This window comes from Xyrauchen texanus, chromosome 8 (genome assembly GCF_025860055.1).
Source record: "Xyrauchen texanus isolate HMW12.3.18 chromosome 8, RBS_HiC_50CHRs, whole genome shotgun sequence".
In the NCBI taxonomy this organism is placed as follows: Eukaryota; Metazoa; Chordata; class Actinopteri; order Cypriniformes; family Catostomidae; genus Xyrauchen; species Xyrauchen texanus.
Window position 1 is genome coordinate 21,453,124 of NC_068283.1, and position 72,089 is coordinate 21,525,212.

At 40.6% G+C, this 72,089-nt stretch overlaps 2 protein-coding genes across 2 annotated transcripts in view; one reads left to right on the top strand and one right to left on the bottom strand.

Moving 5' to 3' along the window:
• Nucleotides 1–3,585: 3,585 nt before the first annotated feature.
• ezh1 (enhancer of zeste 1 polycomb repressive complex 2 subunit) lies at nt 3,586–32,853 on the bottom strand. Its single transcript, XM_052131624.1, has 20 exons — nt 32,576–32,853; nt 28,786–28,932; nt 22,321–22,446; nt 19,661–19,783; nt 19,032–19,149; nt 18,643–18,852; nt 17,176–17,275; nt 13,316–13,479; nt 12,866–12,957; nt 12,556–12,718; nt 10,905–11,080; nt 10,405–10,496; nt 9,840–9,868; nt 9,455–9,580; nt 6,102–6,280; nt 5,751–5,846; nt 5,457–5,538; nt 5,286–5,366; nt 5,103–5,187; nt 3,586–4,797 (listed from the first exon to the last, which is right to left on the bottom strand). Exons 2-20 carry the CDS (start codon nt 28,921–28,923, stop codon nt 4,737–4,739), a joined length of 2,241 nt encoding a protein of 746 aa, XP_051987584.1. The 5' UTR covers nt 28,924–28,932; nt 32,576–32,853; the 3' UTR covers nt 3,586–4,736.
• Nucleotides 32,854–53,391: 20,538 nt separating this feature from the next.
• LOC127647730 (receptor activity-modifying protein 1-like) overlaps nt 53,392–72,089 on the top strand; it is a 19,104-nt gene continuing 406 nt past the window's right edge. The window contains exons 1-6 of the mRNA XM_052132171.1: nt 53,392–53,543; nt 53,926–53,990; nt 54,176–54,233; nt 69,598–69,627; nt 69,768–69,939; nt 70,653–72,089. The exon at nt 70,653–72,089 is cut by the window's right edge and continues 406 nt beyond it. Of these exons, the coding sequence (XP_051988131.1) occupies nt 53,486–53,543; nt 53,926–53,990; nt 54,176–54,233; nt 69,598–69,627; nt 69,768–69,939; nt 70,653–70,902 (633 nt within the window). The 5' untranslated portion in view covers nt 53,392–53,485 and the 3' untranslated portion in view covers nt 70,903–72,089. The remainder of the gene's footprint in view (nt 53,544–53,925; nt 53,991–54,175; nt 54,234–69,597; nt 69,628–69,767; nt 69,940–70,652) is intronic.

The following is a 72,089-nucleotide window of genomic DNA, read 5'->3' on the forward strand; positions in this document are numbered from 1 at the left end:
TCCGCTTCTCGTACCTTGCTTCTCACTGATTCTCCCAAAGCTGCAAGTTTAAGAGCTTGAGCTTTAAGAGCTTTGTGCTCATGCTGCTCTGTCAATTCAGCTGTATCCACCTACAGAGCCAATCAGGTGTATTAGGTTGAGTATTTGACGCTGCTAAACCAGATACTTCAGATGCGTAGCTAAACTTCAAAATCAGATGAACTGCGGTACAAATGTTTACCAGCCCGTATAAATGAGAACAAACTGATATACTCCAAGTCTAGATAAATGTTTTAATGGAAAGAGGAACTCTGCAATAGATTTGATTATTATGACTGATAAAATTTGTAACCTAATTCCTCCCTCTCTACTAATTTGCTCTTAGCGCCCCCTGGCATCTTTTGAACGTCCCCCGTTGAGAACCCCTGGCTTAGAGCAATTGCGTCATACTTTCCAGAGGTTAAATTAGCTATTTTAAAATAGAGCAAATGTGATAGAGTATAGGCCAATTGTTTACAGAATCTATAGAAGCTATGCATTTTGCATGACTACTGCACTTTTCATCGAAATGCAATAAGAAAAAAAAACAGCTGCTTCCAGTGACAGGCACATGTTCTTTAGTCTTTTCTCAAAGAGATCACATAATATTTATCCACAGAGTATACTGTTTATGTAATGTATAAATAAAGTGTTCTTCTCTTTTTATCATTCTAATTTGTATAAAAAAAACAGGCAAGTGGGAGTATTTTGTTTCGAATGTGTGTGTGTGTAGAGTGGAAATGTCTGCTCTTCATAAGCCCAGTTTTAACATCTTGACCTCTGTCAGGTTCCTATTGTGTCTGCTGTTTTGCTCTTTTATTGTATTTCTCATCTCCCCTCTCAAGTCCACTAAAAGACTTTGAATTCATTTATACTTTGGAAAGTCTTAAATTTAAAGAATCAAATGCTATTTTAATGTACAGTAAACTTGACAGGGACAAATACCTCTCAAAATAATTTCTTGAAAAGGACTAATCAGTAAAAATAATGCCATACAAGTTATTCTGATGGCATCAAGTATTGTTAGTTGATGTTAAAAGAAAAAGGAAACCATTTCCTTGTACCCTGCTGACAGTCTTTTCCAAATTTAAGTTAATGGTAATTTTAACTAATGACTTGAGAAGAGAGTGTGCAGTCACTATGTAAGTGTAAATGAAATTGATGAATTAACTTTATTTGAGGGGTGGCAGAGCTCTTGTGGGGTCCCTTTATACCCTACCCCCATCTACCCCGTTTGAACTGAAAATTACGTGAAGTGCACACATAACTCCCTAAGAATACCTACGAGAATCCATACCAAAATATGACAGAATAATTTGATATTTTGATTAAAATGAGTCATTTTGATATTTTAATGAGATGTAAGACAAGCGTAAGATGTTAGGCTTAATATTAAACTATACATTTTAGAATTTAAATAGGCCTAGTGGTCACCGTAGCTGAGTTGTATAGTATTTGGTAGAGTTAAATAAGAAGTGGCTCTATAATACTAATTAGCTTGTCAAGACGTTGGTTTAGAACTCTTTTGTCGCTATCGTTAATCTTGCATATTTAAACATTCTGAGGGAGGGTCGCTCATCACATGCGCAGCATAAGAAATGCACAAGAATATTTCACCACATAACATCAGTGTAATCACTTTACAATTGTTTTATCGTGAGCCAACATGTAGTGCTAGATAAATACTGGCAAATCTATGTGCATATTAACTGAGCATATTAATTAACCTCTAGCGGCGGTTTAGTTCTAAGATAAAAGATGATTTAATGTTAGTAATCTAGAAGTACCAACAATCAATGAACAATATTTTACAATTATTGTGTCTCTTAGCTTTTATTGGGGGTGTTGGACCCTCCTCAATTTGAACAGTGAACCTAAGATTGTATGACTTGATGTATCGTATGTTTGTTAAAAGTGAGGTTTTGTCATTTTCTACTTTGTAGAAAATAGTTTACAATTTCTAAATGCACTACATGTTTGAAAGTCCTGTTTTGAAGACCCGATCTGAAGTCGTGCTGGCTGTTTGTTATACTCTGAGCTCTGATGAGATGCATTTGCATATATGGGGGTTAAATACATACACCAAATTCTCACTAAAATGATATGTTGGTGACCATTTTACCTTTCCAGGAATCATGATAGATCATGGCTTAGATTCTAGAGCCACATAAAGGATGCAGGTTCAAGAAACTGAGACCTGAAATGATCACAATCATTCATTATTACCACTGTCCACTTGACTAGAGGTTGCTTCGTGGGAATTGTCCCTGCGTTTGGTGTACTGTAGATTCTACAAATTAATTGCATCTGCTGAAAAAATCCTCTAAAAAAGGCCGAAAGAGGAACTACAGTAATTTGACAAGATCAGACAAAACCTTGTAAAGGTGTTTCTCAATGTCCTAAAAGAAGACAGTTTCAGGAAGCCAAGGTGTTACAACACTTAACTTCTCTCTGTTCTTTAATTTTGTCCTTGTTTTGTTTTGTGGCACTTTCGTTGTAAATGAACATGACTGTGTAGGATCAACACAAATCTGGCACTTTAATAAAAGAAGCCGGAAAAAAAAAAACTCTTGAGAATCCTTTATCTTATGTACTATTCCTTAAAGGTAGGTGCACTGTGTGTTTTGTTTTTTTGTAATATCTTTCAAAAGAAATCATAATTCACATCTGAGAGATGAATCCAATATACAGCATTCGTTTTCTATAAAAATGTTAATTTTCAACACATCCTGTAAGTTCCATTTCACTTCAGCTACAAGATAAGTTTATTATGTTTATTGTATTATATATTAGCTTATGTCATTTTAAAACATTTTTTTTAGGTATTTAGCACCCCGTACTGGAGACAGGAACACTGTGTATCACGGAGAGTCACTATAAATTGACCAAAGCACAGAAAGACATGTCATAAATTACAGTATATGGTGTACAGTAAATTTACAGTATAATATTTTATGGCAGGACATTTACTGTTCTTCTGATTTTGAAGACATTTCAGACATTGCTCTTAAAGGTCCACCTCCAATAAAACAAAAGTGAATTAGGAACTACTGAATTTGTGAATGTTCTAATATTTACTCTTCACACAATAACACACGGTTAAGAATAGTCTACACATGATGTTAAGGTAAGATTTAAGAAGGCAAAATATAAATATTTATATTACAGCGTATGTTCATTTCATTTTGCATCCTATTTATTGTTACATGTGCTATATTCTGAAATAAACACTAAAATAATATTCACCATAACCTTTCCACTGATCAAAAACTAATTTCAAATGAATCCCTCTTTTATTATTCTCATTCCTAACAAATTATTATGTATCATTACAAAATGTATATTCAGTTCCAGGCCTATATGTTCTATTTCTCTACATACAGTATGTATTAATAATCCAGAATATGAGATGAACACAAAATTTGTTGTTGGTGCATTCACAAAAAATTACTCTAATTTTCACATGTGAAGTGTAATTAAAACTCTGGGGCATGTTAAACAAATATTGCAGTTTAGTTTCATTTTTATTTACATACTGTAATTGGTACAGATGACAGTGGAACCCACTTGTTAGGCCTATTTTGTAAATTTATTCTTAAAAAAGCCTGTTAAACAATGCTCTTTAAGTTACTCTTTAGCTCACAGTTCACATTCAGTCCGTCGGTTTAAATGGTTACTTGTTTTTTTTTATTAATACAGAACATTAATAATTTTTGACCTTATACAATTTAAGCACAGATGAAGTTTAACTGCCTATGTTAGTGCTATGTTATCTAGAATGCTAATCTCTGACCTCATTAGCCAGCTTTGTGCAATACAACAAGCTGCTTACATTTGATGAAGGATAAGATATTTAGATACAGACAGACAGACAGACAGACAGATCTAAATACACTTTTCCAGAATATTTGCCAGCCACACTACATTTAGAACACTTGGCAGATGCTATGGCTGAAAAGATAATGAAAAAGCCTTGAAAGATGCAGATCAATGCACATTACAGTAACAGGCTAACATCAAATTACACCAAGTTGCAGGGGAATATTGAACAATGCGCAAATAATGAACTTTGTTCTAAAGAGAAAACAGCTTGACTTGACTGACTACTATAAGTGCAAATGTAACATTGAAATATTGCATATTGTAAAGCACAATTAAATATTTTGGTCAAAAACAACAATTGTGTGTGATGCGTTCAGATTGTAGTTACAGTATATATCGAGCATATAGAGGTTATAACTATTTACGGTTCAAAAGCTGTTTACAGAGACTTGTTAATGGAGAGATTTGATTAAAAAACCTCATTGATGTATGAAAATTGTCTGAACTGGCATTTTTTCTTCAGCACATGAGCTCTTAAAGCTCAATTTTTTCTTCTGCACATGATCTCTATCAAGGTCCTGTGGTATTGGCCATTTAGTGCAGTTGTGAATTTGTACATTTGAGGATACAACCTTTTGGTAAACAAGAATGCTTGTTCAAACAATTCAATCAAACCACAGGTAAAATCAGAGGATCAAGGAAGTGACATCACCCTTGGACTGCATCATCAAGTGACTCTGTGATGTCATTCAAAAAAGTATGGCATTACAAAATCACTCCTCATGGGCATTCATAATGCCCAGAAGGCAGGAAACCACTTTTTCTTCCACTTTCAGCGAGTAGGCAAAAAATGTTACCAGATAAAAGATGTAGACATCCTCATAATGAAAGCATGTCTACACAATGTCGATATCTCTCTCAATACCCACATACTTCAATGCATCTGCTTGACTGTACCTAAGAAGAATAGAAAAATGTAAATAAAGCTACAAAAGGATCCATTCCATTAAAATGCATATGCAGTATAACACATCAGCCAAAATTTGTAGTCACTTTAAACTAGAAATACATTGAGATGCATTTTGTTTTAGGTATTACATAAAATGGAAAGTCTCAGCTTTCTAATTGCATAATAATAATAACTATAAATATTATACTTATTTTATTTCAGTTTATAAAACTCAAAATGTGTTTTTAGGTGAAAGTGAGCAGATAACCTATTGTCCATTGTTTTTTTCTGAAACAACCAAAACACAACCAACCTGTAATCAAAAAAGAGCTCCTCTCCACGCTGTATGGCTCGCTTTGCAAAGATTCCAATGCGATGATCACCATTAACCATTACGACTGAAACAACAACCGACACCAAGTCTATGTCAAATGTATTTAATCATTTAGACTGAATGTTTTACTGTTTGTACTGTACTTTCATTTTTGAACACTACCTTTTGCATAACAGTTGGGGTTTACAGAGTGGTTGGCAAATCTTATTTTATTCCCTTTTCGAGTGGCATCCACTACAAAGTCTGTTATAAAAATACATATGCTTGTGAAAATCAAATTGACACCTACAAGCCATTAACCATTACAACTCCAAACATCACTAAAGCCAATACCATTGTTCAAGTTGAATAGAAAGCTGGACATGTACTTGTCATAGATCCTGCCCCTCCTGTCTGCCTCATCCTGGGAGATAAGCTACACACACACGCACACACACACGCGCGCATACACGCACGCAAGCACGCACACACACACAAACACACAATGCAAAAATTGCATTACTAAGAATATAACAGTTGTAAGAATCACAGCTTGATCACAGCATTTAATGCACATACATTGTAGGGTGTGTGTGTGTGCGTGCGTGCGTGCGTGCGTGCGTGTGTGTGTGTGTGATTTCCACACACCTCTCCACAGTACTCAGAGATCAACTCGTTCTTCTGGACTGACTCTTTGATGAATGTACCCCACCCTGCAACATCAGATGGGGCAAGGAGCAGGTGCTGGCAAACAGGAAAAAGTATAAAAGCTTCAACATGCATGTTACAAAAGCAAACAGTATCTTCTTATAATGTTTTTTCTCATTTGATTCCAAGCTCTGTGAAACACTATTGTGTTTGATCAGATTCTATGATTTTGGATGAAGAACTCTCAAGAGTGATTGTGCAATCATCAACAGATTCAAGAGCGCTTTCTGCTGGTCATTTGATCTGTCTCTACACACCCTGTTCACAATGTCACTGGATCACGGTTCATACCTTCTTGAGTCCTCTCTGGATGCTGCAGTTCTTGCAGGAGACCTGTTTGCTGTCCCAGTGGTCTGCGGCCCCACAGGTCATGCAGAGGTCGGGATCACACTCACGCACTGCCAGATAACACGGACACTGCTTAGTGTTACACTGAGTCTTACAGCGACAGCCAGGAAACCGATTCTGACCTAGAACCCAAACACAGAGCAGAATTAGATTAGAGTGAGCCATGTTGAGTGTGTAATGTCTGAGGTGTCAAAATGCCAGAACTAAATTGAAATCCAAATTTAAACAATATGAATAAAGGTAAAAATGGGATATACTATGATTCAATGGCTCATTTTGATTTTCTTGCATTGGTGCCCTCTAGTGGTGCACTCATATGATATATCCCTTGCCCTTAAAGAATATGGATAATGTTGAACTGGAACAATAGCCAATCATTGAACAGAAATACATGACAATACTACAGACTTCATACACAATATGTGGGTAGTTGACATCAAATATAAGTTAACACCCTGTGGTGTGACATGCTATACTCCATCTAAAATTATTCAAGACAGAATTTTTCAATTTCTTTAATAATTATTATGCACGCTGCTTTTATGACATAATAATTATACTGTATATATATATATATATATATATATATATATATAATACTACATTGAATATTAGTACTTTTTTTTATTCATTGGTCACACCACAGGGCTAATTAAAAAAAGAAAAATGTGATTAAAACTGTAAGAAAGTTATGATGATAATGACGATGAGCCCTCATTAATGAATATACATTTTAACCTAAAATATTGATGTTGGTTTAAAAACGTTCAAGGACATGTTAGAAGTAGAACATACTGAAGAACTTCAGTAACATTCCTTTAAGTGTAAACATTCTAACTATATGCAACATTTTAGTTTAGGGATCAGAAAATAGACAGTAATTCATGACTAATAATTACACTTGTAAGTGTATGAAATACATTTAGAAGGTTAGCAGGGAAGGTTATGGTCAGATTTATGGGTAGTGGTTGGTGTAGGGTGTTTGTGGGATCCTAAATAAACACAATAAACATGCTGCAGTGATGACCCTATACTGTATGGTAAAATTTAAATACGGGTGAAAATAGCATCTAACACTATTTGCACTTAGTGGAAAGAGGAAGCTTTTTATTGCCTGAATTGACACTAAGTATCAAAAGTCTCTGCCATCTGTATTAATTTTATACTTATAAGTTGCACATTTACATTGTGTAATGCGAACATATAAAGGGTGTATTTTGCACCTTACTAGCTACTGGTATCTTTAGTTTTTACCTAATAAGTTAATTGTTAGGAAAAAAATAATGTAAAGAGGCTATTAGGCAAGGTTAAGAAATCAACGAACAAAGGCTTAATAAAAACAAGTTCGTAACTAGTCCAAGTTAAAATCCAATTATTAGTCATTATTTATTGCCTAATTTCTGATCCCTAAAATAAAGTGCTTATATATATATATATATATATATATATATATATATATATATATATATATATATATATATATATATATACACACACACCATATTTTAAAAAGAAAGTGAAAGAAATACAGTATCTCACAAAAGTGAGTACACCCCTCACATTTTTTAAATATTTCATTATATCTTTTCATGTGACAACAGTGAAGAAATGACACTTTGCTATAATGTAAAGAAGTGAGCGTACATCTTGTATAACAGTTTAAATGTGCTGTCCCCTCAACAAACATCCATTAATGTCTAAACCGCTGGCAACAAAAGTGAGTACACCCCTAAGTGAAAATGTCCAAATTGAGCCCAAAGTCATTTTGTGTGGCCACCATTATTTTCCAGCACTGCTTTAACCCTCTTGGGCATGGAGTTCACCAGAGCTTCACAGGTTGCCACTGGAGTCCTCTTCCACTCCTCCCTGACAACATCACGGAGCTGGTGGATGTTAGTGACCTTGTGCTCCTCCACCTTCCGTTTGAGGATGCACCACAGATGCTCAATAGGGTTTAGGTCTGAAGACATGCTTGGCCAGTCCATCACCTTCACCCTCAGCTTTTTTAGCAAGGCAGTGGTCGTCTTGGAGGTGTGTTTGGGGTCGTTATCATTCTGGAATACTGCCCTGCGGCCCAGTCTCTGAAGGGAGGGGATCATGCTCTGCTTCAGTATGTCACAGTACATGTTGGCATTCATGGTTCCCTCAATGAGCTGCAGCTCCCCAGTGCCGCAAGCACTCATGCAGCTCCAAACCATGACACTCCCACCACCATGCTTGACTGTAGGCAAGACACACTTGTCTTTGTACTCCTCAACTGGTTTCCGCCACACATACTTGACACCATCTGAACCAAATAAGTTTAACTTGGTCTCATCAGACCACATGACATGGTTCCAGTAATCCATGTCCTTAGTCTGCTTGTCTTCAGCAAACTGTTTGCGGGCTTTCTTGTGCATCATCTTTAGAAGAGGCTTCCTTCTGGGACGACAGCCATGCAGACCAATTTGATGCAGTGTGCGGTTTATGGTCTGAGCACTGACAGGCTGACCCCCCCACCCCCTCAACCTCTGCAGCAATGCTGGCAGCACTCATACGTCTATTTCCCAAAGACAACCTCTGGATATGACGCTGAGCATGTGCACTCAACTTCTTTGGTCGACCATGGCGAGGCCTGTTCTGAGTGGATCCTGTCCTTAAACCGCTGTATGGTCTTCGCCACTGTGCTGCAGCTCAGTGTCAGGGTCTTGGCAATCTTCTTATAGCCTAGGCCATCTTTACTTAGAGCAAAAATTCTTTTTTTCAGATCCTCAGAGAGTTCTTTGCTATGAGGTGCCATGTTGAACTTCCAGTGACCAGTATGAGGGAGTGTGAGAGCAATGACACCAAATTTAACACACCTGCTCCCCATTCACACCTGAGACCTTGTAACACTAACGAGTCACATGACACCGGGGAGGGAAAATTTTCACTTAGGGGTGTACTCACTTTTGTTGCCAGCAGTTTAGACATTAACGGCTGTGTGTTGAGTTATTTTGAGGGGACAGCAAATATACAATGTGATACAAGTTGTACACTCACTACTTTACATTGTAGCAAAGTGTCATTTCTTCAGTGTTGTCACATGAAAAGATATAATCAAATATTTACAAAAATGTGAGGGGTGTACTCACATTTGTGAGATACTGTATATAATATTAAGTTGTTAAAATCAATTTGTTGGAAATATTCCCAAAATAAACAAAAAAGTGTCCAGAATTGTACCTTTTAAACTTGTATTTGTATGTTTTTGTAATGTATATTTCATTTTTTTATGTGTTTAAAAGTATGTTTGTGTTCATTTGTGTTGAACTCACATTCACGATCACACTGGCAGAATTTCTCGCAAAAATTCTGGGTCATCACACATGGACAGGAACTATCACAGGGGTGCTCAGGGTGATCACATGGCTGAAAATTGTATACTTGATTGGATGAGTTGTCTATAAGACAAACAGGAAGAACAAAAGAGCAATAACTGACCTTTGTGGAAATGAAAACAGAAAATGAAAGAAGATAATTAGAAGAATATGAAAACAGTTTGCTGGATCTGCTCAACATTCATGCTATCAGTTTGACAAATAATAATATGGGCTGAGTGACAGAAAAATCTTTTCCCATATTTTGATTGCATTCTTCTGTTTTTCCATTCCTGAACCTGCCAAGCCATTCAAATATATTCTCAATAAGTGAGGTGCTTACCTTTCTTCAGCTGTATCTTTGCCCATAATCTATCAAACAAATAAAAGAAACATAGTTTACCTCTAATGTTCATATTTTTCAGTCTTGTGTTTCCTCCAGTTTGTAGTTATTTCTTTTTTTTTTTTCTCCCCTTTCCTCCCCAATTTGGAATGCCCAATTCCCAATGTGCTCTAAGTCCTCATGGTGGCATAGTGACTCGCCTCAATCCAGGTGGCGGAGGACGCATCTCAGTTGCCTCTGCATCTGAGACCATCAATCCGTGCATCTTATCACGTGGCTTGTTGTGTACATTACCGTGGAGACTCACCACACACCTCACTGAGAGCGAACCACATTATAGTGACCACAAGGAGGTTATCCCACGTGACTCTACCCTCCCTAGCAACCGCACCAATTTTGTTGCTTAGGAGACCTGGCTGGAGTCACTCAGCACACCCTGGATTCGAACTCGCAACTCCAGGGGTGGTAGTCAGCGTCAATAAACGCTGAGCTACCCAGGCCCCCCCAGTTTGTGGTTATTAAAGCATGACAGCGTTTGGCAGATAGCAGTAGGTGAACATCTTGCCTGTGCTTTCGTTTTTTCTTCTGAGGTGAGATCCCACCATCCTCCAGTGGAACATGGTGAATCAGCGCCTCTTTCACTGCAAACTGATATACCTGACACAAATACACACAAATACATGAGTCAGAAATTGCAACATGTTACACTCCACCCACATACAGCATAAGAATCCCTTGAACACCTTATGGACATTAGTCAGAATTTTGGAACCCAGCTGAGGCATAACTGCTCATTATAGTGTTGATCTTTGCCATATGAGCATGCAGACGCACACACAATAACACACAAACAAAACAACATACTTCTAGAAAAAGATTTGGATCATTCCCTAAATGCAAGAACAACACATGACTTGAGATAATCACATTTCCAGTTAGCCAAACCGCAGTCTCTTTGGGAAAAACACACAGCACAGACTCAATTTTGTACAGTTAAACCCTTTTGTTGCCTTTTGTTGATTTTGAATGAAATAATATTATATTATTGTCATTGTATATGTGCACCTCTCTGCATTTCTTGGTGCCAATGAGTCGTGCGATAGAGCAGAAATTGTTGTAATATGTGCCATGCAGAACTCTGAACAGAGACTCCTCCGCTCCACTCCACTGTAGAGGCGACTGCTCTTTTCCTTCCTCTCCTGGTCTCATTTTAGTGGGGCTGGGACACCTAGAATTACCCTCTGATACACACACACACACACACACACACACACACACACACAAACACGATTTATGTCTAACGTGTAAATCTACCAGTATGCCATTTGCCTCAATACTGAACTAGATAACAGTAAATACAAAATAATTAATCAGTAATGTGTTCTAAGTGGTACTTATTGGCCCATGTCAAAATAGCCCACCCCCAAGTCTGTATGATAATCTGATCCAAGATAGATTTACAAATTTTCTACCAGCCAAATACAGGAAAATCCAGCTCTAAATACTTCAGTGGGGCTCCTGTGCGAGACACTGCTCAATGGTTAAAGAGGTCCACTTAGAGCTTGTTTACCTGAGAAAAACTTGAAAAACAGCATGGACGTATGCAAATTTCTTTTGGTGTGAACGGCCCCAATATGCCTAATTCAGGCATGGAATGCCTAAATTAAAAACAGTTTTAATACAATGACTAAATTTCTATACATTTTTACTTAAAATAAACATTACTTTTTGCTAAAAGAACGAAGATGTCAGATTGGGCTCATCAGTTTGTAGACAGTATATGACTAATGACTAATGTCACTGAAAAAAAAAATATATATCATTTGGTCTTTCAGGACCACTGTCTTGTGTTACACACATTTGCATTATAATGGATTTTTATGGGAGAAAAAATGCATTAAATAAAAATAGTGTGTTTCTTCTTGGATTACAGTGTCCTGATCCTGCTTCTGACAGAAAACACATGCTGATTGTCACTGATCTTTCCCCTGAATTCTTCTGTCAAGTGTGGCATCCATGCAAGATTTAACAGTCGATATCTCTCACACAAACCCAAAAGGTGTGTGTTTCAGGTCCATTTCTCTCGGTTTGTGAAATATCCTAAGCAGTTTGGGATTGAGACGCTAAAATACAGCAAAATTACAGTATAGGATGTGAAATACGTCCTGTACTGATTTCATCCAGATGGCAATTTTCTTTCCTCTAATATGGGATGATTCTATATTATACGGGATGGTTGGCAACCCTAATCCAAGATATAGCTCAGGTCACTCTTTCAATATACAGTCATCCCTGTAGCACCAAAGGCACCTTTGTACAAACAAATTAATACTTGGGATTACGCTTTTGTTAAAATCCCAAACCCTAACTATGAGCAATAATCTTGGAGATGCTTGTGTTAGTAGCACTATTAATAACGTTCTTGTGTTCTTGTGAGCAGTTTTCAGTGATGTCTCTTTGGTGCAATACAAAAACACACCTATGCACACACCTCCTTGGCACAAGAGCTGTCTTTAATTGCAAAACTATTTTTGGTAATTGTAAAGACTGAGTGTTTCATCTGTAGTCTATTGGCCTGGATAAACTGGTATTGACCCATTATCTGCTGTATATTAAGGTGTGGTTTAAATATGGGTATGGAGTAGAGAGTCTAAAATCTGTATGTCTCTACAGTATTTGCAGTATGTTTGTGTTTACACATGGTGTGTGTGTGTACCTGAGGAGCTGGTTGTCTCGTGGTCACTCTCTCCTTCTTTTCCCTCTTCACCTGAGCCTGAGAGGGTGGGGCCACATGAACTTGAGGGGCGAGGCTGTCGCCGACGCCGACGAGACCTTTGCGACTTTAGCATGTTCTGATCAGCAAACTCTTTTGCTCCTTTCTGTGACCAGGTAAGAGGTAAAGAGAAATCGATAGAGAGAGATGTTAGAAAGATTGTAAAAAGCCGATCAGAACCAATAAGAAATAAAACCAATTTATAATAATATAACCTCGACTAACGTATACACAAACAGGCAGAAATTTGTACCTGCAAAAGAAAGCAATCGAGTCCACAGGGTTCTGTCTCCATTCTGATCTCTTTATTCTTCCTCTTGTACACATTAGGAGATGCATGGAATGCTGAACACAGAAGACATGCACTTTTCATTTGCAAAACTTTTCCTTTTAGAGACTGAAATATCAACTGTCCTAAAATTTATTAAATGTATGCTTGATATACATGAGATAAAGTCTGTACAGTATGATATAAATGAGAAAGATTAAACAAGCTATTCAGGAACATAAACTGAAAAGTTTGGACATGCATTGAATAGATATATTAGATTGGAACATCACCCTATGCCTACATTTTAGACTTAAGGTTATGGCTTTGTTCATATAACTACTTACAAGCAATAATATTACTAATGCTACCATAAGCAAGCAAAAATGAAAAAAAATAGGCAGAAGACCAGACACGGGCACAATCATCTCTTACGATGAAGGAAACAGTCGTATTTGAAGCAGCGACGACAGAAGAGTGTGTGAAAGGAGTGCAGACTTTGCTCCCTCTGAACAGATTTGGCAAAGGGGCCATCCATGTTGGGTGTACAAAGTGGAGGCAACTTCACAGGGCTTGATGGCTCCAGGAGATCTTTATACCTGTGGAAGAGATAAAGAAATGAAACTGAAAATGAGAAACTATCTCTGTATGTACACTGAAAACAATTGTTAACACAAAAATGTGCTTAATGTGGGAACTTCTCAATTAACTGGTTTGATGCAAGTAAAAAATATTATTTAACATCACTAAACCAACCAGTCTACATTACGTTACACTAACAAACCTAATTTTAAGGGTTAGATCAGGTAGAAATAATTCCTTGAGGTTACAATTGGAGAACTGCAGAATTCTTATTTTAATTTGTTAATTCTAGTCCTGGATGCTGATTGGTCAATACAGCTCTCCAGCCAAGCTATAATCCACACACAGAAATCAAAAGACAATTTTTATATAATAATTGCTATAATTAGATGGGGAGGTGGAGAGATGATTCATCAGTTGAAGGGAAGCAGCCACTTATACTGTATATCCTTGGGATATGATTGGCAAGCCTACATGAACAAGCTCCTCCAGAACTTACATTTAGAACTTCATTTTAATAACAGCTATGACACCAAACATATCATTGTTACAGGGCGGAGGGCGGAGCCGGGTGGTGATCCTACACACCCGGTCCCGTATTAGGCTAATTAAGCCGCCGTGAGGGATAAATGTTGACTGCAGAGGATCGTGCGGGAGAGAGATCGTTAACGGGCATGTCCATCATGTGTGTGTTTGTTTAAGTTTTATATTAAAAATATTATTTATATCGTCAAGCCGGTTCTCGCCTCCTCCTTTCCATTGATCAATTTACACTCATATATTTACCATATCACCCATTGATGATCATTCATTTTTTTGCATAGCAATGTTTATGTCAGGAATAATATCTTATAATGGAAGAAATTTATGAATTTACTTAATATAATAACATTTTAATAAAAAATTGTGTCCTTAATATTTGTATTATATGGTTACCATTTTGTGGTTAGAATATATAGTGAATATAGTCGTGGCAGAAAGGGATGCAGGCTACCAATTGCATGTTGTGCCTAACAACATTTGTTTTTAAATATATATTCACCATATAGCACAGCCTCAACACATTAGTAACACATTGTTGCTTTAGCATAGTTTGAAAATGAAAATGTGTTGTATCTCTATATTTTATGATGTCCAAAAACCTGTAGATGCATTGTATTAAAACTTCAAAGTGTTTTATCTTTAGTACACACACATAAGAGAGAATTAAATACAAGTTCATGTGCTTCACAAATCTCACAGACACATTTCCCCAGCCAGCGGAAAGAAATGAGATGAGCACAGCTGGTGGAGTGCACAAAAATGGCATGAAATGGTAAACAGTTGGATGATAATGCAGACTGTGACGGCTTTTTGTTTCCACTGCTGCTGCTGTTGCCAAACACCCGCTGAAAGCAGAGCTGCAGGAGCTTCCCATGAACCCTCATTTAACACGGTGTTGAGATGGCAGTATTCTTTTCAAGACAATTGGAAGAATGTTTGTGCATGTTAGGCTTGCCTTTATGGTTGCATAATTTTTGTGGATAAAAGTTTGGGTTTTTAGCTCAGCATTTAGCTCAGAGAGCACCGTTTGAAATTAATTCAAATTAGTTGAAATATAAATTAAATGAATTGGATTTAACTGAATTGATTTAATCCAGCTAAAATAAGATGAACTACATTCAATTAAATCTTAATTAAAAGACTTCAGATTAACATGTATTAGTTGCTCCCCAAACATGACACATAACATAGCAAAACATTCATATACAGAATCAACCATTATCCCCCTTAAACCTCATTATTTCCATTCCCCCCTCCCCCCTCCCAACCCACAACCCGACCCCCCCAAACAAATGCCTGTGGCCAAAGCCCGAGTACACACACAGATATATATATATATATATATATATATATATATATATATATATATATATATATAAATAAAATAATAGTAATAGATGTTTACTTATCAATGTAATGACTCCCCTGCTGTTATTTGCCAGCACTAAAGAAAACATGTCCACCCCATTTCTTCCCAAATTTTTCAGCTTCCTGTGGGGAAAGATGCGTTCCTTGAAGAAACACTATATCATATTTCTTCTGTTTAAGAAGAGAAATAACTTTCCTTCTTTTTTTAATGGGGTGCCCCATTCACATTCCTATTCACATTCCACGTGGAGAAAGGCAATCTACTCATAATAACATTTGACATATTAGAAAAAATAGATTGTGTGTCAAAAATAACATTATAAACACCACATTCCACATTGGTGCAACAATCAACCCCGAACAAAACAAAAAAAAAACAATCCCTCTAAACTCAAACAGTCCGTGTACGCCTACGAGAGCTCCCATGAAAAATTTGCCACTGGATAGCTCAAGTCCGGTGTTTTTCTATACAAACAATTGTAAAGCAGAATTACACAACATAAGATAAACTATAAAACAAAATCCAACCAATAAGCGGAATAAACACACACACACAAAAAACATATAGATTCATCCACATAACTGTTTCAAAGGTGTGTTCCTCCACAAAACATGCTGCAGCCACTAGTGAAACCAGCACACACACACACAAAAAAAGAAAAAACAGGCCATTCAGTTCTTCAGGCAGTCAAACTCACTCATATGTCCTGCAAAAAATATTCAACAAAACCAACTCCAGCCAACAGGAGGCATAAGCACCCAAAACGAGCAGATTCATCCACAACTGTCCTTAAGAAATTATTCTACACAAAACAAACTCTAGCCGCAATGCAGAACCAGCACAAAAAGAAATGAAAAATGTGCTCAGTTTGCTCGAACAGTCAAGTGAATGTTCAGTGAGACAGGTCCACTAGGTGACAACATGAAAATCACCTAATGACTTACTCACTCCAATGTCTTTATGTAGGATAATGCTTGCTGTGGGCATGTAAATCCTCTAAGACCATCCTTAGTATCTATTCTCAGTTTGGCAGGAAACATCAGTGCAAAAGCGACCTTCCATTGAAGTAAGAGATTCTTGCATTCCTTGAATCGTTCATGTTTCAATATTGTCAAATTTGAATTGATGCTTTTCGCACGGCGTCACACGACTCTCGTACTTATTGCTCTCAGGTCATTTTTGGACACTAAAGCCACACACGTCATTGTTATTTATGAAAATACAAATCCAAAAGGCCTTTGTTTTTAAAGAAATATAGAAAATTTACTTAATAGCAAAACTTCATTTCAGAAAAATAAGTTTGTTAGTTTAGAAATGAAAAACCAATAGATATTTTGTTCAAAATAATTACAAAAAAGTATGAATATGTCCCAAGTTAATGTGATGAACTACACCTGTGGATACTCAGCAAGGAAAGTAAGGGGGAACTTAAAGTGAAGTGACTTCCACTAAATGCATCCATTAAAAATCACCTAAATACCAGTTGGCTGAAAGTTGTTACAAATTTGGCAAAGAGAAGCATAATTTGTTTGCGGATTCCACTTATATTCATATATTGTTATCGAATGCAATAAAAGTCAGAGATTTTTAAGTGCGATTTAATTGTCCAAAAGTGTCTTCGGTGTCACTGCATGTTGATATCTATTGCTTTTTAAATCTGTGTCACTACTAAAGAGATCCGTTGTTAGAGATGTTGTTGGATTGGCCAAGTGTTTAGTGCACATGCTCTAATTCCTCGCTTTAATGTCTTTATCAATACAATGTGTCAACAACAAAAAAAAATTTAAACAGAAGGCCCTACTTGTCCTTCAGCTCCTCCATGGTGCCTTTGTACGGAAAAATGGATGCTATAGCAGTGAAGATCTTGTCATGAGGAATCTTATTGGAGGAGAGCTCTCTTCCTAGTGATGGAAAAACAAGGGAGAGAATGTTGTAAAAATAGAATTGATCTGAATTTCACATTTAAACAAAAGTAGGCTAGTGCTTCTGTGAGTGAGTGTTTTCTCTGCTGTGGTGAAGTTGGGGTCAGGGTGTACTGTAACTGGATACTGGCCTAAAACAAACTGAATGAACAAACAGCTGTCACTAGGAACAGAGGTGACACACAGAGCAAACAATTGCACACACTGTGTGAACTCTGATCTATTTGTTGCAGTGTCCCTGCTCATATGGTGCTTTACATCTGATTGCATAATTAAAATTAAAATGATAAACCAATTATATTCTATATTCTGATTACATGAGCAGCGTTGCAGCTGATAAATGCACACCTGTAACCGAACATTCAATATTAATGCTTATTCATTAATTCTATTTTCTATATAAAGTTGTAACGTTGTTTGGCAACCACAAACAGCTTACAATTAGGCTTAAGTACTAATTTACATGACAGAAGAATTGTCAATTCTGTCTATTAATATGAATAAATGTAACAATTTATTGAACATTGGTAATTTATCTTATTGCTTTTCTTGCCATTTTATAAAAGTATTAAGCCACTTGAGATTGCATTACAATGTATAGGGTGTTCCTAACCATGGTAAAATCATGGTAATGCACTACCTAGATAGATTTAATGCTTTATTTTAAATGTACAGTCATCATAATTACTACAGTTCAGTCATGACAACTCTCAGAAAGATTTAGCATGCTAATGTGGGTATGACATTGAAAGGATATTAATATTAATGGACTTGATCTGCTACACTGCTACTGCACAATAAGTGAAACGCAAGACAGGCTGCATCAAGCATGTATGAAAACACTGCTGCACAAATAAGACATTAAAAATACTCCTCGTGTAGCAGATCTATACATTTGGAGGTGTGTGGAGGGGGGTTTCGGAAAAAAGAATCCAGCCAAGCTATAATCTACACTTAACAAGTTCACTGGCTCATATAGTCCTGGAGCGCATTAAGGCAAATGCTGCAGTGAAACTAGCTTGTCTGCAAACTGAGCAATTTAGGTTACACAACGAGATAGAAGCAAGATGATTGGCAACCTGATTACAAGTTAGAGGACCAATCAGCCTCCCCATGTGAGCCAACAGGCTTAATATGTCACATGTGAGCAAGCTGATTGGCTAACATACTGTATGACAAGTTCAAGACACTGTCAGCATGCGCCACATAGAGTTCCATGGCTGAATTTGGGTAATTTATTTTCATTATAACTTCATTATAACATGAGGGGAAATAAATTAAGAAAGAATGTTCATTTTTGGGTAATCCATCCCTTTAAAAAACATTCAGCACTCCTCAGAACTCACCTTCAGCACTGCTCCTCCTCTTCCTCTTAATTAAGCCCACTTTTAATTCCTCTGGCTCCTCTGTTGTGCTTTTCTTTGTCCCTCTCTTTTCCTCCTCCTTACTCTCTGGTCCCTCTTTGGGCTCATCCTCCTCCTCTTCCTCTGGGTCTGAGTACTGGCTCAGTGCCTCCACGAGCTCCTTAAAGATCTCGTCATTTATGAAGCCACCATCTGTTGTCAAATTATGAGACACCAAGTTACTGTACACCACACTACCTGTCTGAACATTTCCATGCATATCATATATTGATATTACAACAAGAACAGCATGTAAAGTATGCACAGTCCATTAGTGGATAGAGTTGAGTGGTTGAATAAAAGATGGTATTAGCTTTGAGATAGATGCTCACCTCTGTCTCCATGCACCCCATCATAGTTATCAATCAGCTCCTCCAGGAAAGCCTCATCCTGTTCCAACACCTCATCTCCCATATAGGGGATATTATGCAGAAATGTCTCATCTTCCACCTTAGAGAGACAAAAAGGGTGAACACAAAAGGAAAACAGAGAATTTAATTGGAGAGGGGTTGGATTTAGTTGATTTTTGAGTTTAAACAAAGACATATTTCTCTATACTGCATATGTTTATGGATGAGCAAGGTTCTTCTTAATGAGTGGTAAAGACACAATAATGCTGTTAACATCTGTATATGGGTTTGGGGACGAGGGTTTCGTGTATGTCTATATTTGTGCCTGTGAGCGAGTGTAGGCTTTTAAAGATGCACATCCTCCACTACCTGAGAGAATATTACAAAAACACATGCTTTGTGCTGTCATGTGAATGCACTGCTACAGGATGACCTACTTTAAAAATGACCAGTGTCATAAAATTAGACTTTTCTTCTCTTTTCATCTCTCTCTCTCTCTTTCTCTCCTTCTCTGTCTGTTTGGAGCATACACAGGCTCCTAGTGGTGATCACAATTTAGTGCTTTTTATGTGTGTAAATGTGTGTTCACACTTATTGTGCATATCCAGTACCATAAAGTTCTGCTGCAAAGGGGACCAGGAGTACATGAATGGTATCCCAGCAACAGTTGTCAAGGGACGCATGGCAGCTGACTGGATCGGAAAGGACGGAGAGCCAAACTCTACATTGCACAACTGTGATTGGACAAGAAAGGGAAGATAGGAAAACAGAGGACATGTCATTGTGTCAATCAAAACAAGAAGAGGAACCATAAAATTACTTTAAGTCTACATGTTAATAAGATAACCTGATTTGAATAAAAAAATATATAATTATATTAGTTTGCAGTTTTATATTGCATTTAAATTTTCCCACAAAGTTTACACACAGATAACTGCATCTGAATTAAAAATGAACAGTCATTAATAAATAGTATTTATTATCATATTTATTATGAAAATTAATTATCAGTAATGCAATTATTTTGTATTTATAAAACAATCTTCATAAGCTCATGAAAAATCCTTGCCCACAGGTAGAATTCCATGGATATGCAACTACATTTGTGACCAATATCATAATTCAACTAAACAAATAATATTTTATTTGGTGTTAAGGTATTGTTTTTCAATGTTGTTGGATACAGGACTCAGCTGTGCTGGTATGTTGAGCAGCTCAGTATTCCACAGAACACACTGCTCTGCTGTGCTCGCAGGCTGCTTTTATTGTGGATATCACAGGAGTTTTAGCTTTTAAGCACCGACTTGGCAATCATACAAACACATTTTTTGCAACAGAGCTATTTTATAAAGAGAAGAAAAATCCCACTTTGAAGCATTGTTTGCCAGTCTTCTGATAATATTTGCCCTGTCTAATAAATGAGAGGTTAACCGTGCCACAGTCAGCTCATTACTAACATCATAAGATTAACCCTTGTACGACCTATGGGGCTTTTTCGTTTGAGTTTTTTTGATAATTTTGTGTTAATGCCAACAGCATACATTTTGCCAAAGGTGTGTATTTTTGGGGGAATTTTGATATTTCAACCTCATTTATAATACATTGTGTACACAAAATAGTTACACTCAGGACCTTCAGGACAAAAATGTCTCCACTGAAACCCATTAAAACTGCAATATTTGATCCCAGTGCCATTAAAGCATAAAATTGTGAATTCTATGATATTATGCTTTAATTCCAGAGCCCCGGATTCAAAACAAATGTTTTAAATATTTTCACCAGATGGCACCATTTTTCTCATGTTTAGCCTATGGAGCAAAATACATGCTTTTTTCCTATTTTCTGTATTATAGATCACTGCAGCCCAATTGAATAAATGATGCAGCTAAAAGTGTGTGGGTGTGTGGGTATGGATGTCAAGAGTGTGTTGACATATCCCAGATTGTTAAACCCCCCCCCCCACCAAAAACAATGAAAATCCCCATAGCATTTAGTATATGGAAAATAATAAATATTTTGTTTTTCATAAAAATCTGGCATTTAAGGGGTTAAAGTCCTGAAAATTAATGAATATTTGGTAGTTATGATCAGGACTGATGTTGGTTAAAAAAATGTACTCATTGAAAGTGTAAAATAATATTAACATATAATATTATTTTGTCAAATATTTTTTGTCCTCTAAAGACCTAGTACATTTTTTAAATTGACGCACAAGGGTTATTTAACCTCTTGTCAGATAGAGTATGATAAAGTGGAATGCAGCTGATCTTGAGCTGGGGCTGGTTGCACCAGCTATACGTAAGTTACAACTTAGCCTAGTTGTGGCGTAAAGGGGCACTAAGTCACAATTTACGCACTACTAAATATTTGAGTGTTGCGCCATTTAACTTAGGTAGAACATAACCCTACGTATAAACTAAATATTAACGGAAGCTTCCGACCAGGACTAATGGATGGAATAAAAAAGCAGACTCACTTAATAAATTAAATAATCAATAATTTCAACATACAGTCTGATGTTGACATTTACACTCGTTTACATTTACAAGAGAGAAAAAACGTCTCTTCAGCATGAAACCGATCTAACGGTGCAGTTTTCAGGGTGTGTCGCCCAGTGTCTAGTTTCAACACATTCAAAATATATATATGATATTAAAATTAATAAATGTCTATTTTTCCAGTGAGTTGTATTAGTGTTTATTTATCACCCCTTATTTATTTTAGATACAGTCCCTATATATTGTTATTTACACAGGGCAGATATACTATTCATCAAATGTACTTTTATTACTTTTAGAATTAATGTTTAATTAACGTTTAATGGAGATGTAATTTATTACAGCTGACAGTTACGGGTTACAAGCTTTGAACATCAACCATAACAAGATAAAACTGACACTGACGGCTTTTTAACACTTCTGTGTACAGATTTAAAGGCTGTTTATTTGATCAATACAGTCATATTATGTGTGGTGCAACAAAATTAAGCACTGACTTAGCAAACTAACTAGAATTTATTAAGCATTAGTGTGAACTTTACTTCCTAACTTACGTGAGAACTTATGCACAGCTGGTGCAACACCCTGGTGTTTTGTTAGAGTAAATTAGTTTTGCAAAATTTAAGGCAAAAATTACTATGCATTGATTCATCTGATTAATCAGCCAGGGGGTAGTCTTGATCTGAATTAAGGCAGTCAATTCACAAAAAGGCATCATGCGTGACACCTGTCAGTGGTGGCCAGAGCCCAACCCCCAGTTGTGTCATTCTTGCCTTTTTGCTGGGCATAGAGCCACTTGGCTTGGACAGAGGGATGGACTGGATTCGGAGCTTAGACCATTCCTCATTCAGGAGTTCAGTCCTTCCTTCAATTTTACACCGATTAGACAGGAACAGAGCCTGTGTGAAATACACACAAACACTCAGTCTATAATAGTTATATGGAATATAAAGTTACATGCCATTAAAACAAAAAATAAAGGAAAGCAAATAATAGTGTTAAGTTCAAGATACACTCAAAAATATTTTCATTTTTCTCAAGTGAGAGAAAAAGTTCTCAATTACCGATATCATTATATAAATATGCTATTTGAAGTCAACCATGATTAATTATTAAATAACAGGGGATTATCGAGATCAAACAGTGAAGAAACTTGAGTAATATACGGTTAGTCATGTGATCTCAATGTGCGGCCATCAATATACTGTATGTAGAATAAAGTCTATAGTGTGCATAATTTTAAAGAACGTCTAGGTTATGTATGTAACCTCAGTTCCCTGATGGAAGGAACGAGACGATGTGTCGAAGAAGCGACACTTGGGGTCTCTCTTGAGCGCCGAATATGCCTCTAATCTATGAGAAAAGGCAAATGAGAAGTTGGCAGACAGTATTTGCATACCCCGCCCCCGGACATACGGGTATAAAGGCGAGGAAATACGTCAAGTTCATTCAGGATTTTTCTGAGGAGCCGGAGATTGTCTGGCCACTACAGTGGATCGGCTCAGCGACGTGGCCGGGAGGACACAACATCTCGTTCCCTCCATCAGGGAACAGAGTTTACATCTGTAACCTAGACGTTCCCCGTCTGTCGCTAACTTCGACGTTGTGTTGAAGAAGTGACACTAGGGGTCCAATTTAAATCACGCCATGTGCTGAGCAGTGTGTGTGTACTGCTGACACAGGAGCCACCTATGTTAGACTGCACGTACCCTTCCCCAATGCTCCAAAACAGTCTTTGGAATCCTTCTGGTTACCCTAAACAGGGGAAAAAGGCAACGCTTGCCAAGCCTGGCTGGGCCTCTTTTCTCTCTATTTCTCCGCATAGAGCCCTTACACGCATCGAGGGAAGGGGGTCTTACTCAGTTTCCTATTCTTTCAGGGGGAAAATACCCTGCGGAGACCACACCTGCCCTGAAGGGGAGGTAAGAGTGGCGAATATATCACATGGGTTTTGTAGGCGGCATGTGGAAATGGCGCAGTGGTAGATCCAGCCTCACTAGGAAGGGGGAGTTGCTACAACACAGCGACCGGAGGGCAGCTGGGACTGCCTAAGAGAGACGCGGGTCCACTCGTAAGGGGACCGTACTGCGGATAATACACACAGGGGGAGTCCAGGTAGGAGTCCTGCCCTGTGGAGCACCTATTCCAGTACAGGGTAGATTAAGTACCCGCAGTGGAAAGGGTTGGCGAGTTCCTCCGCTGAACTGCGGACCCACAAGGGCTAGGGAGGAATCATCCAGATATCCGAGGAGTGGGATCTCCTGGGAGAAAAAACACACAATATTACCTCGGACAAGGGCATGGGCGCTAGGCGCAAGCGATCCACCTGGTCAGTCGGTCAGCATGTTACCGAGATCTACAGGCTCGGCCCTGAGAAAACACGGGACAAAACTGACTCAACCCGGAGAGTGAGCTCGGACCCTCAAAGGGGAGGGGACACGGCCTGGGTGTGATAGGCCAATTAAATGGCGTCCACGACCCAGTGGGAAAGCCTCTGTTTGGAGACAGCGTTCCCTTTCCACTGTCCGCCAAAGCAGACAAAGAGCTACTCAGAACATCTAAAGCACTGCGTGCGGCAGAGGGGTTACCAAGATATCATGTTTGGGGGGGCATTTGGCTTGTTTGGGGGGGGGCAACATAAACAAATGAAAAAATCGGCGCAAAATTAAGCTATACTACACACAATCTGTTTTAGTGCATATCTTTTTCTAAGCCAGGAACCCAGAGATAGGCACAGGGCCCCTATTAGACTATACGGCTATCATCTGCTAGCGATGGAAAAATATGCACAAAACAATCCACTTTTAAATTGTAATTTATCATCAGATGCAGAGGCGTTTCCAGCATTGAAGGACATCCGGGGCTTATCCCAGACAATTTTATTTTCACACTAGCAACCACTTCCCTGTAGTCCAAAGCTGGTGAGAGGGTATTCTTTGAGTTTTGCTCTGGCTGGGCCTGTTTCTACAGTTCCTAAATCTTCCACTCTAGTACTATCCTCAACATCCTCTCTCCTCCCTGAATCATCTGTGATGCAAAAGAACAGATACAGCACATAACTTATTGCAAATCAGCTTCAAACAACTAATTCATCAAGTGCTACCTATGTCAAATTGTGGACCAATACCATTGAAGAAAATGTATTGGGAAGAGCAGATCAGTGGGATTGCCCTTAGATCTATCATGATTCTTGAATTTTCATGTACATTAACATAAAGTCATCACAAAAGAGTTATATTATAGTGAGTAAAGTGAGGTAAAAAAAATATTGAATATAAATAATTTATATTTTTTGACATAAATAGTCAAAATGATGTATAAGATCCTAAGTTAAAGCAAAACATGAATGACTTTAGTCTAAGTTCATTGACACACCATGGCATCGAACTGTATATAATTCTCATCATCTCTATGAGAATAATTCATCTGTCAAAATCCTTTCATTAGGATCATTGAGATAAACAATGTTTCACTTTTAACTTTCTCTAAAGTAAAGTGACTGATTAATTGTTACCAGTTTCCATGCCTGATTCTGGCACAGCTGCTGCTGCTGCTCCTCAGTCTGTTGCTCATCTTTGCTACACTCTACAAAACCATTTAATCAAATCAAAGTGTATATTTCCTACAAACTAATATCACAAAACAAGTCACACATACATTTTATGTTAATGCTTATTGGTTATCCTTAGCGAAAACAACACCTGATAAACAAGAAAAGTACACCTCGAAAGGGGCTTGAACCGCGGTCTCCGGCGTGAGAGGCGACTGCGTTAACTCGGAGCTACCAAGCTGCGTCAATCTAAACAAGGAGGTTAGAGGCTACAACTCTTGAGGTTTAGCCTACTGTGGGTGAAAGCCAGCTAGATGATGATCTTAAGACTTTAAGGACAAAAACAAATGTGAATTCTTACCCACTGACTTCTTTCGGAAAAATCCCCAAAGCCTCATTTGCTTAATTTTTGCTGTCTTTTCTGCTAATTGCCGTTAACTCGCCACTAAGTAACGTTAGTTGATGTCAACGACTGTGCAAGCTCCTCCTCTACCTGCTGCATATTCAACAGAGAGGAAGAAACGGAGTCGCCCATAGGCTACCGACAGCAAAGGAACTTATTCTATAGGCTAGATTATGCCTATGTCTATTTTTACAGGCTGTATGCAGTATGTGCAAAGCCAAAGCACAATGAAATAAGGCAACTTATGATTTCGGGGGTTTACATAGGCTTTTGTCCGGTTTCATATTTGTCAGTCAACTATTCAAAATACATTCGGGGCTACACTCAAAACATCGGCTGCCGCCGCCTCTGATCAGATGGACAGATTATTTCTCAAATTCTCAGGGGAGGTAGAGCTTATCCTAGGGGAGGCACTGCCTCCCCCAGCCTCCCCCTAGACATGCCCCTGGCGTGCGGTAGCATGCACGCACCGGACACAGCAACGAGGGGGCTGGGTCTGCCTCCCGGGGCAGCGCTTGCAGGTTCACTACCTGGTCTACCTTGGACATGTAGTCCGGTCGCAGTCTCAGGATCACATATGTGTCTGAAGTCAGTGCTGAAGCGGTCTCATATGCATCAACCCCAGTGGTGCGACTGCCGCGGAGGATGCCATATGACCCAGGAGTCTCTGGAAGAGTTTTAAAGGGACCGCTGTGTCTGGCCTGAAACTGTCGAGGCATCTCAGCACCGACTGCACACGCTCGTTGGTGAGGCATGCTGACATTGAGACTGAGTCTTAACCCATCCATAAACCGGGGCGAGATTGCTCTTTTCCCAGTTGACCTGAAGCCCCAGGTGGCTGAGGTGCCTGAGCACCTGGTCTCTGTGAGTGCATAGTAACTCTCGTGAGTGGGCCAGAATAAGCCAGTCGTCGAGGTAATTGAGTATGCGAATACCAGCTTCCCGGAGCGGGGCAAGAGCTGCCTCTGTGACTTTCGTGAAGACGCGAGGGGACAGAGATATGCGGAAGGGGAGGACTTTGTACTGATACGCCTGGCTGTCGAACGCAAACCGTAGAAAGGGTCGGTGTCGAGGCAGAATTGAGACATGGAAGTACGCGTCCTTCAGGTCTACCGCTCCGAAACAATCTAGATGCCGGACGCAAGTTAAGAAGTGTTTTTGTGTGAGCATTTTGAATGGGAGTTTGAGCAAAGGCCAGTTGAAAACTCACAAGTCCAAGATCGGTCAAATGAAATGAATTCAACAAAAGATTCTCCTCCCGGCCCTCCACCGGGGGACGGAGTGGTCTTACCAGCTCCGGAGCTAACATCTCGGGCTCTGGGTCGAACGTCTCAGGAGTGCCAGGGTGCCTTCCGGGTCCTCGAGGGGGTCCGTGAGATGGGGGTGTCTGCTTCCTGCGGGGTGCTCGACGCTGGGGCTGAGAGCTGGGCCCGGGTTGAGGTGGAGCAGGGTGCTTCTTAACCGCAGGAGGACGCCCTCGGTGAGCAGACGGGACATGGCCCATGGCGGCAGGCTTGCGGCGGGGCAGGATGTGAGAGATGGCCTCCGTCTGCTTCTTCACCGTGGAGAAATGCTGGGCAAGGTCCTCGATGGTGTCGCCAAAGAGGCCGAACTGGGAGAGAGGGGCGTTGAGAAAGCGAGCCTTGTCGGCATGTCCAGCGGCGCTGTAGGCTTTCGCGGTCAACGAGGATGTTATCTTACAGGCCTTGGAGGGGAGCACAGGGTGACCCCGCCAGGTGGTAGGGTTTCCGAGATACAGGTGGAGCGCAACAGCCCTATCCACCTGGGGAATCGCTGTGTACCCGTGGGCCGCTCCGCCGTCGAGGGTAGCGAGAGCGGAAGAGCGAGTGGCTTTGTTACGGTTGGAGAGGGGTGCTCTCCACGATGACGTCAGCTCATCATGCACCTCCGGGAAAAATGGGACCGGGGGGTGGGGGGAGGATGTGAGGGGCGCACAGACCCCAGGAACCAGTCATCCAACCGCGATGGCTGTGGGGAGGATTGAGGGTTCCAATCCAGCCCCACACTGCTGGCGGCCCGGGAAAGCATGTCGGTCATCTGCACATCAGCATCAGCCTGGGTGTGCTGGCCCGAAGGCGGCAGCCCAGGGGAGTCGTCAGCATCAGATGCCGCGCTCTCCGATGCAGCGGCGAGCTCACACACCTCAAGCTCCAGAGGATAGGCAGGACGCTGTTAACTCGAGCACGGACGGGAGTCAACGAGCGTGCTGGGGAGGTGGGTGGTCCGAGGGGGCGTACCCGGCAGAGCTGCACACGTTGCCATCCCAAGATCGCTACCATCGCCAGCCGCATCGTCCTCAATCCCGTGGGAAGAAGGAGCAATGCGGGGGGCGGCTGGAGTGGCACACTTTCTGTTGAAAGCAAGCCTCGGCTGCAACGTTGCCATGATCATGCCCTCGCCGTGAGAGCAGGAGCCATCCACAAACGTAGCCTTGGTGTGATCGCTGCCCAGACACACGAGACAACGCCTGTGGCCATCTGAAGCGGAGAGCACTCTACCGCATCCGGAACAACACAGGGGCAGAAGGGCATCTTTAAAAAGACGTGTCCGCAAAAGGACGTTCAACGCCGCGGTGTATAGCTCTTTTAGAGAAATATACTCTTTTATCAAGAAAATCACTCTTTTAAACAACTCTTTTAGAGTTTTTCAGCGCTGTCTAAGCACTCAGTCTGTTGTTACTGGTAAGCCACTTAGAGCGTGTTTCGGAAAAGTAACGCCCCTTACAATAACAGATTTCAGCTCCTGAAGCTTCCTGAGCAGCGCATTCCTGAGGTGGGCATTATGCAAATGTGTTACATAGTGACGTAGCTATGCCACGGAAGAAATGGCTGGACTGCACACCAGGCATTTCAGGCAGTTCAGGAGCAGTGTTTTCTGTGGGAGAGAGTAACTCCCTTTGGCAGGAACTTTGTGCTTTGAAACTTTGCAGACCGTTTACATACAAACAGCTATATTACACACTAAAGAAAAGGTAAAATTCCAAAAAGCATAATAGGGCCTCTTTAAAATATTGATAAAAATACTATTGATTTATTTTAGTTTAAAAGTTTAGCAATAGGCAAAAATCACTAAGAGCACATTTAAGATTAAAAATAAAAACTTAAATTTGATATTTTTGGATGCCAAAAAGCAGAACAAATGAGTGAAATTGATTTGATGAGAAAAGAGGGGGAGTTGCATTGAATAAGATGTAGTAAAAAAAGAAACAATCCAAATGAAAGAGAGAATCGAAAGTACAGACTGATAATGAAAAAGATATTCTACCTTAACTTCCTCAGCTTTACGAAAGCGTTTCAGCTGTCGTAACCTCATATACTCTGACTTGACTCTTTTCTTCCATTCCAGCAGACTGCGGGGGGGCTTTGATGTACAAGACCCTGGACCTGACACCTGGTCCATCATCAACCTCACCTGACAACAGCACATAGGAATAATTACTTATACCTATATATATATATATATATATATATATACACACACACACACGTAGATGTATACAGTGGCGGCAAAAGGTTTGGAATAATTTACAGATTTTGCTCTTATGGAAAGAAATTGTTACTTTTATTCACCAAAGTGACATTCAACTGATCATAATGTAAAGCCAGGACATTAATAACATGAAAAATGACTATTACAATTTAAATATAAAAAATGATGTTCAGAACTTCTTAAACTACTACAGTTTTGCAGATCCTTGGCATTCTAGCTGTCAGTTTTTCCAGATACTCAAGTGACATTTCACCCCACACTTCCTGTAGCACTTGCCATAAATGTGGCTGTCTTGTCTACAGTCTAGCTGATCCCACAAAACTTCAATGGGGTTAAGATCCATAACACTCTTTTCCAATTATCTGTTGTCCAATGTCTGTGCTTCTTTCCCCACTCTACCTTTTTCTTTTTGTTTTCTGTTTCAAAAGTGTCTTTTCTTTGTAATTCTTCCCATAAGGCCTGCACCCGTGAGTCTTCTCTTTAATGTTGTACATGAAACTGGTGTTGAGTGGGAAGAATTCAATGAAGCTGTCAGCTGAGGACATGTGAGGCGTCTATTTCTCAAACTAGAGACTCTGATGCATCCTCTTGTTCAGTTGTTCATCTGGCCTTCCACATCTCTTTCTGTCCAAGTTAGAGTCAGTTGTCCTTTGTCTTTGAAGACTGTAGTGTACACCTTTGTATGAAATCTTCAGTTTGTTGGCAATTTCAAGCATTGTACAGCCTTCATTCCTCAAAACAATGATTGACTGACGAGTTTCTAGAGAAAGCTGTTTCTTTTTTGCCATTTTTGTCCTAATATTGACCTTAAAACATGCCAGTCTATTGCATACTGTGTCAACTCAAAAACAAACACAAAGACAATGTTAATTTTCATTTAATGAACTAAATAGCTTTCAGCTGTGTTTGATATAATGACAAGTGATATTCTAGAACAGGATTATAAATGTAGCATGATTACTCAAGGATAAGGTGTTGGAGTGATGGCTGCTGGAAATGAGGTCTAGATTTGATCAAAAATGACTTTTTTCAAATAGTGATGGTGCTGTATTTTACATCAGTAATGTCCTGACAATACTTTGTGATCAGCTGAATGCCACTTTGGTGAATTAAAGCACCAATTTCATTCCGAAACAGCAAAATCTGTACATTATTCCAAACTAGTGTACATATACATAGTACTGTATATAAACTTATATGAGGATAAATTAAGAGGAACAAAACTGTTCATTGTTGAGGGAAGTGTGGGACAAGTTCACTTGGGTAGTTGACAAGACATTTCAAGCAGTAACAGTGTCTTGCAGTGTGACTTGAAATACTCCATCTAAAACAATTTTAAATACATTTTTCTATGTACATTTATAAGTTTATTCTTCTAATTCATTATACTTCATAAAAAATACATTTGTGTCACTGCACCGGTGACCTGAAAGGTTTAGTTCGCCCAAAAATGAAAATTCTCTCATAATTTACTCACCCACAAGCTGTCCCATGTTTGTATGACTTTCTTTCTTTGGCAGAACACCGATAAAGATTTTTAAAACAATATTTCAGCTCTGTATGTCCATTGAATTCAAGTGAATCATGACCAGAACTTTGAAAGTTCAAAAAGCACATAAAGGCAGCATAACAGTAATCAATAAGACTCCAGTGGTTAAATCCATGTCTTCAGAATCGATATGATAGGTTTGGGTGAGAAACAGATCAACATGTAAGTCCTTTTTTATTATAAACTGACCTCCCTGCCTAGTAGTTGGCTATTTGCCAAAGAATGTAATTCACCAAAAACAAAAGAAGAGTGGGAGAGTGAAAATGGAGATTTACAGTATAAAATTACTTAAATATTTATATGTTTCTCTCTCACACCTATACTATTGCTTCTGAAGATATGGATTTAACCACTAGAGTATTATCAATTACTTCTATGCTGTCTTTGGGCTTTTTGGAACTTAAAAGTTTTGACCACCATTCACTTGCATTGTATGGACCTACAGAGCAGAAATATTGTTCTAAAAATCTTCATTTGTGTTCTGCAGAAGAAAGAAAGTCATACACATCTGGGATGGCATGAGCTGAGTAAATGATGAGAGAATTTTCATTTTTGTGTGAACTATTCCTTTAAACCTAAAAATATACACTTTACCATATACATTCTTATTATTTTAACCTAAAATATTGATGTCTTGCATGTGCATGTTATTTGTCAGTTGCACATCACATATTGTACTGGTGGGCAAATTTCAAAAGTGAAAATTAAATAATTGTGGTTTATCAATTTAATGATCAAAGGCAAAAAAAAAAAAAATGGTGCATAAAATCTGTTAACATAATTAGGTCTTTTCCAGGAAACATAATAGGCTAGAAAGAACATCATTCAAGAAGGGTTCCCGTAAAGTGACTCATTCTCTTTCTGACACACACACACACACACACACACACACACACACACACACACACACACACACACACACACGTTGTGTTTCCATGTTTTATGGGGACTTTCCATAGACATAATGGTTTTTATACTGTACAAACTTTATATTCTATCCCCTAAACCTAACCCTACCCCTAAACCTAACCCTCACAGAAAACTTTCTGCATTTTTACATTTTCAAAAAACATAATTTAGTATGATTTATAAGCTGTTTTCCTCATGGGGACCGACAAAATGTCCCCACAAGGTCAAAAATGTCGGGTTTTACTATCCTTATGGGGACATTTGGTCCCCACAAAGTGATAAATACACGCTCACACACACACACACACACACACACACACACACACACACACACACAGAGAGAGAGAGAGAGAGAGAGAGAGAGAGCGAGACAGACACGAACACACACGAACACATCTAGGGACCTAGCATGACTCAAACTTTATCATTCACTAGTGTTGACGCCAAATAGGAATGACCGCCCCCTGCAGTTCGCAAAACAGAATTAACATTCCGCATTATCACGCCATTCAAAGGTCTCTTCGTGCAGTATTTCAGATCAATAAATAAAATGTCAAGACACGCTTAATATAAATCTACTTTTTTTAAAATGACAAGTAACGAAAACGTTGGCTGTACAGGAGTAAAACATGTATGCCAAGCACATACAAGTGCCACTGCTCGGAAAAACACGGGTTCCTCTCGCGCACACGTACCCTGGAAGTGGGCGTGTCCCTACCATGAGCCCATTTCACTACGGTGAGGTTAAGTGCGTAGTAGCCTTTTCTCCATTTCATAACCCTCCAATGCAGTTCTCTCGAACTTCCGAGAAACTATTACTATATATATGTTATTCTATATGGAAGAAAAGCGTAAAGCTTAAAAAATCGCTTACAACAACCAATGGAAACACGGGCACGAACGAAGGCGTTTATATTGAGGGACGCCAGTAAAACAACACGTTGAAAATCCTTGCACAAGATGCCATTCACAGACACCGTGAAGCAAACTGTAAAACGATTCACACCGAGACGATATAAACATGTCGTGTGCACATCAACATCCACATGCTCGCTCTCGCACATGTTGGATAATGATACTGATAATCGCTGTCGCAGTTAGAAATACCTTAAGAGTCCCTCCTTCCTTTAAATCCTAAGTGCGCAGCAAAGATCTCCGCGTGCTCAAAACGTCGTGTAGTGAAAAACGCCGTCCAGGCTACCCAGACAGTGCAGATGCCAGCATGTTTGTGTTGACGAGGGCAGGGGATGCAAGGATTCCTCGGTCGTCCATAAGCATGTCGAGGTTGTAGTTGTACAGTTAAGAGCTGCGCACTTGGTTGGCACGGTCAAAGCGGAGGGTGACGTCTTTATTATGAACATACTCCAGCTCTCTCCGGCTGGACCACAGGCTAGTGTAGGAGTGTGCTGAGAAACAAAACAATAATGCAACTAATTATCTAAATAATTAATAGCCTTTGCAAACATTGCTTAACTCTAAAATGTTATAAACATGATATAAACATGGTAATAAAACGAAATAACAAATATGATATAATAATAATTATAATATTAAAAAAATAATACATATTGATGATGATGATAATAATAAGCTAACAATAATAATTATTATTACTCATTGTTATTAATATGGTTTTTATTATGCTTAATATGTAGACAAAAAAACAAGTATTATAAATGTTAAAAGTGCAGACAGGAATGTGATGCAGCTGACAAGAGCCCTTCTAATTATTCTCAAATTCAGGGCCACCGCTGGCCAAATTGATGCCCTAGCATAGTTCCGGGGGAGGGGGAGGAGGGGGGGGGGTCCTTGAATAATGTATAACGTGCAAGTAAGGGCAGCCAGTGGACTTTCTGTTGCCCTACTTGGGTAAGATGGTGCCCCCTAGGGAGTTGGTGCCTTACTGCTTATAGAGAGCGGCGGTACTGGTCAAATTGTTTAGTAGTAGCTGAAACTGTGTACTTTAAAGAAAGATTCGTAATCATATTTATAGACAAAATATATAAACGGGGGGGTGGGGGTGGGCTTGAGAACCCAACGGATATTGTTTTTGGACTGCTCCCTCCCTGGATATCCACAGCGCACAGCATTTGCTGTTCCCTTATGATTTAGTTCACTCTAAATCACATATGGGAAATTCCTTTTACAACAACCTAGTTGAAACCCTTCTATAATAATGGCAATACTAAGATTGGCTATGGTGTTTTCTTCCTGGAGGTTCATAATGAAATGTGCGCCCTGTTCAGCTTGCGCGCACAGTGATTCCACTCTCCTCGCTAAAGTGGACCATGAGAAAGACAAAGATTATGACCAACTACCCCCTGTGAAAGAGGCGGTATTGGCACACCTCTGCCCAGCAAGTAGCAGGGCATGGAAATCACGCCCCATTCATCCTTCCAAGCCATGTTGCCTAACGTCCGCACTGCCTAGAAAAGCATACTCGGCAGCGGGCCAAGCTAGTTCAGCATTCCACACAATGGCGGTGCTCCAAGTTTCCAAGCTAAGCTCCTCAAGCAAATGGACAAGCTCAGGAATGGTTAGCATCAATAGATCTAACGGATGCATACTTCATGCACCATGTGCGTATCAATTCAATGTCCATCCTTTCGGTCTGTCTCTGGCTCCTTGCACGTTCACGAAATGTATTGATGCAGCAAGTGCCCCATTAAAAATGAACGGTGTGCTTGTTTTGAATTACCTCGACAATTGGTTATTACTAGCCCAATCAGAGGCACTACTGAGCAAACTGTTTTGCCACCTGAAAAATCTGGGTCTGAATGTCAACTGGGCAAAAGCACATTTTTCCTCAGCCAGGAAATCTCCTTTTTAGGAGTTTGTCTCAACTCCGTGAGCATGCGTGCGCACCTCACAAACAAGCGCGTACAAACCATTCTTCAGGGTCTGTCTCAAGTTCAAACTGGGGAAAACATTACCTCTGAAGTCATTTCAGAGAATGCTGTGTTTTATGATGGCAGCATCCGCTGTCATACTATTAGGTCTGTTACACATGAGACCTCTCCAGAACTGGCTCAAGAGGCACGTTCCACATGCGCATCGAGGTGACTCGCCGCTGTCTGGCTGCTCTAGCACGATGGATAGCGCCGGCCTTCTACCAACAGGGTGTTATGCTGGGTCAAATTTTCAGAAGAAAATGTATGACCACAGATGCATCCAACATAAGTTCGGGCATTGTGTGCGATGGACGCCCGACTTTCGGCACCTGGACAGGTGCAAAACTGGTGTGACACATCAACCGCTTAGAGCTACTGGCTGTCTTTCTAGCTTTGAGAGCTTTTCATTCTGACATTGTGAATCACCACATTCTGATTCGTTTGGACAACACAACAGTAGTGGCATACCTAAGGCGTATATTGTGGGACGTGTTGGCCCACAAATGGCCTGCGAAACACAAGTATGCATTTCCCCCGATGTGCCTCCTTCATTCTGTCATCAGCAAAGTCTGAGTGGACATGGAAACAGTTCAGTTAATTGCACTAAAATGGCCCAATCAGTCCTGATTTTCTTAGATGGTAGAAATACTGGACGGGCCTCCATGAGAAATACCGCTAAGAAGAGACCTTCTCTCTCAAACACAAGGCACAATTTGGCGTCTCCAGACACATATAGCCTCTGAACGGAGCACGCTAGACGTGCCAGAACTGATGCGTTCACTCATGAACACCATTTCAAAGGCCAGAGCCTAAATTGTATTTGTTATGCCCTGTAATTTGTTATTTACTACATGCATAAATTGAGCATACATGCCAGTTCAAACTGTCTGATCAGCACTTTGTACGCTATGGAGGATGCACAAAAGGAATGTCTGTCTTCAAGCAAAGACTTTCTCACTGGATCGTCGATGCAGTTGCTCTGGCTTGCATAACTGGTGTCAAAGCACACTCAACTAGAGGCATTGCCTCCTCATGGGCATGGATGAATGGTGTGTACTTATAGGACATATGTTTTGCAGCAGGATAGTCCTCTCAAAACACATTCAGAAGGTTTTACAACCTAGAAGTAACGTCTCTCTCTTCACAAGTCCTCTCTGTTTAGAGCACTTGCTATCCTTTGACCAACTATATATACTTATGCTCCTCCCTTTTAGGATGAGCTCCCCATCTTTCACAACCACCTGCATTAGGCCATTGTAATTTACCATAAGTCACTAGCAATTACAGTATGCTGCAAAAGTTGTAAGCACTTAAGATGTTTCACAAAAACATTTGTCTTAAGATGGTTATTTATATCTTCAGCTTCAGTGTGCCAATAGGAAAAAGACATTTTAGACTCCCAAACAATACTTTTGCAAATAGAAATTATTAGAATAGAAGAACAGGGCACTCTGTAAGAGATGGCATTGCCCCCATCCCCTAAGACAAAGGGAATGAGACATTGCGAATGCTAGCCACACTACAAGACTCAGAGTTCTTGAGGTACGAGTGATTCGCTCCTTGTTCTCAGTCAGAAATTCTGAGGAAATGGTGTTTGTGCACCTGTTTTTATAGCGGACAGTTTCAGCCAAAACAGGTGTGGCTCAAACACCATAGCCAATGTTAGAATATTGGCATTATTGTAGATAGGTTTCCCTTTATACGTTAATAATTACAGTGTCTCGTTCCCTTCGTCTCAGGGAACCGAGGTTATGTACATAACCAAAACATTCCCTAAGATGGCTAAGATGGCTTATTTTCATTGTGTTGTGGCTTTTCTGTTGTGTTGTTGCTTAATGTTGTTGTGTTTCTTTTCGGTTGTGTTGTGGCTTTTTTGTTGTGTTGTTGCTTATGTCTTTTATGTAGTGACTTTTCTATTGAGTTGTGTCTTATTTCTGAAGTGTTGCGGCTTATTTCCATTGTGTTGTGGCTTATTTCCGTTTTATTGTGGCTTTTCTGTTGTGTCATGGTTTATTTCTGTTGTGTAGTGGCTTTTCCGTTGTGTTGTATCTTATTTAGGTTGTGTTGTGGTTTATTTCCATTGAGTTGTGGCTTTCTTTTGTGTTGTGGCTTAATGTTGTTGTGACTTGGCTTATTTCCATTGTTTTGTGGCTTATTTCCATTGTGTTGTGGCTTATTTACATTGAGTTGTGCCTTTTCTGTTGTGTTGTGGCTTTTTTCTGTTGTGTTGTAGCTTTTCTGTTGATGGCCAGAAGTTAAATAATGTACAAGAAGTGCAATTTTTAAGGGTTATCTTGGAATCAACTCTTTTTTTTAAAAAAACATATAAAAAAAAATGTGTAATACATTGAAATATAATATAGCAACTGTCACGATTCCCTTGTTGTCTGCCCTGTGTTTCACTAGTCTTTGTCACAAACTCCAATTCCCATGATTCCCGGCCTTCATCACTGCCAGCCCTGTGTCATTTTTCTCACCTGATTGTCGTTTGTCATCATCATGTCTCCTGTGTATTTAAACCCTGCTGTTTCTCCATTCCCTGGAGAAATCCCTGGATTCCCCAGCCTGTTTACTCTTTTGATGTTTTCCGTGTTTTGGTTTTGTTTTCCCACCGTGGATGTTTCATTTGTTCCTGTCTTGTTTGTTGTTGTTTTTTTTTTCATCTTTCAATAAAAGAACCGCATTTAGATCCCCACTCCTCGTCTTCCTTCGTCTGCCATCATAACAGCAACGTTTATACATATTAGAAACTCTCTTACTTACGAGGCATCATGGGTTTAATTGAATGCAATGATATTTTCTCATATTACATTTCTTGTTGGTCGCAAGCAAACAAGATAACTTTAAAGCCCATTATATCACTTTATAAACAGACTATAAAAGTATTAGATAGGAGATCTTTGCTGTATCAGCATTGCGGTATATTAAATAAATGCAGGTTATTAAGCTTTGAAAATTTAATTGTTTATTCAAATGTAAAGTTTGTTTTTAATATAGTAAATAACATTCCTCCTCCCCCTTTTAAAAGATTGGTTCATCTTTGCTCAGAACAGTTGATAAGGGTTTCTAGATCTACTGCATGGAGAGATTGCAGAATTCCTAAAAGAAAGTCAGAATTTGCGCAATCTGCCTTTTCATACAAGGCAATTAAAGAATGGAATAAGTTACATGATGATCTTAAATTTTGTGTAGATTTTTATACGTTCTCCAGAAATGTAAAAAATGGGCTTTTAGGACTTCAAAATGGTCATCATGAATTTTGTATGATCTTAGTATTTTACTGTTAATATATATGTGTGTATGTATGTACATATATTTTCATGTTTTTTATTTATAGTATTTTATTTACCTGCCCAGGGACTGCAGATGGAAATTAGCTAGTAGCTAAATCTGGTGCAAAGCATCTCTTCTCTTGTGAGAGTAATGTTTTTTGTGCATGGTCCCTGACAAATAAATGAACACAATTTAAAAATTACATTAATTTCCATTATGAAATGGATTTTCAATTTTGTTGTGGCTTATTTCCATTGTGTTGTGTCTTTTCCACTTTTCTGTTGTGTTGTGTTTTTTCTGTTGTGTCTTTTCCACTTTTCTGTTGTGTTGTGGCTTAATGTTGTTTTGTCATGGATTATTTCCATTGTGGCTTATTTCCGTTATATTATGGCTTTGCTGTTGTGTTGTAGCTTTTCTGTTGTGTTGTGGCTTTTCTGTTGTGTTGTAGCTTTTCTGTTGTGTTGTAGCTTTTCTGTTGTGTTGTGACATTTCTGTTGTGTTGTAGCTTTTCTGTTGTGTTGTGACTTATTTCTGTTGCATTGTGACTTTTCTGTTGTGTTGTGGCTTTTCTGTTGTGTTGTAGCTTTTCTGTTGTGTTGTGAATTTTCTGTTGTGTTGTGGCCTTTCTGTTGTGTTGAAGCTTTTCTGTTGTGTTGTGAATTTTCTGTTGTGTTGTGGCTTTTCTGTTGTGTTGTAGCTTTTCTGTTGTGTTGTGAATTTTCTGTTGTGTTGAAGCTTTTCTGTTGTGTTGTGACTTATTTCTGTTGCATTGTGACTTTTCTGTTGTGTTGTAGCTTTTCTGTTGTGTTGTGAATTTTCTGTTGTGTTGAAGCTTTTCTGTTGTGTTGTGACATATTTCTGTTGCATTGTGACTTTTCTGTTGTGTTGTAGCTTTTCTGTTGTGTTGTGAATTTTCTGTTGTGTTGAAGCTTTTCTGTTGTGTTGTGACTTATTTCTGTTGCATTGTGACTTTTCTGTTGTGTTGTGTTTTTTCTGTTGTGTCTTTTCCACTTTTCTGTTGTGTTGTGGCTTAATGTTGTTTTGTCATGGATTATTTCCATTGTGGCTTATTTCCGTTATATTATGGCTTTGCTGTTGTGTTGTAGCTTTTCTGTTGTGTTGTGGCTTTTCTGTTGTGTTGTAGCTTTTCTGTTGTGTTGTAGCTTTTCTGTTGTGTTGTGACATTTCTGTTGTGTTGTAGCTTTTCTGTTGTGTTGTGACTTATTTCTGTTGCATTGTGACTTTTCTGTTGTGTTGTGGCTTTTCTGTTGTGTTGTAGCTTTTCTGTTGTGTTGTGAATTTTCTGTTGTGTTGTGGCTTTTCTGTTGTGTTGTAGCTTTTCTGTTGTGTTGTGAATTTTCTGTTGTGTTGTGGCTTTTCTGTTGTGTTGTAGCTTTTCTGTTGTGTTGTGAATTTTCTGTTGTGTTGAAGCTTTTCTGTTGTGTTGTGACTTATTTCTGTTGCATTGTGACTTTTCTGTTGTGTTGTAGCTTTTCTGTTGTGTTGTGAATTTTCTGTTGTGTTGAAGCTTTTCTGTTGTGTTGTGACTTATTTCTGTTGCATTGTGACTTTTCTGTTGTGTTGTAGCTTTTCTGTTGTGTTGTGAATTTTCTGTTGTGTTGTAGCTTTTCTGTTGTGTTGTGGCTTATTTCTGTTGTGTTGTGAATTTTCTGTTGTGTAGTGTGGCTTTTCTGTTGTGTTGTGAATTTTCTGTTGTGTAGTGTGGCCTTTCTGTTGTGTTGTGAATTTTCTGTTGTGTAGTGTGGCTTTTATGTTGTGTTGTGAATTTTCTGTTGTATAGTGTGGCTTTTCTGTTGTGTTGTGAATTTTCTGTTGTATAGTGTGGCTTTTCTGTTGTGTTGTAGCTTTTCTGTTGTGTTTTTGCTTTTCTGTTGTGTTGTGGATTTCCTGTTGCTCATTGGCTTATTTCCCTTGTGTTTATGGCTTATTTCTGTTGTGTTGTAGCTTTTCTGTTGTGTTGTGGATTTCCTGTTGCTCATTGGCTTATTTCCCTTGTGTTTATGGCTTATTTCTGTTGTGTTGTAGCTTTTCTGTTGTGTTGTGGCTTAAGGTTGTTGTGTCATGGCTTATTTCTGTTATATTATGTTTTTTTCTGTTGTGCTGTGGCATAATTCCATCGTGTCGTGGCTTTTCTGTTGTGTTGTGACTTATTTCCATTGTGTTTTTGCTTTTCTGTTGTGTTGTGGATTTCCTGTTGAGTAGTTGCTTATTTCCCTTGTGTCGTGGCTTTTTTCTGTTGTGTAGTGGCTTTTCTATTGTGGATTTTAATTTGTGTTGTGACTTAATGTTGTTGTGTTTTGACTTATTTCTGTTGTGGCTTATTTCATTTATGTTGTGGCCAGGGTTGGGGAGTAAGATAATACATATAACGGGATTATGGATTTAAAATACAAAATATAAGTAACTGTATTCCACTACAGTTACAATTTAAATAATTGGTAATTAGAATACAGTTACATTCAAAAAGCATTTTGATTACTGAAGAGATTACTTTGCATTTTATTGTCATTTGTTTCATTGAATATTTAGTCCTTTCAGATGGAAAACATTTATAAATATAAATGATGCGATCCAAAGTGCATTTGAACAGCGGTGAAACACTTTCTTATTATGAGTAGGCAGAGAAGTAAGTTTGATGTAAGTTTGAAGTAAGTTTGGAGCAGAAGAAATAGAAATAAACCTTGTGTCAATTGTCAGCTTTACACTAAGCTAAAATGCTATTTCTTGCCATTTTACATGCACATGTTACCAGGCATGATCATATTTTTTAATCAATAAAATTTATGTTGGATCATAATTTCTTTTTTTTTTTTCTAATTAGACCTTTTATATTGGGGCAAAAAACATATTTTAGATAATCATTTTTGTATTGTTTTTCTGTAAAAATATAAAAAAATCTTTAAAACAAGAAAAGTTTGATTTATCTTGTTTTAAAACAACACTCCATAAGATATTTAGGTTTTTCAGAGAATGTATTTTGTGTATTTTGTCTTAATGTACTTGCAGAGTTTTCGTGTACCAGTGCTGGTATTTAGAATACGTTACTGACCTTGAGTAATCTAATGGAATACGTTACAAATTACATTTTTCAGCATATATTCTGTAATCTGTAGTGAAATACATTTCAAAAGTAACCCTCACCACCCTGGTTGTGGCTTTTCTGTTGTGTTGTTGCTTATTTCAATCATGTTGTGGCATTGTTGTTGTGTTATAGCTTAATTTCTTTGTGGCTTATTTCCATTATGTTGTGGCTTTTTTGTTGTATTGTGGCTTATTTCCATTATGTTGTGGATTTGTTTTCTTTGTGTTGTGGCTCATTTCCATTGTGGCTTCTCTTCTGGGTTGTGGTTTATTTCCATTGTATGGCTTAATCTCATTGTGCTGTGGTTTATTTTTTTTATAGTGGTTGTGTTTTCAACTTTTGAAAACACAACCTAATTTTGCTAATTTTGTTGAGTTGTGCCTCCCAAGCCCAAAGACTTGGCTAAATACTGTTGTGCAGGTGTTTCGCCTTTCAGTATGTTGGGTTGTGGTTGTATTCCTCAGAGCTGCAGTATGTAATGTTCGTTAACATAAGTTTTCCTCACACCCTTATCCCAGTAGTGGGCCCATCCTAATGGGTTTTTCTCAGGCCAATAAAGTTTTTATCTTGGACCTCACAACAAAAGCAAACATAAGCAGGAAGATAGAAATAAGAGGGAGTTTTTATCTGTGGAAAGTTTTAATTATGTGCAGTGTAAACCCTGGATGTTAGTTTTGGCATGTGAAATGAAGATTAGTGTGTACTAAGGGATGGTCTCTTTGCTCTGAGGCTGGAGTTTACAGGGTGAGATGAAATATATCAATGTCTGACATTTGACATGGTGTTAAACATCTCCAGGTACAGAGACTCTGAAGCATGTAAATGTAAAAGCATATGAACACGCATGTGCTTGGCTTTTTGTGTGACATTTATTAACAATATGTAATACAAAATATAGTATCTGTTCAATTATTTTATATTGTTATAAGTGACATCAGTAACATTAAACTCCTCTGGTTATGAAGCTGATTATTTTCTTTATTTACTGACCTATGGCATTGCATTAATAGACATCAGACTGCACATTGTTTGGAATGCAACCAGCAAGCAGCAGTTCCATGATTTAAAAACATCACCTTCCCTTTTCTCTCTTGCAGAGTTCTAACTTTTGAAAAACTCTGATTTGTAATTCGGCATTGTGTTAGTACTATTATTTTTGGCTCCTTATTTTTGGTATGATAAATTGCTTGTGATTTGGATAAAAGTATCTGCTAAAATAATAAAATCACACAAAATCAGCGCTGTGAGATCATGGCTAATATAATCTATTCTAATATTAACCAATCTAAACATTATCTGTCAGACATGGTGTTATTGTTTTGTAGGAAGTATGGTAGGCCTTCATACTTTACCATTTCTTTCCTTTGTGAAATCCCAAATCTTTCAGAATTTAATTGCTGTGGGGCTGGTTGCACCAGCTATACGTAAGTTACAACAACAGGAGTAACAGATGGAATAAATAAGCAGACTTATTTAATGACATCAATGAGCTCATGTTTTGGTTGACAGACTTCAATCCTTTCGACATATATGATGATGTTGGCATTCACACTTGTTTACATTATGGGAGAAAACATTATGTAAAAACATATTTCTTCAGCATGAAACCTATCTAACTGTGCACTTTCCTGTGTAGCTACGCCGCCCTGTGTCAAGTTTCAACATATACAATATACATAAGATATTAAAATGAATAAATGTTATTTTTCAAGCCTGTTGTATTTGTTATGTATGACCTTGTCTTGTTTTACCGTTGCTCCTTTGTTTTCCATTTTTGTCCCTTTTGTTATTCCATAGTTTTCACTTTTGTCCCTTTTGTAGCTCCACAGTCTTCTTGTTAGCGTTCGTGTTTTCTGTCATTGTTTTCACCTGTCCTCATATGTACATATGTTATGTATGCTTCCGCCTTCCGGCCCACGTCTGCCCCGGTCTTCGAGCCTGTGCCCACGCCTGCCCCGGTCTTCGAGCCTGTGCCCACGCCTGCCCCGGTCTTCGAGCCTGTGCCCAAGCCTTCCACGGTGAGCAAGCCAGCGCCCACGCCTGTCACGGTGAGCGAGCCAGCACCAGCACCTAGCCAGCTCCCAGACCTCCTGAACCGGTCCTTGCCCCATGGCCATCTCCTAGGCCACCAAAACCGGCCTCTGTCCTGTGGCCACGTCCCAGGCCTCCTGACCCGGCCCCTGACCTGTGGCCTCCTCCCGGGCCCCCTGACCCAGTCCCTGTCCTGTGGCCTCCTCCCAGGGCCCCTGACCCTGTTCCTGACCTGTGGCCTCCTCCCAGGCCTCCTGACCCAGCCCCTGTCCTGTGGCCTCCCCCCAGGACTTCCTGCCTGCCCTCTGTGCCCCCTTGGACTTCCTGCCTGCCCTCTGTGCCCCCTTGGACTTCCTGCCTGCCCATTGTGCCCCCTTGGACTTCCTGCCTGCCCTTTGTGCCCCCCCTGGTCTGCCCGTCTGCTCCTGGTGTTTTTTTTTTTTTCTTTGTGTTTCTTTTATTTCGGATCGTCTGGGATCCGATCCTTTGAGGGGGGGCTATGTTATGTATGACCTTGTCTTGTTTTACCGTTGCCCCTTTGTTTTCCATTTTTGTCCCTTTTGTTATTCCATAGTTTTCACTTTTGTCCCTTTTGTAGCTCCACAGTCTTCTTGTTAGTGTTCGTGTTTTCTGTCATTGTTTTCACCTGTCCTCATTAGTTTGCCATTTGCTTCTGTTTGTCATCTCGTTATCTTGTTTTGAGTTCTGTTTGTTCATTGGCCCCTTTGTCCCTTGTTCATGTATTTATACCCCGGTTTTTGGTTCAGTCCTTGTCTATCGTTGAATGTTTGTTAATGTAGTTAGCCTGGTCTGTGTTCCCTGCCCTAGTTCTCTGTTCATGTTTATTTCCCCATTGAGGGTTTTCCTTTGTGTTTTGTTTATATTAAAGAAAGCTGCATTTGGATCCTCAACCTTCGTCTGCCTTCGTTGTCTGCAATTCGTGACAGTATTAGTATTTATTTATCACCCCTTATTTATTTTAGATACAGTTCCTATTTATTGTTATTTACACACGGCAAATATGCTATTTAATAAATGTACTATTATTACGTATCATATTTTAATGGGTATATAATTGATTACTGATGACAGTTACGTGAGCAAACAAGGTTTAAACATCAACTGTAATGAGATAAAACTAAAACACTTCTGTGTACAAATTTGAAGGCTGTTTATTGTATCAATTCAGGTAAACGTCTCCCATTCCCAGATGGAGTGTACGTGACGTTGTGTCAATGAATAGCCCGATTCACCTTCAGATCTTTGAGAAGAAAAGGCCAATGAGAATTGGCGAGTTGAATTTGCATGATACTCCCCCAACATACGGGTATAAAGGGAGGCCAGCAGGCAAGTTCATGCACCCCACCCCCCCAAGTTTATGGGGAAGCACATGGCGTCTTGGCGCATCTAGGGAAGGCTCCATGCAGCCTGAGTGTATCTGTTCCTACGCTCATAGTAGCATGACTACCCCTGCATCGGCAGTTAATGTGACCAGTTCAGTCATTGTGGCGTTTCGTATATGGGACCCCTACGGTCACTTCATCAACACAACGACGAGTGATTGACAGAAGGGGAACGTCTCGGTTACTGTCTCCCTTTTGACCGGGGCATAGAGGGCTCTGCCAAGGGAGACGCGTGTCTAACACAAGGAAGGGGGAGACTGTGCCGTGGAAGATACATCACAGGAGGTTAACAAGGAAACCAAAAACCTGTGGAGCACTTACCCCGGTACAGGGCATGTAGAACAAGTACTGGGTCTGACCACGTATTCCTCCACAGAATTCGTGTGTCAGAGGGCTAGGAGGAAGAACATCCAGGGTTCACCAGTCATGGACACGCATGGGAGAGAAGAACGAGGGGCTTCACCTCCTTGGAGGGGAAAGGCGCTATGCACAAGCGGTACACCAGGCCAGCTGTCCATGTAACGAATCTTACTTACCTGTTTGCACCTGAAAAAACACAAGATGAGACCGGCTCAACCGGAGATTGTAAAACCTCACAAAGGTATTGGGTGTTGCTTATAGCAGCTACATAAACCTTGGTGGAGAGTGGAGGGGGAAAAGCTGCCAATCCAACTTCTATTGCAGGAAGGAAAGCTGACCCGACTGCACAGCTCTGGGGGTCTTCACTATGGGAGTTCACCAGGGAAGAGCTGTCACGAGGAGTGTTAGGTCCGAGAACCAGGTCTGATTGGGCCAGTATGGAGCCATGAGGGTGACCTGCTCCTTGTCCTCCCTGACCTTGTGCAAAACCTGCGAGGGGAGCTCCCGTCAAGGCATATCAGAGCCGGCAGTGGGAGGATTCCTGGGAGGCAAGCAGGTCTACCTGTGCCTTGTCGAATTGACTTCAAATCAGCTGGACCACCAGAGGGTGGAGACTCCACTCCACTCTCCCATGAGTGTTACCTGCTGTGACAGAGCATCTGCTGTGATGTTGAGGTTGCCCGGGATGTGATTGATGCGCAGCGACCTGAGCCACCACTGACTCCAGAGAAGGAGACGACAGGTGAGTTGTGACATGAGACAGGAAAGAAAACCGCCTTGGTAGTTTATGTAGGCCACCGTCGAGGTGTTGTCCATGCGGATCAACACATGCTTGCCCTGAATCAACGGCCATAGCCTCAACAGGGCGAGTTCAGGACTCGCAGGTCCAGGATTGGACGCAACCCACCGCCCTTCTTGGTAGCAATGAAGTAAGGGCTATAAAAGCCACTCTTCATCTCATCTGGAGGGACAGGCTCTATCGCATCCTTCTGTAGAAGGACGATGATCTTTACACACAGGACAGTGGCACTCTCGTTCTTCACCGATGTGAAGAGAACGCCGTGGAACCGGGACAGGCACCTGGTGAATTGAATTGCATAGCCGAGTAGGACGGTTCTGGCCAGCCAGCGCGACGGGTTGGGAAGCGATAACCACGCATCCAAACAACACTCGCGTCAGCCCGTGCAAGCATTGTGGTCAGATCCGTGTCGGCCTCAGACTGGGCTGCCACACCTGAAGGAGGCATCCCGGTCGAGTCCTCGCCGTCTGACATCACCAACGCACTCTCCAATGCAGCGATCGACATTTCATCTGGCTCATGAGCTCCTGAAGAGACATAAGGTGAGGCAAGCCTGTCTCATCCCAGTGCTGGATGGAAGCAAAAGAGCGTACCGGGGAGTGGGCGGTCCGTGGAGAATTCACCTGGTGGAACCGTACCCACTGAAGACCCCGAATCACCTCCAGCATCAACCAGTGCGTTTCGTACCCGTAGGTAAGAGGAGCCGCGAAGTGATTTTCCATTGAAAGAAGCAACATTGGCATGGTTACGCTCTCGCAGTGAGAACATAAACCATCCATGAATGCTTCCACAACACGCTTATAGCCCAGGCACATGAGGGAGTGATTGTGACCATCAGAGGTGGAGAGGTAATGACCGCCTCCAGGAGTGGCACAGAGACGTAAAGGCATCTTTAAAAAGACGTGTCTTTAAAAAGACGTGTCTTCAAAAAGACGTTCAACGTCACTGTGCCTGCTCTAATAGAGGAAACACACACTCTTTTAGAGTAAAAGCTCTTTAAAGCCACTGTCGAAGCGCCCAGGGGTGCAGTCTGCAGCGTAGTACAGAGTGGAGAGTGAACCGCTGGAATGCGCCGTATATCCAATATCAATGCTTCGCAGAGAGGTGAATGGACGGCAGTAGTATTCAGCTTGCTGTTAATACAACTGCTTGCTCCGAAGAAAAAGTCTGAATGAACTTGCTTGATGGCCTCCCTTTATACCCGTATGTCGGGGGGAGTAGTAATTCAACTAGACAATTCTCATTGGCCTTTTCTCAAAGATCTGAAGGTAAATCAGGCACTAAAGAGCGACCCCTAGTGTCACTTCATCGACACAACGTCGAGTGAGTGACAAAAGGGGAATGTCATATTATGCAACTTCACATTACTTTACGGAGAGCTTACGACCTACTTGTTAAGTCTTGCCTTAAGAACAGGTGGTGCAACCAAATTAAGCACTGACTTAGTTACAAACTAACTAGTAGTTACTAAGCCCTTAGTGTGAACTTTACGTCCTAAGTTACGTGAGAACTTAAGCACAGCTGGTGCAACCCTACCCAGATCTTTGTAATAAACTGTTTTGTTCTTACTGTCTCTTAATCTGCGTCATTAACTGAGCAAACCAATCAAGGAGGCAAAACAAGCCTCTGCTAACTAATTTGAATGAAATGTGGAAGCAATTTGTGTCCACAGAACTTCACAAGGCACCCAGACCAAGCCCAGCTGGAATGAGGGGGAGTAGGCAGGGGGGTCACAGAATGACGCTAACTTACACATCTGTGTCTGTGTGTGTTTTTTGGTGTATATGCTCCAGGGGGAATGATACTTACTTTCTCCTCTTGCATCACTAGTAAGCTGTGCCAAGTGCACGCAAGTGGTGGTCATAGCGTACATGAGTCAATGGCAGTGTTGTAGCTCTATGTACGTCAATAGTAAGGGTTGACACTCCTCTGAGCCAATGCTTAGTGGGTGGATTTGTCAGCAGTCTTTACATTTCCCCTTCTCTCTGAAGCACTATTCTCTCTCTAAAGCACCTGGGGTCAGGCCCCATGTATGGCCCAATGTGGTTCATATAAGAAACAATCTGTTTGGATTAAGGTGCTTACTGAACTCAGTACAACAATAAACAATGCGAGACCTATCACAGAAGTCAGTTTCAGTGTAATATTTGAAAGAATAAATTATGTTTTCATACCGATGCCTGTTTGCTTAACAAGCATTTGTATATACAGTAAGTGCATCGTAATAGATGTCTATGTGCGGGCTTTGTCTGAGAAAAGTTGTTTTCTTTGAATGTACATTTGAGTTGGATCGGAGAAGTGCTAATGCGAGTTAATCTTTCCCCACAATTAATTCTGCAAAACAATGGCAACTCAACCCTAACTATAATATCAACAGGAACTGAAAATCCTCCATACACTATATCGCACATTTCTAAAACATGTTGAACATAGCTGTTTTTTAGTAGCTCAACAGTTGATTTGATAATTATTGACTTTAAGATGAAAAACACTCATGTATGTAAAAAGATCTGTGGTTGGTAGTATAACAAAAAATGTAAAACCAAACATACAATACCATCAAACTCTACCAGATTAATTTGGATCCTCCAATCACATTGACATGATTATTTGACTAAATACTGTACAAACTTTAAAATCCCAAAAGATCTAGGGATTAGCACAGAGCACAAATTCAAATTCAATGGCCACTTCTGAACTCTTCAGTAACATCCTTAGGTCTGTCTTTTTACTTCAAAAGTTACTTCAAATTCAAACACAATATATAATAAGTGGATCTAATAAATGGAATATGTAAAAAAAATGTTAGGAAACATCCTGAACAGCAGATTCCCCCATTTCCTCAGCAACAGAAAAGTTCTGAGCAAATGCCAATTGGTCCTTGACAAAAACATCACATACACACTCTAAATACACTGACAAAAGAACAAAAGCAAAGTATTCTAATGTTTCATTGATTTAAAAAAAAAAAAAAAAGCCTCGCACTCAAATTTGCCTTGAATCTTTCAAATTGATTGAGAGTGGTGCAAAAAACATACAGCATCTTCAAATCGATGTACACAAACGACATACTGTATATGCAGTTAAACCAAGTGTGCAGTGAAAAAACACAGATTTTAGCATGAGCCCCACATTCTTCAACAGACCTGATTGGTATAGCCTGAAATATAGAAAAATACTTATTATTATTCAATTTAATAATCAATAACTATTAAAACAAAACAAGAAAAATACTTAAAAACACTGGACATAAATTTCAACCCAGAAAAATTGGAGTGATTTCTCCTTAAAAAGAGAATGCATTGGAGTTATGTGACACTATGTGAGGGTTGATTGCTTAGTGGCAAGCTCCACTTAAACTTTGCTACACACATTTTTTTTTTTTTTTGTTAAACTGTGTTGGGAAGACGGGATGTCTAAAAAATTTTTATTGTCAGCCTGTGGGGACATTAAAAAGCACTTACATTCGTTGTGAAAAATCATGGCAAGATTCTTGCAGTCGGCTGACAGAGACTTTGTTCTACGAGCGGCATAAGGAATAAGGGTGTAAGGGGGTTAAGATGGGCAAGGAGGAGGCGAGAACCGGCTTGACGATGTAAATAATATTTTAATGAGAACTTAAACCAAAAGCACAAACATGAACACACACATGACGGACATGCCCATAATTCTCTCTCTCTCGAACCGTCGTCACCGGCCGCCTTTATCCCTCACGCGCCCCATCAGTCCAATTGGGGACCGGGCGTGTGACATTCTAGCCCAGCCCGGCCCCGCCCCCCTCCGCTCCACACTCCTCCCGGCGTTACCTTAGGCCGGGGTGCCACCATCATGACCTACACCCCCCACTCTTTCCTTGGGGAGGGGCATGCTTTGCGCCCAGTCAGGTCATCCCCTCCTTCCTCGACCTGGGAGGAGACAGGAGGGGAAAACAACAACAAAAAAACACTAAATCGGCGAGGGAAAAGTCCAACACGGTGCGAAAGAGAGAGAGAGAGGAGAGAGAGAGAGAGAGAGAGAAAAAAACTCACTCACCGGTTCTCTGAAGTACCGTCGCATGGTTCTCGAACACTCCTCCACACTCTTCGGCGGACGACAGCCGCTCCTCTCCGGGCGAACCGGAGTCAAACCTCCGACCCCCAGCGGACAGAACACCCCTCCGCTTTTCTGGCGGCACCTGGGGAACATTCCTCCCCGCATCAGCACTGCTGTGGTGCCATAGGTAATCACAGCAGTGCTGATTTAGGGCCATATATTACAATTGTGAGTGTGACATTGCTTATATACAACAGTTCAATGAACAAGTGCATTTAAAAATGGGGCTACTTTTTTATGTGATGGATCAGAATCTGCTGTTGCTGGTTCAAACCAAATGATACGTCCAAGCCTCTCAAAAACATCACTTCAGAACTACTAGTATCACAGCTCGGGCTGTTTCTAACATGTTATTGGAGAAACAAAGATGTGTGTGTGTGTGTGTGTGTGTGTGTGTGTGTGTGTGTGTGTGTGTGTGTGTGTGTGTGTGTGTGTGTGTGTGTGTGTGTGAGTGAAAGAGATAGAGAGAGATGGATCATGTGCGATCACCTGTTGATGATACTGTAGTCTATTAGATATCTTTCTGAATATAATGTAATTTTGGTGAAATGCATCCTATTTTCTCAGTGGAAAAATAGCCGTCCAAGCGGGGGTATTCCTCCCTATTTCACGGTAGCCGGCGCGCAAGAGTCTTTCACTATTGAAACCACAATGTCCTCTGTCCATTGTGGAAAGTCCGGTAAGAGGTAATCGCTTTGAATTTGTGTAATTAATCAGTCTGTTGTGTCTCTCAGCTGTGATGAACCTTAATGCTGAGGTTATTTGTTTAAAGCCGTTTAAAGCTATTTCCTTGTTTAGTAGTAATATGAAGTGTTTTTCAAGGAGTGCTGTTGAATATAAACACTGCATGTCGCTGACTCACTTCATTTCACCAACTGGCTCATATTACACGCAAAAGTGGTCTTTTGCCTCCACCTGCTAGCTAAAATATATAATGTCACAAAATTAAATGTAAAGAGACAGATAGCTGCAATTCTGCCCTGCTCTTACACTTCAGTTTAGAATGGCATGAACACAAGCGGAGTGATACACACAGTGAAGCGTCCGAGTGCTGATGGTGTCAGACCATCAGTACTCGTGGAATGTCTCTCTTCCAATCAGATTCAAGGACCAGAACTAACTGTTGTATATACATATACTGTATATATATTTTTATTGAGCAATCTGGTAGCAACAGTGTGCATGTGTGGAAAATCTCATGAGTGTGCATGGACCATCGGATTTCTGAGCGATGGAGAACAGTTTGGAATGTTATGTGCGAAGTTGAAGCACGTTTATTTTGTTCTGTGGGTTGTTGGGGAATTTATGGTTGTATCAATGTTAGATAGTGGTCTATATAATTTATCCTTTGGTATACTATTTTTCTTTGCATGTAAATATGTCACACTTTCATATAGGTAAAATGTTTCTCTCCATGTGGAATGTTAATGGGATGGGGCACCCTATATAAAGAAGGAAGGTGGTATCTTTCCTTAAGAGTAAAAATTTGATATAGAGTTCCTTCAAGAAACACATTTTCTCCACAGGAAGCTGAGAAACTTGGCAGGACATGGGGTGGGCATGTGTTTTGTAGTGCTGGTATGAGTAAGAGCAGGGGAGTCTTCACATTGATAAGTATTTACAATTTAAATGTCTCAAACAGATCAAAGATCATTTAAAAAGAGTGATTATTTTTTTGCCTGAAATACAGGGGCAAAATCTTATTTTGGCTAATATTTATGCACCCACCACTGATGATCAGAAAATGTTTATAGATCTTGAGAAAGTTACAAGCAGCTGGGATCCTTCATGATATGATTTTGGAGACTTCAATCTTTTAATGGATCCAGTCCTCGATCATAGCGATGCAAAGGTATGTAGAACGTTTAGAGCATTGCTGACACTACTGAGGATGTGTAAAAATATTGGTCTTACAGACATTTAGAGACTCCTGAATCCATCTGGGAGAGACTACAACTTTTTTTCATACGTTTTTTTCTCCATTAGATTTACTCTAGAATAGATGTTTATTTAAATATCAAAGTCATTATTCCATCTACCACTGACTGCTCAATTGGAATATTTTTGTTTCAGCTCATGTTTTGGTGTGTTTAGAGATGTTGCCGCATATAGAGAAAAGAAAATCATAGAGATGGTGTTTTAATACATCCCTTCTACAGAACACAGCATTTTAACAAATGTTAAAGACAGAAGTGTTTATGTAGAAACCAATTGGTCCTCAGCATCCTGTGTGGGCGTGGGCTGGATCATACAATATGACTCATTAAAAAAGATCAAAGCACAAAGATCAAAGAATTGGAAAAGAGTCTTAAAAGTGCTGAAACAGAGCTGAAGCAAATGTCATCCAATAGTCTTAGAGAGTTGACTCAGCTTAAGTATAGGTACAATAATATTTTGTCACAGAATGTAGAGTTTTGGTTATTCAGGGCAAGACACACATACTTTCAGTCATGGGACAAAGCAGGGAATCTTCTTGCCAGATACATAAAATATAGAGAGTAAGAAGTCTTCTGGAGGCAATATATTTACTTCTGCACAGATATTAATAAAGCCTTAAAAGAATTCTATTTCAATCTTTATAGCTCCGTGTCTTTGTAGAGCCATAAGAGCTCCCTAAATTGATAAGTGATCAAAAAGACTTTCCTCAGATATTACTTTGGATGAGCTTGTTGAGTTAATTAAAGCCTTCCCAACAGGTAAGGCACTGGGGCTGGATGGTTCTGCCGCAGACTTTTTTAGATCCTATGTCATAGAACATTTTGTGGGTAGTACACAACACCCTAAAGCTGTAGACACCCTCTATATGGTGCTCACAGCCTTTGTAAAGGGGCATGAAACATCAGTGTATTATTCCTCGTTGATTCAGTGTCTTGGTGACGGGGCCTTAACAGCCCTTAAGAGGTTATGGGAAAGAGATTTGAACTTGTATTGGAGGATGGGGAGTGGGAAAGAATTTAATAAATATATTAAAACTATGTCTAGAGATGCAAGGATATGCTTTATTCATTTAAAGATTTTGCATTGTTTCTACTAGACTCCCTCTAAATTGTTTAGGCTTGGTTTAAAAGACACACCTAGTTGCTGGCGATGTTGGAGGATTGAGACATAGCCCATGCTCAGTGGTTTTGCGCTAAAATTCAAGAATTCTGGGTAAGAGTCTAGAATTTTATTTGTGAGGTTTTAGATACTCAAATTTTATTCTGCCCCAGATTATGTATATTGGGTGATGGGGCAGTTATTAAAGTAGGTGTCCAAATTAGTGTAATGATTGGCAGACAGATAATGCTTACAGAATGGAAGTCAATTGGGGCTCCCTAATTTCAAGAATGGTTCACTGAATTGGGCAGGGTGGTGGCGTTTAAAAAGAAGTCAAATAAACAGCTTGGCAGATAGTACGCATATTGTAAAAGGCTCTCAGTGAGGACCATGTGGAGAGAGACAATATTTTGGTTGTAATTGTGGATTCTGTTCTTTGTGGATGTAATGTAATTTAGGCTTTGACCTCAGGGATGTTTGTTGAGGGACAGGATGGGGTTGGGTTAGGGAAATAATGGGGGTTAAAGTTGATTCTGTATATATATATATATTGTTTATTCTGGGGTTTTTTTTCATACAAGAGTCAATAAAAATGGTTGAACGTGTAAAACATGTAAATACATTACAAACATAACCTTGTCATATAGACACATACAGATGAAAATGAAAGGCGGTGCTCTTGCGGCACACAAAATTAAGCAGAACTTATTACAATTTCCCATACCTGCTGGATGAAACCCTGGATGAAGAGAGAAAGCAAGCGAACGAGAAAGAGCAAGAGAAAGTGATAAGAGTGTGAGGGAAAGGAGAATTTCAAGTATCCTGACAGAGAGAGGATATATTAGCAACATTGGTATATATATTAGATCAGCCCACCCTATCTGTAATGTCTGTCCATTTGTATGAATCCACCACCCCTTTCAAGGAAATGAGCACATCGTGTTGGTTTAAAAGAGTCTTCCTGTTCAAACATGCGATTGATTTGTGCAAACTGAGGTAGACTGACAGATTACCCAGGAATACAGGATAATGGCCAAAATATGCTTCAAACCTGCTTCAAAATCAGTAAGGACTCTTCAGTTTTGGGGTGAGTAAGATCTGTACCCTCAAAATAAAAAGGGAACTTTGTACTTGAAACTTAAAATCACAGATAATCTCCAGAAGAAAAATGCAGAATTTAATTTTGATTGTTTCTAAACATTTTACAGTATCAATTGACCTCTAGTGGTGTAATAGATATGTGCATATTATACTGTAAGACCACTGAATACAAGTTTAATTTTTACTTTTTCCATGTCAGTCAATATTGCCATAACATCTGGTATTTGTTGGGTCTTATTACAGTATATTGCCTTATTAAGCAACCAATTATATCTAATTAGATATTGTGAGCAATATATTATTATGTTCTCAAATAACAGATGCGTCTGTGAGAGTGTGTTTTATCATACGTTTCCCTTTTATTTCAGTGTTTCTGTGTCTAATTTTCACGACGCTGCAAACTCTGGTTTCAAATGGACAGAAACACACAGTGGTGAATATGTGCACATTTGAAAAGTCACAATCCCTTGTAATGTTACCCAAACATTTAGTAAATGATCCATACCCAAACTGTCATTGCCGAAGAAATATTGTATGGATTCTTTTTACTAATACTTTGTGCAAATAATTTTTTGAAAAATTTGCTGAATCTCATGAACATTTATTTATCTGCTCTAGAGACAGATACCATCAACCCTGCCGACTGAAGTGCTAACCACTGCGTACACCAGAGCAGGTGACTGATACAGCTGTATAAATATGACAGGCTTGTCTGCCATTTTGTTTTTCATAGCTATATGCCAAAATAATCCCTACTGTGATGCTGTTTTCAGAATATGGATTCAATTGACTTGTTGATGTATTTGTGAAATGTTAAGTTTCTGTGTGATTGTGCATATTGAGCAGCTGGTTCTGCAAGCATTTAAGATGATGTATCCTGTTTCTTGTATCCCAGCGTAATATGCATAGTTTGTAGGTTGATTTTACCTAAAAGCGTAACACTGTGGCTCTGTGACGCTATCAAAACCTGTCAGATCTCAGTGAAATCAGAAACAGCAGGTTTAATTTTCTTTAGCTAAAATAATCCATAATGTCCATGGAGGGCCGCTAAAAGCGAGTTTTTTCCCCCCAGCTGTACAGGCTGTAATAAAGTGAAGAGGAATTCATATTTGACTAAATGTAGCCCCCAAGCCAAACTCCAAACCTAACCATCCGTTGAGTAAATAAGTAATGTTAAAAGGAAAACTACAAACCCTGAATCGCGCTAGTCACTGATTATGCAAAAACGATTACTTCTTGGTTTCAAATTGGATCCCATGCTGCTGACATGTGCTTCCGGTCAAGCCACAGTGGAAGGTAAACACACTGGAGTAATTGCAAACATGTCTGACAAGAGATGCCACCTGTTGGTGACTCTGCATAATGTGACTGATCCTAAAGTGGCAGAACTCCCGGAAACAACATTCCGACTTATTATTAGGGGTGTAAATCAGACGGTTCATCACGATATGTTCTTATATCAATTCTCTTGGCCTGCAATCTGATATTTGCCGATACTTCAAAGTCTGCCGCGATGCGATTTGATTCAGGGCCCTGTAATCGATATTCCGATATTATGTGCCTATTTTACACAATCAATTAACATTTTTTTGCCCTCAAATGCAACCAAAATATAATTTTAATATTTTATTGAGCTCTTTGAAAAGTGCAAATTTAGTATCTACATTGAGACATCGACAACAAAATAAGGTACTTCAGATGTTAAAAAAAATTATATAGATAATAATATAAAAAATAACATCACGCACAAGTGATCATCACTTGTTTGATTACAGCTTATTTTCAGTTTAGTCAAAAGTATTTATATACCCATGACTTGTTTCCAACTATCCGTGGGCTTCTTGGCTACAACTTCCTCAGTTGTAGTGAAAAATTCTGTTACAGTTAACTGGGATAAATTTTAGTAAGGGTGTTGATACGTAGATGTGTTAAGTCTTATAACTGATGCTGGAGCTGAGCAGGTGTTTCTCTTTCCCACGTTAGTGCCGTTATCAAGATGTTTCACATGATGGTTGAATTGCTCCATGGTACTTTAAAATAGCAAATTCTCATATAAAATTAAAATGGGTCGCATGCGCAACTATATCGATGGAAGCCTGAATTAATCATGCATGTAAGCTGCTCTGCATTTGTCATGAGAGGTCACATTTTAAGGAACACCCGGTTGACGTGCTTGCGCTGATCTTATCACTGGAGCTCAGGTTTTGCGGGAAGCCCTGTTGACACGTGCGTGAGCTGCATGGATAGCAGAGTACCATTTGGCTTCAAAAACCCTGTGCACATCTGTGTCCCACATGAAAAGCATATTTAGCCCTCATAAAGTCAAAAGAATGTGATAAGGTTGCTTCATTGACGGATATGCATATGGACGTGGCTGACATGAGAGTATTAAAATAACGATGCATCTTAAAAAATATTTCTACATTGATATTTACGTGTTGTATTGATAACATTGGATCGTTAGTTATTGGATCGATGCATTGATCTAGATCAATGCATCGTTACGATCCAACTTACTATGTGATCATGTTGATCAATATAGTCCTCTATTAGTTTGAACATCCAAATAGCACATTAGCTCAACCAACGGAAGATATAGGGAGTGCAACAGAGTTCAAAGGAAAGTAGGTGGCGGGAACCGAATGAAGCGTCAAAGTAATGTTTTAATGAAAACAAAAAGACACACAAACACAAATGCATATGGGGCAGATGCCTGTAGCTCTCTCTCTCTCCCAAACTGCCGTATCTCATTGCATTTATCCCTCTCCTCGGCTGATTAGCCCGATTGGGTGCCAGGCATGCATCGGCCCGGCCCCGCCCTCCTCCTCATCACAGGAAGTTTTCTGGAATTGTTTTTTTAATACCAAAAATATTTTTGCAATTCTGTATGGTGACAGTGACGCTAGGAGTATGGAAATGACACACTTTAGTAAACAATTGATGGTGACACATTCCCGCTTAAATACTGTATGTTACTTCTATAAAAATAGAGACATTGTGAAAACAGTTGTACATTTGATAAGACATGTGAAAGAATGAACCGCAAGTTTGCTATCATTCTCAATCAGCCTTTCTTGCAATATTTATCTTCATGGGAGAGTCTCCATAACAGAATAAACCAGATGCTTCAGTTTGGGTTTTGAATAAACACAGAAAGGCTCTTGACCCCTAAAAAGACAAACGATTGGATTGCAGTTAGCATATAACATTCCTAATTAATCTGTAGCCCCCCCCCCCCCCCCGTAGGGCTATGGCAGTACTAACTACGCCACCCCTTGAACAGGACTAGTAAGAGCAAGGGGACTATGTGGCAACAAAAAAAACATGCACAGGCTTAGTTTAACAAAGTAAAAAAAATACAATCTTTATTTTTGTTTCAGTTAAAAATGAGTCGCTTTTGGTTATCAATAAATAACACGAACATACATCATTTGACATAGGGATAAGCCATAGCAGGGTGGGCCACCGGATTACAAGCTTGCCCAGGCCTAGGTTTCAATACCACACGTGAACTAAGGCACACCCTTAAGGTAGAACCAACACTATAAACTCAGCCTACGCAACCACAGCAATCATGCTCCTTGAGCCATTTCTAAAAGGTGCACACGTCACAGCATTACACTGCACACATTGGTTCCAAAATGGGTGAAGCACTAAGGAAACTAGGCTAGAACCTGGTGCGCTAGTCTATCCTATGGGCCCAATCCACCCCAAGACTATTACTGGGGAGAGGGATAAAACCAGCAACAAATAAGAAAAGAAGAAATCGCTAGCCGGTGGTCACAATTGGTTCACTAACACAAATCTCTTACAACCCACCAGTTAGCGAGAAAAGAAAAGAAAAAAAAAAGAAAAAAAAAAAAAAAGAAATAAACATTAACGAAAAGTGTCTAAAAAAAAACAGCACCTGCACATTCATACACATTTAAACATATTCAAGAGAACAGCAGCCGACAATGGATTGGCTGTAGCCCCTATAAAAAAACAAGAGACGCAGTGAGTGCTCTGTGTGCCTAAAATTCATAATCAGTCAGTCTATTACATATAGCTACTAAACACACACATACACGCCAAACACCTAATAATCATAGCCATTACATACCTGCCTGCCGTCTAACGATTGCGTGGGTAGACAGTGTTTCGGCGCTTCACCACTTCACCAGGGTCACGAAACGCTGGCGAACATAACAACACAGCCCCATTACAACCAAAACAATAAACAAGCGCGGATACGCTAACACAGCCAGATTAAAATGTACCTCCTCTGTGTTCATCAATCTAGGCATTCCAACATGTTTCGGAAGCATACACACACAAACAGTAGTGCTGTTGGCAGTCACTCGCAACACCTTAACCCAGCACTAAGACAATAAGACCTCGCTTAGTGCACTGAACCCAAGTAGCCATCATAATCATACAACACAGATAGTTTGGACATACCTTGCACTATAAACAGCACCCCGGAACACTGCTGCACTCCAACCCGTTGGCAGCTAGCTACAATGTATCACTACCGGCATGAGGACCCCAGGTGCCTATATACCTGCCTGCTCTCAATTTCTAACCACTCCCACCCACATTAGGTACCATAGCAACACGGGGGGAGTGAAAGCGAGCCGAAGCGGTGAAGGAACGAGATGAGAGAGAGAAACAAAGACCGTCTCAAACCCACAGGCTACAATCCACCCCCTCCAAATGAATCGGCGGCCCGACGATGACACCTCATGTCCGGGAGTCTTCATCCTCTATTTCTGATGGACCATAATTTATGCCCCTAGTCGACCTGGGTAGATGGTAAGGATTGGAATGTTGCCCTGCCGTAGACCTCGCTGAACGGCGCTTGGCCACAGTGTTGTCCTCAGACACCTCAGCTGTATCTTCAATGTCACTTTCCTCCAACGCTGAAGTGCCGGTTGAAGCAGGTGCAGATTGGGGCTCTTGTTCAGCACCATACCAAATGATCACGTCCCGGGCATAACCATCGTCACCAACAGGAGGGCCTTTAGAGGTCTCCTCTTCCCGAGCTGGACCAGGGAAACCACCAGGCCCGGGCCTCAATCCCGCAGGGACGCCGCGCATCTCAGAACGATGCACCTGTCGAACAGATCCACCCGCATCTGCAGGGATCACCGTGTATACCGCTCCTGCTCCAGAAGGGCAGCGCACAACTCGATAGGCTACAGAGTTCCAGTAGTCCTGGATTTTATTTCTCCCATAGGGGTGGTTCCGCAGATAGATCAAATCCCCTTCTTGGAAGCCGGCATCATTCACCTGATCATTATGGCTCTGGTTCCGCCTGAGGGCCAGTTCTTCTGATCTCTGTCTGACGTGTTCATGAGCCATCCTAACGCTTTGCTGGTGTTTTTCAACCCACTCTTCTAGGGTGTTGGTGTCTGGGACAGCCTCCCTGGTACCAAGCAAGAAATCAACTGGCAGTCTTGGATGGTGGCCAAACATCAGATAATATGGGGTATGCCCTGTGGTCTGGTGAGGGGTAACATTATAGGCAAAGGTGAGGTGAGGCAGATGGTGTGGCCAACGACGCTTCTCTGTCTCGGGTAGGGTGCGCAGCAAGTCGTGGAGTGTGCGGTTGAACCGCTCGCATTGGGCATTACCTTGAGGATGGTACGGAGTGGTGCGGCTCTTTTGTATACCGTACATATGACACAGTTGCCGGATCAAGAGGCTCTCGAAGTTTCGTCCTCGGTCGGAGTGTATACGAGCTGGGGGACCAAACCTATGGAACCATTGCTGCACCAAAGCCCTGGCCACTGTGTGCGCTTTTTGGTCTTTAGTAGGGACAGCCTGTGAGTACTTCGTGAATATATCTGTGAGGATCAGGACATTCTCTCGTCCATCACTAGCCGGCTCTAGCAGAGTAAAGTCAAGAGCCAAGATTTCATTTGGTCGAGTGGCTTGCATCGTGGTCCAATATGTACGGACTTTGGGCTGGACAGCCTTCCCCACAACGCATCGCTGGCACTGCTGGCACCACTGTTCAGCATCTTTAGTCATACTGGGCCAAAAACATCGACTCTGGAGTAGCTGGAGTGTTCTTTCCGTGCCTTGGTGCCCTTGCTCGTCATGGACACTCCGCAGAACTTCTGCTTGCAGGCACTGGGGCAGCAATAGCTGGAGAGTCTCCGGACCTCCCCCTGTTGCATGAATCAGGCGATAAAGAACTCCTTCCTCGTCGACTAGGCGGCCCCAGTGTCGGAGCAGGGCTCTGCTGGATTTGGGCAACACTTCACGCTCCGCTGCCCCTGGCCGTCGCCCTTCTTGATAGTACTTCTTCACGGGTCCAATGACTGGGTCAGCTTCCTGAAGTGAACTTAGATCCTGAGGTGTACGCCCCGGTAAGGCCACCACCTCCCCGCATTGGCCCTCTAGGACAGGCGTCAGACCAAGGCTGGTCAATGCACCCAATGCGGGGACCTCCGTCCCGACGGTGAAACGTTCCAGATACTGACGAGAAAGAGCATCCGCGTTCTGATTGCTCTTGCCCGGCCGATATCTGAGGGTAAAATTGAATGACGCCAGCTGAGAAGCCCACCGCTGCTCGGTTGCGCCCAGCTTTGCCGTAAGCAGATGGCTCAGGGGGTTATTGTCAGTGAGGATTGAGAAATGGTTCCCCAGCAAATATTCACGGAACTTCTCCGTTACTGCCCACTTTACCGCAAGTAGTTCCAGCTTCATGGAGCTATAATTCTCCATATTTCTTTCAGCAGCTCTGAGTCCCCGACTGGCAAATGCAACTGGACGCACCTTCCCTTCATGCTCTTGGAAGAGGACTGCACCAAGGCCTCCATGACTGGCATCTACCTCCAAGATGAAGGGCTTCTTAAAGTCGGCATATGCCAGCACTGGAGCCGAGGTAAGTCGCTCCTTCAGAGACAGGAATGCTCGCTCACATCCTTCGTCCCATGCCGATGCCAGGGGAACTGGGGGGGGTCTTTCCCTTTCTTCGGGGTCCGCTGAGTCTACCTACCAGCTGGTGAAGTGGGGCTGCCAACTTTGAAAATCCCTCCACGAAGCGCCGATAATAGCTCGCGAAACCGAGGAAAGATCGTAATTCGGCCAGGTGTCCAGGACGTCTCCACTCCTTGACCACCTCTATCTTGGCAGGATCCGTAGCAACTCCCTCAGCAGAGACCACATGCCCCAAGTAACTGACCTGGTGCTGGAAGAAGTGGCATTTTGACAGTTTTACTTTTAGTCCCTGTTTTTGCAGACGGGAAAACACCTCTCCCAGTCTTTCCAGATGCTGCTGAACGGTGGTAGAAAAGACGATCACATCGTCCAGGTACAGTAGAACGGAATGGTATCTGCAATCGCCGAACATACGCTCCATCAAACGCTGGAACGTTCCAGGTGCATTACACAGTCCGAAGGCCATTCTGTTAAACTCAAACAGGCCAAACGGTGTACAGAAGGCAGTCTTTGATTTATCCTGCTCCACCATTGGAACCTGATTGTATCCACTTGCAAGGTCCAAGGTGGAAAACCATTTCAGCACCGAAAGTGCATCCAACGATTCTTCTATACGAGGAAGTGGATATGCGCCACGGCGGGTTTTTGCGCTTAACTGCCTGTAATCTACACAGAGGCTAAACTCCCATCCTTCTTAGTCACCAAGACTATCGGAGAAGAATATGGACTGCTACTTTCTCTGATGACTTTACTATCTAAGAGCTGTTGGATGTGTGCCTTTACTGTTTCATACTGGGAGGGTGGAATTCTACGGTATGGCTGCCGAACAGGAGCATTGTCCAACAGGGGAATCTCATGGCTGATTAAAGATGTGCATCCTAGGTCTCCCTCCCCTTGGGAAAAGATGTTACTATACTGGACAAGGAGGGCCCTGGCCTCAGCAGCTTGTTGCTGGGTCAACCCCGGGAAGTCTGGCGCCGTGAACTCAGGGAAACTGCAGCACTCAACTACCCCCTGTGTTGAGACATAAGCTTGACACTGCTCCCATAAAGGGTCGACTGATATGGAAGCAGCGGTTCCGGTTGCAGCCGCAGCCACAACTTGTACAGTGCCAATAGGGTGGCGTGGGGGCAACCATACCTTTGTGTTACCAACGTTCACTACAGGGGCATATACAAAACCCTTTCTCACCGGCACCAGAGTAGGGGACACCAATAGGCCTTCAGGCAATTGCTCCTCGTCAAAGCCCAGGGGCTCTAGCAAAAACGCTGCAGACTCAAGCTGGGGGCATGTAACCGGTACCATGGTTAGGGCTCCTGCCTCAAGACAGACTGCCCCTTTCCCATGGACTTTCACTTTGAACGGCTTCGGTGCATTTACAATGGCCTGGATCTGTTCACAGTGTCTCAATGCACGACGGGCTGCCAGTGCCGCCGATTTCACAGGTGGGAAGTGGAAGAGCTGTGAGCCATGTTGTTTAAAAAGGACCTGATAACATTCCCCAATTACATTCATTCCCAGTATCCCGGGTGTTATGAGCTTGCGGTCTTTAAGAGTGCTATTCTCTGGGTCTTTAACAATTAAAATTCCCCTCCCCGGAATGCATTGCCCCAATACCCCCACATCCAACTCTAGGTAACCAACATAGGGGATGTCTAAACCATTAGCGGCCTTAAGCCCAAGCCATCTACAATCTTTCTTTTGTAGGTGATGGAAATGCTCTCGAAAGAAACTCTCGGTGATGGTGGTCACCATTGACCCAGTGTCAATCAAGCAGGGAACTGTTACGTCTCCCATAAAAACAGACAATACAGGACAATTTTTGACTAACTTATCGTATGATTGAGGATGCAATGAGCCATACACATCCCTTCCCAGTGTGTGGCTCTGCACACTGGGAGTTGTTAGTTTCCCGACTGGCTAAGGAGGTTGTCTGGGCCTGATGCTAGGTTAGGGGGGGATATCAGGGGGCAACCCTGGAACTGACCTACTATTGTGGGTGGAGGGAGCTGCCTGGCAATAGCGGGCTATATGGCCTGGTTGATCGCACCGCAGACAAATGGGCTAACCATTGGGGGCGCGTTTGTATCGCCCACCCCGGTGTGGTGGAGGGGCCTGTGATCTACCACTAGGATGTCCTAACTGCCTTACGAGCATGTCCAACTGAGCTTGTTGCTTAAGGACTAAGTCTTTTAGTTCAGCGAATTCTGATGACTGGGGGGCTGTAACGCAATGCGACACAACCTGAGCTTCACTGCTTACTCCTGGAGTACGGTAACTACGGTCTCGGTTGGACTGACCTTCCTGCACCCACCTTATAGCTTCCTTCCGTATGGCTAGAAGAGTCAACCCACTATCTGCTCGTACCAATCTCTTGAGTTCTCTACGTAACATAGGATCAGAGACATTTTCACAGAACTGGTCTCGCAGAACAATATCAGGGTTTCTGATGGCACCTTCATTTGACTGTTTTACTTTATCCAACATTTCCATTAACGCATGAGAAAACTCAAACAAACTTTCATTGTCCTTCTGCTTTCTATTAAAGAAACGCTGTTGCCAGTACACATACGACTTAGCACACCCATACACTTCCCTTAAGACTTCAATTATCGACTCAGGGTTTTCACGTATGGCTGTAGGACGGTACTTAACCTCATTTCGGGCTTCACCCTCTAAGTGATCAAACAAAAACAATGCCTTGTCAAAATTAGACATATGCGTTGCCCGAATACAACTTTTCGCTTCTTCAATCCATTCTTCGACAGACAAAGACCCTGCAATTGCAGAGCCAGAAAACTTCGGGCACCGCCGCTCTCGAGGTATAAAGAGCGCTTGCTCCCGTCGAACAGGCTGGGTACTAGTAGCACTGCTACTAGCAGTGCCCGCTGTCCCACCCCCCGAAAGTCTCTCATTTTCAGCCTGGAGCTGCTCCAAGCGTCGTCGCAGCTGCTGTAACTCCCCCGCAGACTCCTCTCCGTCACTCATATTGTTGCCAGCTGCTGTTCTCTTATACACATCTGCGTATTCTCTCTCTCACAGACACACCCACACACACACACACACACACAGGTGCTGCTTAAGTAGACTAACCTAGCGACTCAAATGTTACCCTGCCGACTACGCCAAAATGTAGCCCCCCCCCCGTAGGGCTATGGCAGTACTAACTACGCCACCCCTTGAACAGGACTAGTAAGAGCAAGGGGACTATGTGGCAACAAAAAAAAACATGCACAGGCTTAGTTTAACAAAGTAAAAAAAATACAATCTTTATTTTTGTTTCAGTTAAAAATGAGTCGCTTTTGGTTATCAATAAATAACACGAACATACATCATTTGACATAGGGATAAGCCATAGCAGGGTGGGCCACCGGATTACAAGCTTGCCCAGGCCTAGGTTTCAATACCACACGTGAACTAAGGCACACCCTTAAGGTAGAACCAACACTATAAACTCAGCCTCACGCAATCACAGCAATCATGCTCCTTGAGCCATTTCTAAAAGGTGCACACGTCACAGCATTACACTGCACACATTGGTTCCAAAATGGGTGAAGCACTAAGGAAACTAGGCTAGAACCTGGTGCGCTAGTCTATCCTATGGGCCCAATCCACCCCAAGACTATTACTGGGGAGAGGGATAAAACCAGCAACAAATAAGAAAAGAAGAAATCGCTAGCCGGTGGTCACAATTGGTTCACTAACACAAATCTCTTACAACCCACCAGTTAGCGAGAAAAGAAAAGAAAAAAAAAAAAAAAAAAAAAGAAATAAACATTAACGAAAAGTGTCTAAAAAAAAACAGCACCTGCACATTCATACACATTTAAACATATTCAAGAGAACAGCAGCCGACAATGGATTGGCTGTAGCCCCTATAAAAAAACAAGAGACGCAGTGAGTGCTCTGTGTGCCTAAAATTCATATTCAGTGAGTCTATTACATATAGCTACTAAACACACGCATACACGCCAAACACCTAATAATCATAGCCATTACATACCTGCCTGCCGTCTAACGATTGCGTGGGTAGACAGTGTTTCGGCGCTTCACCACTTCACCAGGGTCACGAAACGCTGGCGAACATAACAACACAGCCCCATTACAACCAAAACAATAAACAAGCGCGGATACGCTAACACAGCCAGATTAAAATGTACCTCCTCTGTGTTCATCAATCTAGGCATTCCAACATGTTTCGGAAGCATACACACACAAACAGTAGTGCTGTTGGCAGTCACTCGCAACACCTTAACCCAGCAGGAAGACAATAAGACCTCGCTTAGTGCACTGAACCCAAGTAGCCATCATAATCATACAACACAGATAGTTTGGACATACCTTGCACTATAAACAGCACCCCGGAACACTGCTGCACTCCAACCCGTTGGCAGCTAGCTACAATGTATCACTACCGGCATGAGGACCCCAGGTGCCTATATACCTGCCTGCTCTCAATTTCTAACCACTCTCACCCACATTAGGTACCATAGCAACACGGGGGGAGTGAAAGCGAGCCGAAGCGGTGAAGGAACGAGATGAGAGAGAGAAACAAAGACCGTCTCAAACCCACAGGCTACAAATCACTTTTGGGGCTTACAGAAACATATACAATAGTTTTAAAAGCTTGAAGTTTGAATCTTATACAGGCCTTACAGTGAAAGAGACAGAGAAATATCAAACAGAAAATTGGGAAGTCAGATAGACAGACAGAATGTGCATTTACAAGAGGTTGCTAAGGTTGTCCAAGTGGATGCTACAACTTGTTAGAGCATTAGTATTCTGGCTGGTTGATGGTTGCTCTAGTCAGAGCATTCCTTTAACCTCATGCGACCTTGCTTCGTTTTGTCTTCGCTATATACAGGTGAAACTCGAAAAATTAGAATATCGTGCAAAAGTTCATTAATTTCAGTAATTCAACTTAAAAGGTGAAACTAATATATTATATAGACTCATTACAAGCAAAGAAAGATATCTCAAGCCTTTATTTGATATAATTTTTATGATTCTGGCTTACAGCTTATGAAAACCCCAAATTCAGAATCTCAGAAAATTTGAATATTACATGAAATCAATAAAAAAAAAGGATTTTAAATACAGAAATGTCGGCCCTCTGAAAAGTATAATCATGCATATGTACTCAGTACTTGGTTTGGGCCCCTTTTGCATTAATTACTGCCTCAATGCGGCATGGCATGGATGCTATCAGCCTGTGGCACTGCTGAGGTGTTATGGAAGACCAAGATGCTTCAATAGCGGCCTTCAGCTCTTCTGCATTGTTTAGTCTCATGTCTCTCATCTTTCTCTTGGCAATGCCCCATAGATTCTCTATGGGGTTCAGGTCAGGCGAGTTTGCTGGCCAATCAAGCACAGTAATACCATGGTCATTGAACCAGGTTTTGGTACTTTTGGCAGTGTGGGCAGGTGCCAAGTCCTGCTGGAAAATGAAGTCAGCATCTCCATAAAGCTTGTCTGCTGAAGGAAGCATGAAGTGCTCTAAAATGTCCCGGTAGACGGCTGCGTTGACTCTGGACTTAATAAAGCACAGTGGACCAACACCAGCCGATGACATGGCTCCCCAAACCAACACAGACTGTGGAAACTTCACACTGGACTTCAAGCATCTTGGATTGTGTGCCTCTCCATTCTTCCTCCAGACTCTGGGACCTTGGTTTCCAAATGAGATGCAAAATTTGCTCTCATCAGAAAAGAGGACTTTGGACCACTGAGCAACAGACCAGTTCTTTTTTTCTTTAGCCCAGGTAAGACGTTTGACATTTGAAGCCCATGTCCAGGACCCGTCTGTGTGTGGTGGCTCTTGATGCAGTAACTCCAGCCTCAGTCCACTCCTTGTGAAGCTCCCCACACATTTGAATGGCCTTTTCCTGACAATCCTCTCCAGGCTACGGTCATCCCTGCTGCTTGTGCACCTTTTTCTTCCACACTTTTCCCTTCCACTTAACTTTCTATTAATGTGCTTTGATACAGCACTTTGAGAACATCCAACTTCTTTTGCAATTACCTTTTGAGGCTTTCCCTCCTTGTGGAGGGTGTCAATGATGGTTTTCTGCACAACTGTCAGGTCAGCAGTCTTCCCCATGATTGTGAATTCAACTGAACCAGACTGAGAGACCATTTAAAGGCTCAGGAACCCTTTGCAGGTGTTTAGCTGATTAGAGTGTGACACTTTGAGCCTACAATACTGAACCTTTTCACAATATTCTAATTTTCTGAGATTCTGAATTTGGGGTTTTCATAAGCTGTAAGCCATAATCATCAAAATTATATCAAATAAAGGCTTGAAATATCTTACTTTGCTTGTAATGAGTCTATATAATATATTAGTTTCACCTTTTAAGTTGAATTATTGAAATTAATGAACTTTTGCACGATATTCTAATTTTTCGAGTTTCACCTGTACTACACATCATTTAATTTGAAATGAATGACTAATCTCAGTTCAGGACAATATGAGCTATCATTAAAGGGTTAAACTTTGGATGCACTGAGCCATATGTGACAAAACAACATGGCACTGCATCTCAGCAACCTGTTTGTATCAAAAGAGTAATATCTCTACGATCATCCGATGTGCCATTTTGAAAATGTAAGTGATTTCTCATGAAACAGCACACTGTCAAACAGAATGACCTCAGATGAGGATAATGTGACTAATTTACCTTAGAAATCCTATATTCACTGTGCATCATCAAACTGAGAATCAATAGGTGAATCCAAATGCTGAATAATATTGCTATCAGAGATTGTATAGAGGGTTAGGATGAAAATAAGGAGCATTTCAAACTGGTCTGAGACTAGTGTAGTCAGACAACACAGTGAGATCAAGGGAGCAATGGAGCATCCTGCTTTCGCAGCCAAGTGCATTCACTTCAAACTTCTGATCAAATGTTAGTTTTTAGGCCCGCTGCCCCCATTTGAGGTCATTTTAAGGAAAAAGATTTGCTCTTCTTGTTTTTGTTTGCATGTTTATTTGGTGCTACTAGTTACAATCAAAAAGGGAAAGAAATTCAAATTGCATACAGCAGTTAGGCTCGGGTTTAAAGGGCTAGCACAAGTGATAGTTTTGTTGTGACAGTTGAAATCATGAACACTCCTTCTTAGCCTGTTTGTACATTCCGTCAGTTTAAGTCTATGGGACTTTTGATAATCTGTTACAGAAAAAAACATAATTCTGATCAGTTTAAAAAGATAACAACCAAGTTAGAACAGTCTGAAGGTCTATGCGGAGTTTGGTGAATGTAGCTTGAATGCTTTAGGATGGATTACAATTTATTTTTCATGGTTTTGGGGGTGAACCTTAACTTAAGTTTGTATGTTTTGTGAAGCCTACATAATAAATTGTGTTTTTTCACCGGGGAGGAAGCTTTGTTCTACAAGGCAAAGTAGCCTATGTTTCCATAGTACAATGAACTCTTATGTCTCATAACATAAAGTACATGTGGCAACAATTTATCAACGTCTACAGAGTAATAGGATTGAAACGTTATAAACATACACTGTACAAGTCTAAATGCTTTCTTTTAAACTTAACCTATTGGTACAACTTGAAGTCAAGCTCACATGGTCAACATAGGATCCACAAGTCCAGAAACTGTTAGGCTACATAAACTGTTTCAGTACTCCCTCTCCTCGGGTTCGCTTTTTGCTCTACCTTTGAATTTGGTGATCTAAGAATTTGTTTGAATCACAGCTGGTCTGAAATCGAACATGCGGCCCTTCGAGCACAGATGGCAATCTTTCATTATATGTTTCCCGAACTAGATCTGTTTAATATGACCCAGTTATTCTTAAATGCGTCCGTTCCATCAGGACGCCCTTCTCTGCCCCTAAATGTTCACTTATGTTTCCTGTTTGGAAACAGATGCGAAGAACGCAAATAAATCAGAACCATTGAGCCGCCAAGGAACCAACCTGAGGGAAATGAAGTGTTTTTTTTAAAGGGGGTAGACCCGTTTGCAGATGTGCATCTAGCCTGGGTGTGCTCAGCTCAGAACAGATCCGCGCCTCAGGGAAACGGAGCAATCCTAAACACAAAGCTTATTTACAATAGCAAGACTGACTGGAAGAGAGCGAGGCAGAGCCTCATTACGTGGGAAAATCAAAGCGTTCTGTTGCGCGAACTCGCCCAGCAGCGTTCTGAACATCTGGTACGCGCGATTCCACATGTGGTGACGGCGCAACATCGCTCTCTTCCACCCTGTCGATTTTCCTGTTATGCCTCGTTCTTCGGTGTAAAAGTTCAAACACACTAAGCGGCGGGGCGACACCAGCTCGCCAGCGCTTGTTGCTCTGATATGAGGGTATCGCTCTGCTTCTTTGGCGTCTTACTTTCTTTTCTCTGTGGTAAGTTTTTTGTGCTTCGATTTAACTTCTGTTCAGAATGTAGAGACACTACAGTAGACATCTGGAAATTCAGGCGGTGGGGGGGTTGTGTTAGGTTTAGGGGATATAATCTATAGTTTGTACAGTATAAAAATCATTATGTCTATGGAAAGTCCTCATAATGAGACCAACGTGTGTGTGTGTGTGTGTGTGTGTGTGTGTGTGTGTGTGTGTGTGTGTGTGTGTGTGTGTGAGCGTGTATTTATCACTTTGTGGGGGACCAAATGTCCCCATAAGGACAGTAAAACCCGAAATTTTTGACCTTGTGGGGACATTTTGTCGGTCCCCATGAGGAAAACAGCTTATAAATCATACTAAATTATGTTTTTTGAAAATGTAAAAATGCAGAAAGTTTTCTGTGAGGGTTAGGTTTAGGGGTAGGGTTAGGTTTAGGGGATAGAATATAAAGTTTGTACAGTATAAAAACCATTATGTCTATGGAAAGACCCCATAAAACATGGAAACACTACATGAGTGTGTGTGTGTGTGTGTGTGTGTGTGTGTGTGTGTGTGTGTTTGTGTGTGTGTTTCTGATGAATTAAATGTTTTTAAAGTTTATATTTATATCATTATTTTTTAAAAAGCTATCATCCAATGGATTTCATTGCAGTTATGTTTGGACACACATTGTATGCACATTTTGCATTAATGATATATTCATATATGTATAGGCCTAGATGTATAATTTAGTTGTTTATATATTTTAGATCTTGGCCATGGAGAGAGAAACACATTCGGTATGTATTTACATTATTTGTCATAATCATAGCCTACAATTAAAAAGGGACAATTCCTGCATATACAAATTTTGTAATTTGGCAAGATGATGCACGTTAACATATTCCATTAGTTGTTTAATTTAATTCTCATCTTCCAGGCTGTGCTAACAAGACCATCTGTAACATATACTGTTCAATTTGTGTGAGCAATTCTTGGACACCTCAAGAATGCTATGAAGCCCTGGTTCAATGGTTATGTCAAATCAATTTAAAAAATGCAATGGACTCCATTAACAGTACCGACTGGTGTTCATTGGACCGAGTACAAAGGTACATTCTATTGAGTTATAAAATGCCATACTTAAAGGAATATTCCGATTCAATACATGTTAAGCTCAATCGACAGCATTTGTGGCATAAAGTTGATTACCATAAAAAATATTTTAGATTTGCAAAAAGCAAAATATCTGGTTTACATTGAGGCACTTAAAATGGAAGTAAAAAGTGGCCAATTTGTATATATTACATAAAACCTCATGGTTTCTAAAGTATAGCCACAAGGTCTAAACAACTTGCTTGTTAATATGATTTTAGTGTGATAGAATTACTTGCAGTAGGCCTACTAATTTTTTCTGTTTAAAGTTATATCCAATTTTACAACTTTGTTGCCATGACGATGCAATGCTGTAAAACCTAAAACATCCATAAAACCTTTTAAACAACTTTACAGCTCAAGTAATACATGAGTTTTAACAGAGGAATTAATGTAAGTGCTTTTATAAAATGATAAGCTTCACAATGCAATGCTTCTTTGCATTCACTAAGCAGCCTTTAAAACACCCAAACATGGCCCCATTCACCTCCATTCGCTTTTTCTGAAAGATTATAATTATAATTTTTTGGGGAATCAACATTAAACAACAAATACTGTCGATTGAGCTTAACTTGTATTGAACCTGGAAAATTCCTTTAAAAGGAATCTGTAGCTTTATATGTGTTTGATGTAATTGATAGACCTTTTTCTCCTTTTGTCTCTCTGGCAGTGTCTACAACAACTTCACTCTGTGTACCGAGTCTATTGCTGACTGTTTGCTGCTTCCCTGGCCTAATCAATTTGTGGAGCACACATTTGTGGACATCCATGCCACCTATTTTCTAGAGTGTCCCACAGAGGGACTGAGCGACCCCCCTCCCAGCATCGTCCTTGCCCTAGTCATGACCCCCATATGCCTAATCCCTGCTATGGTGATTCTAGTTGTTCTCAAGACCAAAAATGAAGGTAGGAGGGCCTAGAGAAGATTCCAGGTCCAAGAAGATTTTGTTCTTATATACCTTGGGATAGGATCCCACCGCTTCCCAGGATAATTTCCTGTCCCGAAACAGAGCAAATGAAAATGTCTCTGACTGTCTCCAGGTTTGGATGACCAATATTGTGTCCGGGTTCTGACTGGAAAATGTTACTGCACCTCAATGGGACTGAGTAAATCATTATCATTAGGCATTATGATGACAGTCACATCTCCAAATTGTACACTTTTTTGTTGTCTTCAGGTTTTGAATGCATAATTCAGTGAAATGTGAAAAGGCAATGGCTAAAATTTTAATTTGAAGTTATCAGACTTACTGTTTACATAACCACATGTACAAGACAACACAATTCAGAACCCCAGTGGCCACTTTATGCACTGTAAGAAATATGTAATCTTAACCCATGTTTTAATGTATATTTTGTTGTTAGTTAACTGACGAGGGCTGTTTAGCTGGCTCTGATAATAGCAAAGTCCTTGTGGTTTCATTTCTATTCTGACACAAGTCATAAAGGTTGACTTTTTAAATTTATTATATGACAACTATTGAGGAAATATGTATGCATGACAGAACAAAGCCAAAAGAACAGTCTAACACCTTTCAACTGGCAGTTTATTGAATGTCTGTTTATTTATGCTGTTTAAGTTAACCATACATATGTCTCTGAAAGAAAGAAAAAGGTGACTGTTGAAATAAGAAGGATTACTTTAAATCAGTGATGTGCACAGACATTAGCAGGGGCAGGGGCAGAAGGACAAGGAGAGAGTGTGAAGAGAAATCTGCCAAGGACTTGAAATAGAAACTGGCCCAATAGATGTTGAGCAGCGGGGCTGCTCAACAACCTTAGATTTATGAACAAATGGGGCATCCCTGCATTCCCCATTCTGTGCACGTCAGTGCTTTATATACAGTATGTTGTAAAGTTATCTTAACTGGCATTGTCCTTACTAATGCTTGAAACACTGCTCCTTACACTGTTGACTTAGTGGCCACAGAACTGCACAGTATACTGTAGCGCTACATAGCATTATCATTACTGTAGAATTTGTAGACCTGTGAATAAGATTTGGAATGAGAATCATTTCTTGTTTCATAATAATTTCAAAAGATAAGGATTGTTTCCAAGTGAAGAAAGGAAAGCAATTTGTAAAACATTTCAAGTTTTTTTTTTG

Bases quoted from the DNA above. Each gene is read 5' to 3' on its own strand.
- ezh1 (XM_052131624.1), bottom strand. From the start codon at position 28,923: ATGATGGACCAGGTGTCAGGTCCAGGGTCTTGTACATCAAAGCCCCCC. The intron at 19,150-19,660 runs GTACTGGATATG...TGTCTCTCTAAG, and splicing joins CTTTGCAGCAGAACTTTATG to GTGGAAGATGAGACATTTCT. The intron at 5,847-6,101 runs GTATGAACCGTG...CCTGTTTGCCAG, and splicing joins TCCAGAGAGGACTCAAGAAG to CACCTGCTCCTTGCCCCATC.